Below are 72,089 nucleotides of genomic sequence, written 5' to 3'. Positions count from 1 at the left end.
CGTCAACATTTTCTACTTTTTCTCAATAAACTAAAGACCCTATATGCCAGTACCACGACTAGTACCCCTACATAGTCCAGATAGTAGGGTCATGATATTTGACCAGATGCAATGTTTTATTGAAGGATTATCGAGTTTGCTCAGATGAATGATCCTGGCCCACTATCAAAGACACAAGGGTCAGATTATAGTTTTTTCCAAATGGTAAATATGTTGATGGTATGTGTAATATTTTTGAAATATTCAATAAATGTTTAAACTACTAAGTAATATATCAACATCATCAATTTACTTCTTGTCAACAAACAAAATGCCAAAGATATTCGCCCAAAAGCATACTCCTGCAATATTGAGAGCAATGATTTCTTGCTGTGGAAACTAGCATATAGATGTGTTACGGCTAAATAACTAACTGAAATCAAATGGAAATTAACATAAACTACATATATGTACATACACAAATCAAAGAGAAGTTAACTGGGTCCTCATTTCAAAGGTCAAGGTACCATTTTAACTAGAATGCATCTTATAGGCAAATATTTCATTTTATTATTAAGCAAGATCGCCAGAGTCAAATCATCATAAGATGAATGATATTTAGTCTAAAGACTGTACATATTAGTTTAGCAAGTTGCTAATAATCCAGATAAAGGAGGATTTTATAACTTTAAAACTAACTTCCACGTCTCTCCTTTATATTTAGCATTAAGTAAAAGAGCATGAGCTTTATTGGTTATATGTACTACATATTATCAAATTTCTAATTTAGCAAGTGATTGTACTTTAAAATAATGTTCGTTTAGAGTACTTCCGGTACTTTGATTTTAGCTGACTGGGAGATAGATTAGAGAAACGCGAAAACTCAGTTGGTAGAGAGGTGTCCACGGAATCTAAAATGAAGATCATCGCTTAATACACGTGGTGGTTTATGTATCGCAGGAGAAAGAGAAACGTACCAATTGTGGAGACGCGGTTGTGTCCTTAGATGTAGCAAGAAATAGTCGAAGCACAAGGAATTGCAACCTTTAACAAAAGGTCAATATTACCTGATACTGCAACGTATTTATGATAACTACTTTGGCCGATAATTAGGGTTCGTTTTAATTCAGCATGCTAAAGCAAGTCTTTACCACGATGTTATGGTATACTTGTCTCTAGGGCAGAACTAAGTCATTATCTGACATCATTAAAGATTCGGAGACAGTTAATCTAAATGAAGTCACAATAATGATACCAATATTTGTAAAGAATTTATGCAGAATGCCTCAAAAATTTGCAACTTGAATAATCCATTACCGACATTAACAAAACAAAGATCACGGTGGAAGGAGGGGGGATTCAAACATTCCATGATAAACATATTTCAGTAGATGAAACACTCAGTTATTTCAATTAAACATTATATATATATATATTGTATTATTGAAACTTAATATATTTGAATTCAATCGCATAAGGCTATTCACAAAAGTGCAGTTGTGTGAGCAATGCGATCGATGTTGCTACTGACAGTTTCAGGAATACTCAAAGATTACAGACGTTTGGCTAAATATGTAATCAACAGAGGCTACAATACATATTTTTCAATGTTTCCTGAAGAAATCTGCTAGATAGGTACTATTCTCAAATTTAACCAAAGTGGTAGATCAAGGTACTATTTTCAAAGTGCTAGAATAAGACACTACACTTAGGTAGTATATTGGAGTATATGTTGTTTTCATGGAGTACTACAACACTGGTGTTTCAGTTTTGGTATCAGTTATAAATAAAGTTGATCAGTATTCCTTTCTTCTAACTTATTGTAAACATTTCTCAAATATGTTAAAATATGCTGTTTCTGTTAAGAGGAAATAGGATCTGTTACGAGTTAAAGTGAATTTTCACCTATCAACAGTGTGGGTATTGTATGTTCTTTGCTGAATCATTTCAATATGGACAAGACAAAATTTATAGCAATACCATCCCTATGAAAGATCCATATAAACATAATGTGTTGAGGATCTTTTTCCTGTACAATGAATCCTGCTTTATCCGAGAGAAAAATCTGTTCGGAACGTCTTGGGAATCAGCAACTTCTCGAGTCCTACTGATGTCATGATTACTTCGGAAAGCCAGACTCAAGTTGGAGTCGGTAAGAATGGAGGTCATACCTGGAAAATTGTAAGATACACATCTTAGACATATGAAATAGTAACCTTTTTACCAAGATATATCGGGTAATACTAAGTTGATCTGTCCAAAAGCTAGAGTCATTTCTTATTGGACCAGAAAGGAACTTTTTATCACCTGATACTAAATGGATGATGCCACTCTGTCAGATTTTACCGATAAAGTGTTTCCGGTGGAATGGGACCAAAGGGAACCTTTGTAATTAATCAATGTAATGAATGAATGCAGAACATTTATGATAATCAGTCGTAGGTTATAAGACCACATTTGTAGTTGATTCAATATACTTGGATGCAAGATGATTTTCACTTTCGTATCTCCGAATGTGAGATAATTTTCAACCGAATTTACCTAGTGTCACGTCTCTAGAAGTCAATTCACCATAGTAGATAAATTACTATAAAGACAACTGCGAGCGAATTCCGAACCAATATATATGAAGCAATGTTGTAAGTTGTAAAACACTCTGAGAGGCCTGGTTTCTTCTGAAAATATGGTTCCTTAACCTCTGATCTTTAACCGAGTGGTAGTTCCAAACCAATCCACCAAGTGATTTCAAGAACAATGATATCCAATCTTATTTTCAGAGAAGGGCCAAGTGAGCTTATGCCGTGGTGCGGCGTCCGTCGTCCGTCCAGCATCGACTTTTCACTTTAAACAACTTCTCAGTAACGGAAAGGCCCAGGCCACTTATAATGGGCCTGTAACATGCTGGGATGGAGGGCTACAAAATTTGTTTACGTGAAATACCTCGTCATACTCTCAAAGTCACACGGGTCAAATGACTTCTTCTCAGTAAGGGAAAGACCAATCGTAATGATATTGGACCTTTAGCACACTGGAAGAAAGGACCACCAAGATTGTTTATATGAATAACCTTGACCCACTTTCAAGGTCACGGGGGATCAAATGAGTAAAAAATCTTGAAAGAACTTCTCAATGACCAAACGGCCCAGGGTGCTGATAATTTGGTCTGTAGCTAGCTGGAAGTATATTGGGTTTTTTTTTTCAAATAAATGACCTTGACTCATTTCTAATGTCACATGGGTCAAATGTATGAAAATCTTCTAATGACTTCTTCCTATTGACCGGTCCGGAGTACTGATATTGAATCTGTAGCAAGCTAGGATGAAGTACTACAAAGTTTTTTTTCAATGAATGGCCTTGACCTAATTCTACACCTTATAATAAACAGATGTAAGGTACAGGCCCCGTACTTCATCCAGTCTTCCCTTTGAAAACTTAAATAATTCCTGGACCATAACATAACAATTGAAACTTTATACTGTACTATATAGTGAAGTCAATGTTCATGCTTTTATATTTGCCATCCATCCAGAGTCCCTATCTTAATGCTATGCTGATAGTGTCACTTTACAAAATGATAACAGTATTACTTGTTCCAATGAATGACCTTGTCGACCCGCATTAAAGGTCACCCTGGTTAAATGGGTTGAAAACATTTATAACAACCTATACCGACTAAAAACAAAACTTTAGATATTGAAATTTCACCAGTAGCATACTGATATGATAGCTTCCAAGTTTATTCAACTGCACAACCTTGTTAAACTTTCAACATCACGAGGTAAGCTGTTTAAATTCTAAACAGGTTGCTTTTGATGTTACACAACTTAATGTCGTAACAAACAAGTGAGCAATGCAGGCCCATTTGCACCTCTTGCTTCATGATCTTCCCTCTGAATAGCGGAAATTAGTCATACATAGTAGCATTACCGAGAGCTGTTCCCAAGTCGAAAAATGACCAGATCCCTATCCGATATCCGAGAGTTGTACAAGCAAATTAACGTTCCCAGCATGAAAAAATCACTAAAGTATGGACGAGGTTCGTAAATTATACAGTAATAATGGAAACGTACATTGATGAAAAACACAAACAAAAAACAAGAGAATACCAACATATCAACACAATCATAATCCAAACTCAAACTTAATAAAACTAAGGCAATTACGCACAAAAGAAAGACACGAAGACCCCTGAAAAAAAGAACAATAAGCGTCTTCTGTTTCATAGACGACACCCGCCATGTAAATCTTGGTCAACCCAAGTACGTAGTGTCACATTCTAAAAATGAGAACAAGATATACAATCACGGAATCAAAAGGAAAATTAACGAACATCAAACATGTCCAGCTTCCTTTTAATCATCTATCAAACATCAATCATTTTATTTGTAGCCAACATTAGTTTGATCTTATTCATTTATATCATACCATCATATACCCGTAAAATATTAGTGACAGATCGTATTGATATCATGGTAACAGGTGTCACTATAATATACACACGTGTAGTGCATGGTGCCGCTAAGGAGCTAATATTCTGTGTTGGGCACGTTTTACAGAACTCCATAACAGCTTTGTTCGTCATAAATCTTTGTATAACAAAAGTTGTAAAATGCAATTAAAAAATTCAAAGTCCATGTATTTCGTGAGTTTGACCAATATGACACAGTAAAAGTTACTTGACCTGTTAAAATACGGATCATATGTAGTGCTAGATTCATTAACAAAACACATGAAAAATTCATCAGATACTTCAAATTATCTAACAGAATATACGAACAATGTCTATAGCTTATCTGGAATTTGACCTATAACACACGTGACAATACGCCAAGCAAAAGCAATCTGACAAACCAAACCATTTGCATACTTGATCAGTGTTGGTTTCCAGCGATCAATAGTGAAGATTTGTAGATATTGTCTGTCTCCTCGTGGTCATATGCTCCCGCAACTATATGTTAAATGTACAGTAACTGCCACTCTCATTGTTGTGTCCTTATTTACCTCGTGCTCCTTTGTCGTGTTTACACACGTTCCATAAGTACCTGTAGATAGCCACCCATTGTACAGGTGTGTATGTGTGTGTGTGTGTGTGTGTTATAGCGCTTTGTGTTTTGCGGTCACAACGTACCATCAAGAATCGTATTGATTTAGTCATTTCATAAACCCTACGCTCTGCACGTACAACTTTGGTATGAGTGGAACCATTATCAGATCGACCTGTCTGTCCGTCATCAATCCTTTAAAAACTTGTGTTGAGAAGTTCTTGATGTCTCCTCAAATCTTGTTTGTAGGAATCCCTTATCCCTAGTTGTGTCCGTTTGATTTTGGGACTAAACAGAAAACGAAATGGCTGACAGTCGTTATATTAATTTTACCTGTGAAAAATTGTTGTCGCTATTTCCTGATAAATACAAAATGTAGCTTTATCAAAGTCCATATGTATGTTTTCTTTGATCCCTAGATGTGCTTTTTTGATCACGGAACTGCATAGAAAAAAAGTCTGATAGGTGGCCATCCTGAAGTTGACAGTGAAAATGTTTTGACAGCGAAAGAATGGAAGGATGGATCCCGGATGCAAGACGATCTGAAAAGCCCTTTTTTTGATAATGGCTGGCTAAAAAACTGCAAAATAGGTAAATACGCGACCTGCATATAATTCTATATCACAAATAGTGACGCCATAAAACACTGATTACTATATCAATATTATGTAATTTAACATAAAAATCCTGTGATATGTAGTATAAGAAGTTACAACAAATTATCGTCGTTATTTACATACACCAGCTTGTACAATGTTAGTGTTGTACTTTCAAGGTGATACTGATAAGGGGAGTGTTGTATACTTACATACTTATATCATATGTCCTGGTGAATTGTATATAGGACGATTACAGTTTTATTTCAGGTCTTAGGAATTAATACTTATGATGTTTTTACTTTAAAAGTTATTATAACCTAAGCTACTCATGAGGTCATGGCCATAATAGCATCTTGTCTTTACTTCCCTTTTCGAGCGCCTTTAATTTGACATAGCTCGACGGATCTAGCGGATTTCAGTAAACACATGTATCATGTTAAAATTTCCAAAGGACATTATGCATTCAACATGCAGTCGCATAATAGCTTTGCTATCTGGATTTTGACCCACATTTTCCCACCAAAGGTCGCGTAGTTCTTGTTGGTATGTCATTTAATTATTTTACAGGGATACTACTCACATGCACAAGTATAAGTTATGATAAACACGGTAAAATGTTTTAAAGGTGCACGGTTCTGAGATTATTTTAGAAGGACATTATCCTTTTTTTTTCATAGTAGATGAAATATTCTAAAAATAGTGGATACTATGAATTCTTTTGAAAGATGAAGGCTACCTCGGATTACCCGCAAAATGATATCTTTTGCTTTTGACCATCTTGGACTCAAGATTATTTTACTTGTTCAGTTAAATCCTGCCAATTGAACTTCAGAAAAAGTTAAACATTTGAAAAAAGGTTACTTATATCTAAATTTCAGATGGATAGACTTATTTAATCAAGGGGGTTTTAATAATATTTTTAATAAAATATTGACCTATACTAACGGCAGCAGCCAAACTAAACTATATTTTTGTTCTAAAATACCTTCCCTCCTCAAATTCCTTTCTTTTTTGTAGTCAATATTTTGTATACTCGCTCCGTACACAGTTTCATCTATTTCTATACTAAACATTCTTGTTGTAAAGGAGTCTCTCTGTTTGAGGAAACACAAATCCTTTCAGGGAATCGAACCCCCGACGGCAAGAAAAAAGACGAGTGTGTTACCACAGCGCTACCCGACCACCGCCTGATGATGATGATGAATGCCATACCGTCTTGTAGAAGAAGACGGAGATGACGCCATGGATCTAAGTCTGCGATAACATTGGGACAATAAAACTCACCCATGTCAAATGCGCTTGATCGAATACATCGGATAAGTCGAAAGTTTTGTTCGGTCCCGATTTTTCCTTTTCTTTATTTTATTAAATTAAACACGGATGGTTCGAACACTGTTGAGACTGTGGCCCATCCCTTCTAAATTCTACCAAAATGGCCCCATTTGAGTCGAACATTCAGGCGTCACCTTGTCTCGGGTAAAAGTTTTCAGGCTTTGGTCGGAATGAACGAGCCCTATTGTAATTTTCGATCGAACTATAATCGCTGCGTTGTCACAGGTGTACAGGTGAAAGTTTGAATATATACAGAATTAGGCAACCAAACTTAAAACAAAACACACTGTAGTCTGCTAACCTTTAAATCTACTATGTACTGTTTACTTTTTCATGTGCATGACTGCCGGAAACAGAGAGAAAAAAACAAGCGATGATGATTAATAAAATACCAATTTGACAGACTTTGTTTATGATTTTAAATACATTTACTAAATATACATGTACATATAAATAGTTTTATTCTCGTTTCCGGTTACGCTCTTAAGGTAATACGAAAACTATAATAAAGGTGCATTATCCGTGTTTAATGGTGATCGGTCATTGGCCAATAGAGTAAGGCTTACAGAGGCTAAAAATGTTAAAATGTTTGTGAAAGGAAATTGAAGCGTGAATATTTAAGGATAGAAGGGAACAACCAAGAACGCTTTCAGAATGAAGTGCGCAGCCTTTGTCAGAAAAGCTGCCCACATTTACTTCAACTCCCCTTGAAATGCATATCTGAACTCATATGCAACGATGCCTGGCTGTGCTGACCTGAGTTGAGGTCGCGATTCTCAATTGAGGTTCAATAAACAGTTTTAATTACATATTTATATGTACATAAATATATACATGTATATATATATATATATAAAGAATTTGCTATCGTGCGATAATACGAACTGTGTAAACGTGTTAAAGAATTATGACGTTCTCAATTCGTAAAACATTGTAAATAACTTGATTATGTATATCTTTTGTATCTAAATATCCCCAAATCGTGGGAAATAAAGTTTGATGATGCTTGATTTGTTAAAACGTAATAACCTTTAAGAGTTTTATCGCAATTTTTCGAGTCTAAGTCATGTAAGACTGGTGATATACCTTTACTTGATTTTTTTAAGTATTTTAAAGATTTGGCAGGTAAAGCTGATGACAATAATTTTATGAAAGACAAAAATACTGATTGAGTGTATCCTGAACTGGATGTAGATTTTGACATCAATGAATTATTGACTTCAATTAAGAGTTTATCTCGGGGTAAATCTGCTGGTATTGATATGATTCTAAATGAATATTTTATTGAATATAAAGAGATATTTTCACCTATTCTATTAAGGCTATTTAATAAAATGTTACAAATAGGATAATTTCCGGAGTCTTGGGCTCAGGGCGTTATTAATCCTTTACATAGAAAATGTGATAAAAATAATGTTAATAATTACAGAGGAATCACATTAATTAGCGATTTAGTCAAACTATTCACGTCATTGTTAAATAACCGTCTATTATAATGGATTACACGAGAAAATGTTGTTTCTGATGCTCAGTTTGGTTTTAAACCTGGGCTTGGTACAAGAGGCGCAATTTTTTCTCTGCATATTTTAATTATCAATTCAATAGAACAAAATAGAAGGCTTTATTGTGCTTTTATTGATTATAGCAAGGCTTTTGATAGTGTATCACACCAGATTGTGTGGTATATAACTATGGAAAAGCGGTATAAGAGGACGATTACTTAACGTAATTAAATCAATTTATAACAATGTACGTTCATGTGTGAAATTAAATGGTAAATCGTCCGCCGTGTTTGATATACATATCGGTTTATTACAAGGTGAATCTTTGTCGCCGATGTTGTTTTCATTATTTGTTAATGATATGGAAAATGAATTTATAAATTCTAACTGTCAATGTTATGTATTACAATTGATTAAGCTTTTCATGCTAATGTACGCGGATGATAGTTTTATTCTCTGAGGACGCTACTGATCTTCAGCATAGTTTAGATAAATTACAAACGTACACTGAAAATGGAATTTAAATGTCAATACAGACAAAACAAAAATTGTTATCTTAGAAAAGGAAAACGACTTTTGTCTTTTGAAAGTTGGACTTTTAATGGTAAATCTATCGAAATAGTTGATAAATTTAGTTATCTTGGTTTAGTTTTTAATTATAATGGAAGCTTTACTGTTGCACAAGGTACATTAGCATCTCAAGGTAGAAAAGCATATTACCATTTAAAAAGAAAAATTAAAGATTTTACCCTAAATACGGCAACGAAAAATTCATTATTCGATACATATGTTGCAGGTATATTGAACTATGGATGTGAAGTACGGGGTTATATTACACACAAGGACACAATCTTAACATTGAATCAGGTCGTTATAATAACATTCCCAGAAGTCAGAGAATTTGTACAGTTTGTGATCAAAATGATATCGAGGATGAAATACATTTTGTACTACTTCGTCCTACATATTCTGATTTAAGAAGTAGATACATTAAAAATTACTATTATCGCCATCCAAGTGTCTATAAACTAATAGAATTATTTTCCTGTAAAAATGTGAAGGTTTTAAACAAACTTGGTAAATATCTTTTGCATGTTACAACTAAAAGAAAAACTCTCCTCGGTCAATAATTGTTATTATGTTGGAATAATTTCTGAAAATTTACTGTCGTTGGATCAAATGTTCGTTAATTGCATATTGAAAAATACTTTAAATCAACGCTTCGTGTATTTTTTGGATAATTTAGTTTCTGTAGTGGTGTTGCATTTGTGTTACCAAATTTCAAAACGTCATGTTTATTGCTATGCTGTTGTTTGTTTTAGAATATTTGCTACAGTATCTCTGTCATGCTGTAATGAATGAAACGTCTGTACATAATTATGTCTTCGAATAGAATTATCCTCCACCATCTTGTACATAACTTAAGAATTTGACACAATTAGTTATGTATATTTGTATCCTATATACTGTATTGCATTTGAATAAATAAACTGCTGTGGCCTTCACCTTTGCTTTACCTAACTCAGTGCTATCAATGTTATATCAATGTAGAATGTTCACGAGAACGTATTTATTGAGTTTTATTTTGAAATATTATTCACGGGACTTGTTACTCTTAGGGATATAAATGTGAGTACAATATTTGTATTACTTTAGGTAATTCACTAAGTTATGTACATAAGAATGGGTACATATTCATGTGCTGCAATTCTATGACGAGTGTTTCACATTCCAGTTTTTTGTTTTAAATTCGTACTTACAGCATTATTTAGATAAAAGTTATCGTTAGTGCATAGAAGCATAAAATGATTTCATGAAGCTATAACTTATTCATTACTGTCATGCCATCATATTAGAAACATAAACGGTAAATAAAAGATGAAAATATGGTCAATCTTCGATGCACAATATCTCTGTTCATAGAAACACGGCTAAGTCGAACCATCAGATAAGTCGAATATTTCATTTGGTACCGTCGACTTCGACTTGTCCGTGTTTTACTGTATATGTGGATATGTCGGCGTGAGTCCTATTGAAATCTTGCAAATTTAAGCAAATTAGAAAAAGCTTTAATTGAAGCCATGAATAATGCAATTGAAAATGTTGATCAACTTAAGCTCACTTTTAGGAAGTGCAGATTTAAATTTGTTGCGATAACCACACAAAGTTTAGTTAATAGATAGACTTCTTAGCTTTGTATGTTTACATAATCGTCGTGTTTTCTCACATCAATGCTTTAGCTGAAAGCAACCGACCAGAAGACTACAACAATCATAGTGTTCATTAAAAATTTGTTTAACGACAGGCCATTATCGCTAAATCAAGATTAATAGCTCCCCGTGGTTGTTTGAACTTCTTGAATGTCACTCATGCAGAATTCCAATATATATTTTTTGATCGAAGTTGTTTAATTTTAAGATGTGAATATCCAGTGCAGTCGGGCTTTCCAATCATCTTAATTATGAAATAGTTTAGGCGGATTTGAAAACATAAGTATAGGTAACAATAACTGGGATCTCTTTGTTTTGATCTAATACCCGTACTGGATAGACCGTATTTTGATCACATAATACTGGTCCCAACACATGCATACATTGACAAATACAAATACCGATATGTGATGTTGAGTGGGTGGGGCTATTTACGTGAGACACGTAATATCATGCAGTGGCTACCCGCATTTGCGAATATTTTGCCAGGAATAGGAGCCGAATTGTCAATTATCTTGTCAGAACAACAGAGAAAGAACTCCGATCTGGCATATCTTTATAAACTCAACACTTTCCAATGTAGTATGCGTATTTGAAATACATATAATTAATTGCTAATACTAATGAATCCGTTGTTGTCATAAATAAAACAAGAGATCCCAGAGGGATCTTGGCGCTCACCATTTGAGGATCTGTTTTCAGTTCTTGAAAATTTGGTTTTTTTTTTTTTTTTTTTGTATGTTACAGGTGTTGTAAGTGTTCATGAACTAGTCTTCATTGAATGTACTCAATGATGGCACAAGATATTTTTATTAAGCACCTATTAGCAAATATCATTTGAAAAAGATCCCAAAGTATTATTAGATAGCAGTCAGTTACAGGTGGATAATGGACAATATGCTTGTGCTGTATTACTGTCGACATCCAAGATGGCTGCCTGTGGGCCACCTTGATTTCAAATCAGTCCAAAAAAGGTACAATGCACAACTAGGGACCAAGGGAAACCAATCTATGAAATATCAGAAGGATCCATCCAGTACTTCCTCAGATATAGCAGTAACAAGATTTTACTCTCAAAATCCAAGATTGCTGCCTGTCAGCCATCTTGATTTCGGATCAGTCCAAAAAGGTATAGTGCACAACTTGGAACCAAAGGGAACCTGCATATGAAATTTGAGAAAGATCCATCCAGTACTTTCCAAGAAATAGCAGTAACAAACTTTTACATTCAAAATCCAAGATGGCCACCTGTCTGCCATCTTGAATTCGAATCAGTCCAAAAAATGTACAATGCACAACTAGGGACCAAGGGGAAACTGCATATGAAATTTGAGAAAGATCCATCCAGTACTTTCCAAGAAATAGCAGTAACAAACTCTTACTTCCAAAATCCAATATGGCTGCCTGTCGGAATAGATGGTGGGCTAATAAAATCCAGGTCTGTTTTCCGCTCTTTAATTCAGGGATCAATACAGTGAATTGGAGTCTGCAATATAGACAGAATGTACCATTACTGTTATAACGTACAAAAGATCAAAGATAGGTAAAATAACACTGAATATAAAACGATCGTTGTATAGTACTCACCAGGGGGAGAATGAAGTAGACGCTGTGCCGGCCAGGTGCAGAGCGACAGGTGAAAGTGAATAACCACACATGCGCAGCTCACACATTTTCACTCCAAACTGTAACAGCAAGAGCTCATTTCGCGCGCGCTGGCGGCATTTCAAAACAATTACATGTACATTTCATTACTATGAACATTTAGTCAATTATAATGCTGATGTTATTTGAATGCTTGACTAATCAACGATTGGAATATGGCGCACATAATTACGAATGACAAGACACAAATAGAGATGTTTAAGATCAATTATATTATTATATTGGGTAAGATCAGTTCAATGAAGTTATCTGAGATATGTCGGCGCTATAGCACACCATGAATTGTCATATTTAAGCTTAGAGCTGGCTTTTGCGATGTAGATATCATTCTTGTTTGTCCACGACTTCTTGTTGACATTCGCGGAAACCGCACGCGCTTTGTTACAAGCTCCGTGATTGGCTCAAACTTGCTCGTATCCCTCTGGATTACCAACGACGTTCGCTCTATCAAGCAGTCAGGCAAACTATAAAATCTAACAGTAGTTCGGCAGACGGGACTTTAAATGGCGGCTAGTGTAACGACTGTCTAATCTCGCACGTAAAAGATCCTCCTGCGGTTATCGATAATAAGAGTAGGCGCTTAACGCCGCCCAGGAGTCCATATCATTCGAAGTTAATCATTATGTCTTCGTATCCAGAATCTCGTATTGGTCTGTATTGGGTGAATTAAATTAATAACCCTTACATTGATTTCATACCCTGGCTTAAGTCCAAGGCTGGAACCGAACCGAAAAACTTCATTCTCGGTACTTAAGAGATGTATCAGCAAAAAATGCACTATACAGGTTGAAGCTTTTTTGAGTCATATACATTTTATGTGTATAAAAATAATGTAAAATTATATGTAACGTGTATCACGACATGTTATTGGGTGTATTCTATATCAGACAATATTGTAAAATTATATGTAACGTGTATCACATGTTATTGGGTGTATTCTATATCAGACAATATTGTAAAATTATATGTAACGTGTATCACATGTTATTGGGTGTATTCTATATCAGACAATATTGTAAAATTATATGTAACGTGTATCACGACATGTTATTGGGTGTATTCTATATCAGACAATATTGTAAAATTATATGTAACGTGTATCACATGTTATTGGGTGTATTCTATATCAGACAATAATGTAAAATTATATGTAACGTGTATCACGACATGTTATTGGGTGTATTCTATATCAGACAATATTGTAAAATTATATGTAACGTGTATCACGACATGTTATTGAGTGTATTCTATATCAGACAATAATGTAAAATTATATGTAACGTGTATCACATGTTATTGGGTGTATTCTATATCAGACAATATTGTAAAATTATATGTAACGTGTATCACATGTTATTGGGTGTATTCTATATCAGACAATATTGTAAAATTATATGTAACGTGTATCACGACATGTTATTGGGTGTATTCTATATCAGACAATAATGTAAAATTATATGTAACGTGTATCACATGTTATTGGGTGTATTCTATATCAGACAATATTGTAAAATTATATGTAACGTGTATCACATGTTATTGAGTGTATTCTATATCAGACAATATTGTAAAATTATATGTAACGTGTATCACGACATGTTATTGGGTGTATTCTATATCAGACAATAATGTAAAATTATATGTAACGTGTATCACATGTTATTGGGTGTATTCTATATCAGACAATATTGTAAAATTATATGTAACGTGTATCACATGTTATTGAGTGTATTCTATATCAGACAATAATGTAAAATTATATGTAACGTGTATCACGACATGTTATTGGGTGTATTCTATATCAGACAATATTGTAGAATTATATGTAACGTGTATCACATGTTATTGGGTGTATTCTATATCAGACAATATTGTAAAATTATATGTAACGTGTATCACATGTTATTGGGTGTATTCTATATCAGACAATAATGTAAAATTATATGTAACGTGTATCACGACATGTTATTGGGTGTATAACAGGCTATTTGACTCTGTATTGTGTTATTCTGTTACCTAATAAGAAGCCATTTAACAGACATCATTTATAGTATCTAGTATAGTATATATAGTAACAGACCAAACGGGTAAAAACACAGGTAAATCAACTCCGGTGAAATATATGGTTGGTATGGAAATGACTACACTTATTATACCATTGTCCTCCTCAAACAATACCATTCTTTGTGATACAAAAACATGGGCAAATCGGGAACCTTCATCCTACTCTGATTCCCTGTCCTGGAGGCTAAATGCTTCATCTGACTAATTTGAGAGTTTTTGCAGAGTTCACACCATCATGGTTCATAATTAGTAACAGGCCCGGGTGGGTAGGGGAGAGGGCACTCATTTTCTTTGTTTTACCTGTCCCTTGTTACATCATACTGTGTACTCCTGCCAGTCTGTGATGACCATACCCCTTGTTGAATTTCAATGTTTAGGTATGTATATATACTCAACAAAAATAGAAAGGTTAACATGTTTCCTTTGCGAATACCTGTAAATGAGTGAAAACAAAATGACGTTTGTGCAATATTAGAAAATGATCATGTTTTACATTACAAAATCCTAGGGGGTTACCAAAATCATTCAAGCGTGAAAGTCTATATTAGCGAAAGAGCTGTACGAGGTTTTCTGCGACTAACTTGTGTCTTCGCTTGAATTTCATAAACATTCAAACTGACAACTGTTCCTTAGACCCTTAGGACTTAGAAATCACCGAATCTTGCTATCTATCAACTTTATCATTATGCCCCGGCTGTCACAAGTACAGAGAGAAAGGGCTGTAGGCATGATCCAGGCTGGGGAGTCTCGCCGTCGAGTTGCACGGCATTTTAGTTGCAGTGTTAAGACAATTTGCCAGTGGGTAAGTCGTTTAAACCAAACTGGGTCAACATCCGATCGTCCCCGAAGCGGCCGACCCCGTAAAACGACCGCCAGGGATGACCGTCATATACGATTGATACACTTGCGCAATCGATTCGTAACCGCAATAGTGTCTCCCCAAACAATCCGCAACAGGTTGAGGGCCTACCAATTGAAAGCGTGGCGTCCCAACACTGGATCCAAGTTGTTGCGACGTCACCGTAATAATCGGCGTAACTGGACCCGTGTTCACCGTCGTTGGGCCTTACGACAATGGAACAATGTTCTGTTTTCAGATGAGTCCAGGTTTTGTCTGCAACATGGTGACGGAAAGCGCAGAGTGTGGAGGCGACGAGGGGAGCGTTTTGCGATCTGCTGCGTCGCAGAAAGGGACCGCTTGGGCGGCGGAAGTGTAATGGTTTGGGGTGGTATTTGTGGGGGGACTCGTACTAGACTTGTTGTGTTAAATGGCAATTTAACCGGCATTCGATATCGGGACGAAATTTTAAGACCAGTGGTTCTGCCATTCTATAGACGCCATTGCGTTGGCCATTTTTCAACAGGATAACGAACCAGCGCACACCAGTCGCGTCAGCAGAACTTTCTTGCAGCAGAATAACGTACAGGTGTTAGATTGGCCATCTAAATCATCTGATTTGTCACCGATTGAGCATGTCTGGGACGTTCTTGGGCGACGCGTGAGAGAACGTCAAAATCAGCCGTCAAACTTGCAGGAGTTGCCCAATCCTTGATCGCTGAATGGAACATCTCTTCTCGAATTATCCGCCGGTTTACGAGTGCCATGCGACGGTTAACGGTGGCCATACCCGTTACTAATGGCGTTACCTTTGAAATTGACCCCAACGTCCTTTACAGTCGAATGAACCATGACTGCAGTTTTATGAGAATTGATCAATTACTTTATTCGTACATGATTGGTAAGGATTTATGAAGGGGTTAATTAATTAATCACAGAATAAAGTAGTGTTGACTTTCTTTTTTTGTTTAGTATATAAAAATACTAATTGATACATGTAGACAAATCAACGTTGATAAAAGTAGCCGTAATATGAATGACATACAATATAGTCTTCTGCTTCATCGACGACACCCGATATGTAAGTTAAATCATAGTATGTAATGTGAGGTTGCCGAATACTAACAAGGTATATACCAAGGGAATCCCAGGCATACTCACGAGTTTCAAACACGTTAAAATTCAGGAATGGAAGGACACGTCAGCTAGACTTCTGGATGCCTCGAGTTATGTTAGTGGCGATACCACATGTGCTAATATGATATATGGACAGAGAACACCAGCTTGGACCTTCAACATACAGCCAGTTAATATTCCAAGGGCTAATGCAAAGCCAATGATGCAAGAAAGTTTTCAACATGACCCAACCGTTGTGAGAACTCCCTAATAGCAAGTCAACAAGGATTAACTATATTACATACAACAGCTTCATCGAGTCAATATGACAAATATAACAGAAAAAATCCACACCGGACAAAGTATAAATGATACCTGACAGCCTTCCACAACTTCAAAGTCTCCAATCAATCGTGAATTGACTCTGAGTACAGGAAGGCATGAAGATAGTGAGTATGTCATTGAACCACACAAGCTACGAGAAAGCCTTCAAAGCTCTATACACGTACATTATTACCATATAGTTGGAAAACTGTAGAACATGGAAGGCCGAATGTTTCAATAACAGGTCCTGACTCAAATATCGCCGATTACATGCAGTTTAATAACATAAGTGAACTCAGAGATTATGTTGCACCAGATACACAGTTGGAGTGCGTAAGTCTACACATAAGACAGTTAGACAATATAATGACGTAACAAGTATTAACAAGGAATCTTTATCTTCTATAACGAAACTAATAAGCCAACTGTCCGATAATGTCACGGATGATGCATCGATTGTTGGAAATGACTTAGTTGATCCTACACCAACACATAAGGATGCAGTAGCCTTCACGAGTTTGACCTCCAAACAACCTATTACTGGAGATAAGCATCCTATTGTGAAAGGTGAATATCTGTGTAGTGAAACCACCGAACGAATCACTTCATATTGCAATATCTCAATCAACATCGACATACACTATGCTGAATACTGAGGATAAGACGAGTACAGCAAATTCATCAAACAGTCAAACTGAAATTGAAAAATACACTCACATTGTCTTAAAGACATCGATGAGTGCATTAACGACAACAACGCTTATATCAAGAAAGTATATGTAGAATATTTCCAATTATAGCCTTGTAACAACCTTACAATACCCCACAACCTTGATTAGTTTGTGTCTCAGTATTTTGAGTTTATTTGTAAGTCGCCAACATATTGTATGAAAATCGTGATACAGGAAACTCACCTTTAAATATCGAAGTTTTGGGACGCTGGATATTGTTATCAAGAGATGGAAAATTTACAATTAGGAAATTGACACCAACACGTTTATCATACAGATTGTTGTAGAACTTTCCTTGTTGGCTTCGTTGCAGAGAAAGATCGAGGTAAACGGGCGATGCAGAAAAGTGTCTAGTCCCCTTGATTTCCAATTTTGTGGGTATATAAGATGAGCATCGCCAAATAAATTTCCCGTTTTCTGAAAGTGAAAATAGACTTCGGAAGGTCTTTGTGACTCATTTTGATAAGCTCTGCCATAAATTAAGCATCACAGGAAAACAAAATAAAGGCAGACAAGAGAGGAGCAGTTTGTTTCTGTAGGTACAATCTCAGTTGGAAAATCTTACCACCAAACTCGACGAAAAAACTGTCAACCCGAAAACGAGCATACTTACCATTTCGTCTTACGTATAATAATTTGGTTTGGACGTCTAAAACAACCATACATAAAAACTTAGTATACCTTATCTTCTCGAATGCAGGATAAAGCAAAGATTAGGATTTCCTTGTCTTTGTCTCATGACAAGCGATCTACCCAGCGAATATTTTCTAAGGGAGACTTTTATTTAACTGAAATTATACAGGAAATAGCCCATAATGTGGTTGAATGTGACAAAGGTGTATTTTGCTTCTACGGCATTATCAGTAAATTTTAACCTGATCTAGTCATTAAGTACAGAATTGTGAGAGACAAGCTTGTATCTAATAACACTTCATACCATGAGGGAAATGGCAGTCATTTGTTGGTGGACTATAGCCATTGTTATCAGCCCAAAACAACCATGGTTTTTCGTGATGCAGCGAACTTCTCGATCTGGCTCTTTTGTGAAAATTGGTTTAAATTGATTGGATGTTGTGGAAATTGGTTAAAATTGATTGGATGTTGTGAAAATTAGTTAAAACTGATTCGATGTTGTGGAAATTGGTTGAAATTGATTGGATGTTGTGGAAATTGGTTAAAATTGACCTGGGTGTTGTGGAAATTGGTTAAAATTGATTAAATGTTGTGGAAATTTGTTGGAATTGATTGGATGTGCCTGCTTTGAATGCCAATGGTGTAGTGATCAATATTAATTGTATATTTGATGAACATGGAATACCAGGTGGGAAGTGCAGGTCCATTGGACCTTTTGTTATTATTCTATAGCTAATATCGAAGAATTGAAAAATGTTACTGTTCCAAAGAAAAGATAATGTAATACCTGCTTAACAACAAGTTTGAAGCATTGGGGATTGAAAAATTCTTCACTTCTATATACATCAGTTCACATAAACGAAAGGATGCTCGCTCATTTACAAATTATTTCAGAAATTAATCAGTTATTTTCTATCGCCAAAACAATTGCCAAACTCGAAAATCTATCGCCAGTTTTGGGAACCGCTTGCATGATCACTGCATCATGCTTTTATTGTGTCTCGTAGCTTCATTGTTCATCTTGTTCTCATTTGGGGACACGACGTTACTTACTTGGATTTACTAAAAATCTCCACAATATCTAACATTTAGTATATTTAGTATTTTATAGGGAAAATTGTTTCTATAGCTAATAAAGAATGCTGATATTGTTTCGTTAAGGACAGGTCTGTAATGGGTATTGAATTTGAAACCTTACAGTATTATTCATTTAATAAAGCAAAACGAATATCACGAGTCCCATTGGTCTGTTGTTTGGGCGGGGGATTTACAGTATTTTTTAAACTTAGGTTTTCATGTCGAAATACCTCATCATTTCTGGATCAACAAGACTAACAATATTATAGATCCAACAATCAGTCACTGAATGTATGCATATGTTAATATCATATTCCCGTTCTATAAATACAGACGCAATGTCGTTGTCTTCATCTACATTTAAACACTATACCAAATATGTTTACTTTAATTAGACATTACAGAGAATCCAGTTGAGCTGGAAAGGGTTGTCTGGGAATCCACGCCTTGCTCCTGCTGGGTTCGTTTGCACCAACATGTAAAAATTACACTTCATGTAGTGACTAGTTGGCGGTGACACGCTTCATACTTCAAGGTCGTTTACTGCGTTTAGTTTAGTAGATTGCCAATATTATGAATTTTATTGCCCCAACTGTTGCTTATTGAGAAGACGTCGTTTATATATTTTAATATATTTGACCCCTGTGACCTTGAAAGTGGGTCAAAGTCATTCATTTGAACAAACTTGGTAGCCCTTCATCCCAGCATGCCAAAGGCCCAATATCAGTAATCTGAGCCTTTTAATTGTTGAGAAGTTGTTTAAAAATTTTAACATATTTGACCCCTGTGACCTTGAAAGTGGTCGAGGTCATTCATTTGAACAAACTTGGTAGCCCTTCCTCAAAGCATCCTACAGGCCCAATATCAGCACCTATGGACTTTAGCTTATTGAGAAGTCGTTTGTATATTTTAACATATTTGACCCCTGTGACCTAGAAAGTGGGTCAAGGTCATTCATTTGAACAAACTCAGTAGCCCTTCATCCCAGCATGCCACAGACCCAATATCAGCATTCTGAGCCTTTTGGTTGTTGAGAAGTTGTTTAAAAATTTCAACATATTTGACCCCTGTGACCTTGAAAGTGGGTTGAGGTCATTAATTTGAATAAACTTTGTAGGGCTCCATGCCAGCATGCTATGGGCCAAGTATTAGCCCCCTAGGCCTTCTAGTACTTGAGAAGAAGTTTTTTTGAATGAAAAGTTTACGGACGACGCACAGCGGACGGCAGACGGCGGACGAAGCACGATGGCTTCGGGTCAGATGACCTAAAAATATGGTACCCGATCCTGAGGACAGTATTTAAAACTGGAGTATATTGCATTTCAAAATATTTTATTTCCCAATGTTGCTTAACCCCTTGAGATTTGGTAGACATCATGTATATTATCAAAATATAATCAACAGGTTAAATACTGCTATACTTTGGTGTAACATGAGCGATGTGGCAAAAACAGATACAATAACAAATATATAGGGTGTCACAACAAATATGGAGATCACTCTGAAAAATAAATCAGTGGGACTAAACAACTGGAACAGTACATCAAAGTACTGTCATTAATGCTGTATACCATGATCTGTTCCTTAAATACTCAATAAAAAATAAAATTCAATAATAAACAAACGTCTGATAATAGAAACAACCAAAACATCAGAAGTATCGACATAAGTGTAAACAACAATGAAGGATATTACAAAATATCCCGAGAAGGAATGGGCTGCAATACTTCAGTATAAAATCAACGTAGAATCAAGTTCAGTTTGTTTCCAATACAGGATATTTTAAACACTTTGGAATCATAGATCATTACAATTGTGGTGTTGGATTATAACATAGATATATATTGGGTTTATCATAAAATTTGAGGTCTTGATTTTTCCAGTGTTTATCTGTTGTTGAAGATATTTAAGGTCGGTGCTGTAACCACATAACCCGGGAGAATTTTCCTAATTTTCATGACATGTAGGGTAAAGGTTTCCTTACAGATTTCATGTTTGGAATGTTGTAGAACCATTTTTATAGAGAGTTCCCTTTGACACAAGTTGTAACAAGGTATGTGTACTTAGGAATCGAGAAACATACATTGAAATACAGTGTTGTAATGGATTTAATACCAAGCTTATCCAGACTGGTCAAAATCATCCTTAAGCATCATGAGAAGGCATTTTAATGAATTATGTCCATTTATATATATCTTGATCCTTATGCACCTGCTTCTGAAACTTCTCTTCAGAAAGTTCAATTGCAACATGACAGCTGTTCAGTAAGCACATGTAGTGGTAAACACCAAAATATTACGATATATTTCCAAATTTAAATCATCTGTTAATATTAATTGTTTTAAGACATTATAAAGATGTAACCTTACAAAAATCATTTGTGATTGTGAGAAATGTCACAAATTGAGGTTGCCTCCCCTTAAAGAGGTATGAAACTAATGTTTGACGGACAGTTGGACATAATTCAATATAAAACAAATTCCACTGTAATATCGTAGTAGACTTTTGTGTTTTGATATACTCTGTTGTTACCACTAGGTGCACTGAGGTGCATACTATGAAATTCTGTAGATTTTGTCCCCATGTGACATCTTATTTGACACCGTAATTTGGTTTGTAGCATCAACAATTTCAACATTTTCCCATTGCTACTGCAGATCTCATGAGTATAACTCTGGAAGTTTTAGGCAGAATCAAAGAAAATTTGGCATGGTTGTTATCGTATTAATTAGCCATTCTCACATGTTTTAGGTTACCTGTGACGGTATCTGACCAACATTGTGCCAATAGCAGTACATCGACACCAGATCACCCATACACAAATGGCTACATGTTACCAGAATATTGCATAGTTTCCCTAAAAGGTCATGAATCCAACTCTAGAACCAAGGGGACAAAATCCATGGTGCCAGTGGTTCACATCAGTGTTGTCTGAGACCCGACTCTTTCAACGCTGGAGGAGGCAAGACTAACACAGTCCACCTCATTCAAACAGGTCATCCTCCGCATGTTTAAAGGCACAAACCTCGGACGGGAATGGGTCAATACATTCATTTCAGCCCCTTCCAAACAGATCCTCCTCTGTTTTGCACCTTGTACAACTGTCAAGATCCACACAACCTGGCTACACAACAGCCGGTTAATATTGCTCAAGTCTGTTCATCATTGAGTTTTTCTCTGACCAACCCAACAAATCAACAGTGGGCCTCAGTTACTACACCTCAGACTCAAAGGAGGTCACATCTGGTCACAGGAAACCCTATTTCTATAAACTTTAATAGGATTTAATGAAATTTTTATTCTATCATTTGTATTCTGTTGCGTAAATACAAATTAATTAAGAAGCATAATTATGTTTAATTGAACTTTGACTACATTAGATAAAAGAAGTACTTGTTTAAAGTATAGAAATATTAGGCAGTTCTAGTAGGCTTCATGACTTAAGCAGGTCATGATATTGCTAATATCAGGTTAATATCACAAAATCTAGTCATCTGATAACACTTATCTTCATCATTTCAAAGTCTAAATATCAAACAAGAGTGCCGTGGACACAATATACGCCGCCACAAAATATAGATCTTACAAAAATCAATGAACCGTAAAATCGCCCCTTCATGCATATTGAACCATTGTATTCATGACATTGAGCAAGTTTCGTGAAAATCTGATGATTGCTTTAGGAGGAGTTGCATTCACAAAGCTCCACTAAGAGCAAGCTACAGATACAAAGTTGAAAATGGCATCAATATTACAAAAATCACGAACCAAAAAATTGCCCTTTCATGCACATCTACCCATTGTAGTAGAGACATTGAGCAAGTTTCATGAAAATCTGATGATCAGTTAAGGAGCAGTTGCATTCACAAGAAATGGACGTACGGAGGGACAGATGGAGAAGATGACACCAATATACGATCATCTCCGGCGGCGTAAAAAAATTAATAAAAGTTTTCAGTTTTCTACTTTAAAAATGTATCTTTGTCAAAAGTTATCCTATTAGAATACTTCTCTGGAGTATTCCATTTTGAACACATATTCATTAAATACAATGCAAAAAGATCATTCCAAATTAGTGAGTTTCAGCAAACATCTCAACAAACATTCGCACCAACATCATCCTTTAAAAGTTGTCATGGAGACAACCTTTCAATCACCCACCCATCATCTGCCAAATGTGTTAGTTTTGAGTCAATAACTTCTCCATCCCTCTGACGGCGGAACTTCATTCGATCATGAAGGCGATTAGTCTGTCCCTGCCAGAACTCAAAGGAACTTGGTTTTACTAAGTAACCTCCCCTGAAAAGTATGAATTACAATCAGGACAGTGATCGGGAGTAACTAAAGCCATCAGTTATAAAAAATACATCAAACAAGGAATTGGTTATTTTTGCCCTAAGGACAGGGAAATGGGGCTCTCGTATAGTGAATGATCACACTTAAAAAGAACAATACATTTGTAAGCATGCTTTTATGTTATCTACAATGTCACATGATTTGCCACATGCCCACAATGTCTACAGAATGAGCACATGATAGTAAAAATGAGTGAAATTTGTTATCGAACGTCTGTGATGTGTGATTCTTTAGTACAGATGTGTAAATGTATCATAGTTTATGTAAATTTAGAACATAAAATTTGTGTGGGATAGAATTTATTTATTATCCAGATATATACGCATATTTTTATACATTTCCTTATCAAGTCCTATATATAGCAGAGATATTATTAGCTCCATCAGACACTGACTTGATAGTTATGTACACTCATAAGAAAGTTTTGTTTACAAATTGACCAGTCTTAGTGTACAGAACTCAATGTAAACATTACAGGTACCGTAAATTTGCGGGTATAGTGTGCACATGCAGGTACTTTTTTGGGGTCAGATTAAAAAAAAAAAAAAAAAGTTTTCTACAGGTTGATTACTGGTATATAAATAACCACAAGAATGAATCACTTACAACCTTACACTGTCAGGAAATTTCATTTACATTCCTTCTGTATTTGTCTCATTTTCTTATCATTTTGTAAGGAAAATATAAAAGATATAGAAAATCTGAAGTGTTGTGTTTGTTTCACCACAGATCCATATCGTACTTGTGTACACACAAAGTGTGTGTGATATATGCACAATGTGCGCATGAAACTTTTGGTGTGTTGTGCGATTTCAATATTGTAACCATTGGAAACTAACATTTGCATTAATGTAAAATTGAACTTGCTAATCTTTTTCATCAATCTATATAAAACCTGAAAATATTGACTTGTTATGAAATTAATGACCTAAACAACAGGCCCACAAGGCCTGTATTGCTTACCTGGATCTGAAAGTCCAAGAAAAGATGAGTATTTCAAATATTTCTAACTTAAAGCTGTCAATTAACCTCTTTGATTAGGCAAGACCAAGGGGTAAATTCTTATATACTTACTTTCTTTTTTGATTCGCAATAAGAGTTTATATTTTTAATGGGCTGGTATCCCAACTATATCAAAAACATGAAATAATGTCCCTTGAGTTGTACCACACCCAAAGGTCAATTCTTACATAACAAATGTGTTTGTTTCTTGATGTGAGGATTTCAACTGTTTCAAAGATATTACCCACAAATTAAGCCCAGAGGGGAGGGGTCACACCAAAGGGTCAGTTCTTACATGGTGAATGTGTTTTATCTCTTGATGCCCAACATTGCCATATATGGCTTAGGGGTAGTGGTCTTAACTGTTTCAAGAAGGCTGAGATCCACTGTTTATACAGATTGATTTCCCTCCATCAAACACGATTCACACCAAATTTGGGCAAATCCAATCATTCCTACAGGAGTGGGAAGTTGACGAATTTTGCCCGTGGGGGCAGAAATCCACCATTTATATAAAACTTCCTAAAAAGATGCTTCTGACCAAATATGATCAAAACCCAATCATTCCTACATGAGACTTCAGGATTTTAAAGACCTCACAAATTTCCCCCTTTTATGCCCCTAAGGATGTTTTTTTTTTACCAAATGTGGTCGTAATCCCTTCAGTTGTTCAGGACTAGTAGTATTTGTAGAATAAGTTGACAGACGCCGGATGGACATACAACAGATGCTTCGGTATCCCTATAGTTTATGTGGCCCTTTGGGCCAGGTAAGCTAAACATTTGCTCTATTTCTCATATTGAGCCCCACTCCTCCCATCCAAGGAATCTGAGATCCCCTGTTTATGCAAAATTGATCCCCCTTCACTTAAACATGATTAAGACCAAATTTGGACAAAAGCAAATCAGGAGTAGGATTTTTACAAATCTGCTCCATTTGGTCTATTGGGCCCCACTTCTCCCACCACAAAAGGCAGAGATCCACCATTTGTAAGAAATTGATTCCTCTTCACCCAAAGATGCTTTAGACCAAATTTGGTCTAATTACTGGAGGAGTTGGATTTTAAAGGACTTGTCAAATCTCCCCTTTTGGGCCCCCCCCCCCTCAGGCCCTTTGGGCCAGGTGAGCTAAAACAGGAAGTTGCCCAATAACTTCCATACTATGGTCAGTACATCGGTCACATCATATCCTTCATACACACACTGATGGTTTCTACCTATCTTGTAAAAGATTTTCTGTTAAAATTATACTTATACTCTTAAGAAATATTTTCTGCTGAGATCATATATTTATCTATCTCATAGAAAAATGTTCAAAGTCTGTATAACAAACAAATATAAAGAATTAAAATGATACAAGAAGTCCGATTCCCTATGATAATCTAGTATCTTCTTTTATCATAACTCTTTATCTGTAGCTGTATCTGATACATGTTGTTTATACATCTTACCAAAATTCAGGCTTTGGAATAATTTTGTTTTCGTCTTTATATTCCTCTTTCAGTTCATCATATCTGTCCTGTAGACACTGTAAAAGAAAGGTATCAGTGAATTCATTGTCAAGCTTTTAAATAAGATACAGGTCATTCAATGAGTGGAAGTATTTCAACAGTAGTTTGATGCCATTCATCATTTCTTTTTCAAAAAGAAGAGATAAGATATTAATGTATGGTACAATTAGAGTTCAGATGTGTCCTAACAATATCAAGCTGATATACTTATTTAAGATATCTCAATAATACCTAGTAAATACATACAATGATTAATATTCATATCAATGTAGTCAAAAGAAATTCTTTACACATGTTTAATATAAACCAACCTTAAAGTAAACAAGTGGTTAGTCACAACCAAACTTTTCCTAGACAGAAACAAAGACATTCAAAACAGAACTAAAATTATCACAACCTATCCTTTGTCAACTCATTTGTGGGTGTGAAACGAATCACAGTGATCTTGATTTTAATTTTTTTCATATCTGCATTTTTCACTCAGTGCTGGTCAACCCTACACACCACTAAATAACCTCACACACCACTGAGTAACCCCACACACCACTGAGTAACCCTACACACAACTGGTAAATCCTACACATCATCGATCATCCCTACACACCACTGGTCAACCCTACACACAACTAGATAACCCCACACACCACTAAATAACCCCAAACACCACTGAGTAACTCTACACACAACTGGTAAATCCTACACACCATCGATCATCCCTACACACCACTGGTCAATCCTACACACCACTAGATAACCCCACACACCACTAAATGACCCCACACACCACTGAGTAACTCTACACACAACTGGTAAATCCTACACACCATCGATCATCCCTACACACCATCGATCATCCCTACACACCATTGGTCAATCCTACACACAACTAAATAACCCCACACACCACTAAATAACCTCACACACCACTGAGTAACCCTACACACCACTAGATAACCCCACACACCACTGAGTAACCCTACACACAACTGGTCAATCCTACACACAATCGATCATCCCTACACACCACTGGTAAATCCTACACACCATCGATCATCCCTACACACCATCGATCATACCTACACACCACTAGATAACCCCACACACCACTAAATAACCCCACACACCACTGAGTAACCCAACACACAACTGGTAAATCCTAAACACCATCAATCATCCCTACACACCACTGGTCAATCCTACACACAACTGGTAAATCCTACACACCATCGATCATCCCTACACACCACTGGTCAACCCTACACACCACTAGATAACCCCACACACCACTAAATAACCCCACACACCACTGAGTAACCCTACACACAACTGGTCAATCCTACACACCATCGATCATCCCTACACACCACTGGTCAATCCTACACACCACTAGATAACCCCACACACCACTGAGTAACCTTACACACAACTGGTCAATCCTACACACCATCGATCATCCCTACACACCACTGGTCAATCCTACACACCACTAGATAACCCCATACACCACTGAGTATCCTTACACACAACTGGTCAATCCTACACACCATCGATCATCCCTACACACCACTGGTCAATCCTACACACCATCGATCATCCCTACACACCACTGGTCAACCCTACACACCACTAATAAACCCTACACACTAGTGGTCAACAGTAAAGGAACTCTAAGGAGTAATAGGGGACAATTTCTCTAACACTTACCTTCCTACTTTCCACAACAGTGCTCTGCTGACTGCTCATTGAGCCTATCTGACTTGTCCGAGGCCGGGAATGGAAATATTTTGCAGAATCTTCTTCTGATATGTGTTCAACTTTGCCCTCAATTCTCACCTGTAAATATAGTATCAAATTAGTTTAAACAAAATATAATGTAAGCATATCATGGTCAACTTTTTAAATCTTCCTTGGTGTGTACTATTGTAACATGTTATTAGTCTACTTCTTTACACACTTATACTCTAATAACTACACAATACCACCTGCTCTTTCTGATGGACAAATTGGCACTTTGAAGTAATAAACAAATTAGAAAATTAACAGATATATAACTTATGTCTTCAATATCAGTTTACTTCCTGGGAGAGTCAACATCAACAAGTAGGGCATGGAATACACTTCAATTTTTGTATTTATCCTGCAATAAGAATTATGTGTTACAGAATATTTTGGGGAAGGGCTCATTACAGGGCAATGGAATAGCAACGGTAAACAATGTTACTACACTATGTATGAACTAGGCCTTTTTGTTCATGAGACGAATTTGTTAAATATTTTAACAAATCTGACCCTTTGTGACCTTGAATAAAAGTCCAGGTCATTTATATTTACAAATTTTGTCAAGCTTCCTCATAGGAACATACCGGCCAAAAACTATGCTTCAAGATCTATTAGTTTATGAGAAGAACTCATTTAAAGGTTATGACAAATATGACCCCTGTGACCTTGATTATTGGTCAAGGTCAATTATTTTTGCAAACTTTGTCAGGCTTTCTCTTAGGAACATACCAGCCAAATATACAAAAATATTTTGTCCATTAGTTATTGAGAAAGTTGTTTAAAGGAAAAGGTTGACACTGGACAATGGACACCCACCGCGGCATCAACCCTTCAGGCCAGGTGTGCTAAAAATAACAAAATATTTATGTATACAACCTAATGATATTCCACATGTAAACACACAAAGATTTATCCAGCATAAACCGGTGACTATATCCATACATAAACATGAAGACATACTCACACTTCTTTTGAGAGGCTCCCAGTAAAACATTATAGCACAATTTGGGTTTTCACTCTGTAAAAACAAAATCAATTCAATTTTGGAATATGGTGTAGTCTTATTTCAAACCTTTTATACTGTCAAAAAAAGAATAAATACAATTTATAAAATGGTTCGTGCACTAATTATTGATTACACTGATCATTCACCCTCTTGTTTTTATAATACTTAACAATGTCTATTGTTTAATAGAAAATAATATGACAAGGATTAATCAAGATAAATGTTACTACCAGAAAAGTATTCCCGAAGATTTGGTTACTGGGAAAAAGTTATTTGATTAGAAATTTTACACACAGCAGACAGCACACGATGATGGACAAAATATGATGGCTATAGGTCATCTGCCTCTTTCGGTCCAATGACCTAAAAATGGAGAAATCATCTAAACTTTTGATGATTGGTACAAACATTTTTATGAACAACCTACCATTTCTGATGATTTGCGACTGCCATGGTTGGTGAAGAACTGGAACCCTGAGTGGTCGTATCCCTTCATCAGAACCATGCGTACAGAGGGATAACCGTCTCTACAAATTTCATGGTAAACAAACCCTAGTTGTAAGACTGAGGGGATATATACGGTTTCTTCAAGTAATGTGGGAAACAAACAAGTTAATCAAATGGGTGTGTCCATATTGCAAATGTCACAGTCACAACCAATTATTTGTGTTTTTTACCCTATCATATCAGCTGGTTGTAACTCTAAAGTAAATCAAAAACCACAAAAACTTCTGATGGAGAAGCACCATCAAACAGAAAAAAATAAAATAAAAAGACGTTTTACTGACAAGCATTCAAAATTATTTTTGATGTTTCAAAATTTAAATATCGGTATTGAGTCAATTCCAGACTGACCTACCATTGTTTGGTCTTTATTTGTTCTTTAAAAACTGGGCCTTTTCCCTTCTTTTCTCTGCTGTTTTTACTCATTATTGTATGAATTCTGAACAAGAAAATAATAATCTTAAACTGCCAAATCTAAGATGATCATCTGTCAGCCATTTTGTTTTCTGATCTGTCCTAAAATCACAGGCAAAATATGGACAAAATTGATCTAGCATATGAAATATGAGAAAGACCCACTAAGAATATCTCAAGAGGTGTTATGTTTCATTGTCAAGATGGTTGCCTGCCAGTCGTTTTGTTTTTCTGCTGAGTCTGAAAATCCGTATTTCCCAGGAAGTAGGGATAACAAGAACTGTTTTTTAGTGAAAAGGATGGATGAAGAGATGGACCTAAAATAGAAGAGATTTCAAAAACCCACCATCTGAGGGTGGTACATGGACTAAAAAGTTGAAAAAACGTTGGAATAATTCAGACTAATAGACACATAGGTAGTGAATTACTGAGCATTATAAGACACTCTATATCATACATACTTTGTAGAAGTAGCCAGAGCCATGGCATTCGCCTCCTCAATATGTGGGTGGGACCGTGCAAATTCAAACCAGTTCTGAAACTGCTTGAATGGATCTTTTGAAACTAGATCATCAAGGTCAAATGTGTCAGCTGTACTTCGATAAGGAGTCCGCATTTCTGTAACGAACAATGCATTGAAGTCACACGTTTTCTGTGTAAGTAGTATACTGCAGTATGTACTCAATCTTAGTGCTATGATACAGAAATATCACATTGACATCTGTTGGAAATATAATTCTTTTGGTAGACTTTTTGGTAACTTAACCATGTTGATGAAAGTCTCAATTCATTTCCGAAAGACAGCATCTGTCACGAGTCGACATGTTGTACGACATACATGTACTGGGTATAAATTTTAGTCTGTGTCTGTGATAATGTTTAGTTCATCCCGACAAATGATAAGAGTCAAAACGTATAACCTGCATCCACTACCTCAAGTTTTATTTATGTTTCCCGTAGGGTTCACAATTCCTTACAAGTTTATATCAAACATCTTGAGCTTACATCAAACATACAGCCATATTTTTGAATCCTGATTAGTTCACTTTAATTTCAAAATCTGACCCCAGAGATGTTATGTACTTACTTTCAATTGTACATGGTAAACATAAAACACCAACGATGTATACATACACAGTCATTCCGTTATATCTAGATATGATAGGAAATGTGTTAAAATCAATGATGTATACATACACAGCCATTCTGTTGTATCTAGATATGATAGGAAATGTGTTAAAATCAATGATGTATACATACACAGCCATTCTGTTGTATCTAGATATGATAGGAAATGTGTTAAAATCAATGATGTATACATACACAGCCATTCTGTTGTATCTAGATATGATAGGAAATGTGTTAAAATCAATGATGTATACATACACAGCCATTCTGTTGTATCTAGATATGATAGGAAATGTGTTAAAATCAATGATGTATACATACACAGCCATTCTGTTGTATCTAGATATGATAGGAAATGTGTTAAAATCAATGATGTATACATACACAGCCATTCTGTTGTATCTAGATATGATAGGAAATGTGTTAAAATCAATGATGTATACATACACAGCCACTCTGTTGTATCTATATATGATAGGAAATGTGTTAAAATCAATGGTGTATACACACACAGCCATTCTGTTGTATCTAGATATGATAGGAAATGTGTTAAAATCAATGGTGTATACATACACAGCCACTCTGTTGTATCTAGATATGATAGGAAATGTGTTAAAATCAATGGTGTATACATACACAGCCATTCTGTTGTATCTAGATATGATAGGAAATGTGTTAAAATCAATGGTGTATACATACACAGCCATTCTGTTGTATCTAGATATGATAGGAAATGTGTTAAAATCAATGATGTATACATACACAGCCACTCTGTTGTATCTAGATATGATAGGATATGTGTTAAAATCAATGGTGTATACATACACAGCCATTCTGTTGTATCTAGATATGATAGGATATGTGTTAAAATCAATGGTGTATACATATACAGCCATTCTGTTGTATCTAGATATGATAGGAAATGTGTTAAAATCAATAACCAATAATCAGTTTAAATTAAGTTTTTTTTAAGGTAATCAATTACATAATAGACTGACTGTGTGTTAATTATTCAAGAAACTGAACACATTCTCCATTGCAGTAATATTTTGTTTTTTTTTCTTTTTGCAACTTTAATCTAAACTTCTTCACTTACCTAAAACTTACAGAATGAATATTATTGGCCTTAGACCATTATGATGCATCATATGATTTTAGAATATTAAGGTACCAATGACCGATTGTGAAAAATTATAATTAATCAGATTAATTAATTATATCTTATCCATGGAATACATAGAAATACTAAGAGTTTCAGCTATAATATGTTCAGAGCACTTTGTTGTATTTAAAAAGTCATTCATCAGTGGCAGTGCCACAGTGAGACAACAGGTGAGAGTGGTCATGAGGTAGGTGACATATCCTGGCTACAGGGCCAAGACAGGTGTAAAAATTTTATCTGTAATTTAGCTCTGTAAACCACTGTAACATATCATACAACATTACCAAGGTATCCGTCCATTTCCTGCTGTATTAACAATCTACAGTTAGATCACCTATCTTTTGTACATTGGAATCAATCACCTTTACAAGTCCTCAGGGGAAAGTGATATGATATTACATGCCTACAGACATATAAACAATTAAGATATTTGAACTTACTACGTAAGTGTCATCCAAGACATAATATTCATTTCCATTTGATAGTTGTGCAACTAATTTTAATATAATACTTTAATAGAATACTATGTAGTTTCAAAGTTGTTTTTTCTTATTTTTTTCTTCTTCTGTTTTTATGAGTTTGGATGAAGTGAGAAAATTGACTGATTTGGAAAAAAATAAATTGCAAGTTTATAGAATGTAACAGGTTGGGAACATCTTTGGATTTGTGATGAGGTTGCACTGGAACTCCAATGCATCCTTTCATTACAGAGGTTTTTTTCCCTTCTGTATATGGACACAGTATTGCTTAAACAAAAAACTGAAATATAAAAACATAACATCCAGAATATGACCCGTCATATCTAAAGAAAAAACATAAATACAGAATGCAGTTTAGAGATGTCAAAATGGTCTTACTGCAAAACAATTTTTCAAAGATTCTTTAGAGATGAATCTTGATCTGGACACAGGTGATCGATGCAAATGATAATGAATAATAATAATTAGATGGATCCCATATGCATGTATACTTTCCAACAAAGTATAAAAGATATATCAGCCATTTTGTCCAGCTGTATAAAATCAACTATTCACCTGCATGACAAAGCACCCAGATAAATTTGGTTGCTGTATCATGTCGAGCTACCAGAAAGAATTAAAACTTTTGATTTTAACCATTGACCATAAAATATCATGACTACATGTTTCATTGTCAAATCGCGTATTTTTTCTAATATACATTTTCATATAAAACATCCTTCCAGATATCATGAAACCTATCAATACATCCTCAAATGCCAGTGTTTTGTTGTCATCTGCCATATGAATAAAATCAACCATGAAAAATAGCATGAAAAGATTTGAATTCATTTATGTATTTCAACTATTTGTTTGGTGGCAATTCGTTGAAAGAGTGTATGTAGCAAAAATGCTTCTTTCAGAGGGCCAAAATTATTGCGTCAATGATAATATTTCATTTGAAAGGAACCGGTTGTGACCAGGAGGGATGGTCAACACAAATAATATGTCCTTGACATTTATACATAAAGAGAGACACCTACAGTACTGTGCATAGTATATAGATGATAATAGTACAGTAAGAGTAACACAGTAAAAACGCGCTAAGAGTAAAGCCTTATGAAGTATACCAGCTATGTCCGACATGCCACAAACTGCAATTGTTAATTGTTTCAATGATGCAGTTGATAACCGCAAGAAGGAACTTCGCTTTAGTAAAACAGCCAGTTTGTCGTCTTATGTAATGGTGTAAAAACACCCTATGAAAACATTCGAGGTGTTCCGAAAGCAAAATGAAATCTAGAGCTAATAAGTGATTTATAGTAAGGGAAATTAACACAGTACTAGAAAACATGTAAAAGTCACGTGACTGTTTGTTTACATCAAAGAATTGTGGGATGTCCCGGCAAATTTTGATCACGTGGGCAAGCTTCCAACACGATAACGCGAAGAACCGACAGAAAAAGAAACATTTTTACAAGATTGTAGAAACCAGGTAAGTTAAAGGTTGTCGTGTGTGAATATTAAGGCTTTGATGAGTGAAATCGAAACGTTATTTTTATGTCATCCACAGAGAAAACGGTATTTCTTTTACCGTCAATTTTCCCGGGAATTTTTATTAATGATTTACATGCAATATGAGTGCGTGCTCGCGTGTTGATGCATTTTACTATCCATCTTTTAATCATATCTTAATCGAATAAGAACCGATCCTAGATTTGAAAAAAATAAGATAATGTTTTCGCCATACAATATAAGCATTGTATTTTCATGAATTAAAGCTTTCACCATATCATCAGATTATTCCACATGTTGTAGGTAAAAATGGCGAGTCATTATGAAGAACGCCGCAACAGAAACTTGGAAGACAACAAATTGATGGTAAGTATATAGGGTAAAATAAATATCTACTGTCGTTAATGTAAGACAATTTTAAGAATGCATTTTCAGATGAAATTTGTGTCATTAATAAAACGTGACATTTTCAGATTATAATAACGATTTAAAATTCGTATGCGAAAAACCCTTTTCCAAATATTGGTAGACGTATGGTACATGTCATATTTTCTTAAATACAAGTGGAAGATGTGAACTGTATAATGATATTTTATTGTCCCAGTGTGTGCCAATTTTAAAAATTTTGAGAGGTCATTTGGAAGGCAATAACTAGATGTTTATTGGTCCACAAACTCTTCATTAAAAACATCTACAGTTTTCTTCCCATCTTTACAAACGTTACAATATGTAACGGGACATTCTGTTAGGTAAACTGTGAAATATTACCAGACAGAGGAAACTTTTACTAGACAATCGTTTTATACTACTTCAGATGCCAGAAGTAAAAATCAAGATCATAAACCATAACTACATTGGATTTTAGTTTAATGCTACTTGATTCTAATGTAAAAGACTTTGTCTCATGCTGGTCCCTATAATTTAGATTCAAGCTTGATTTCCCATCCAAAAGATATTGCATGCCCATTGTATTAGTAATATTATTGATGGATTCTCAATAATCACTGATGTTCCTTTGTAAGTTCTGGGGTTCCTCAAAAGCAAAATCCGAATGTTACGACCATTCAGATGTGATTATCTAGACCAATTGGCATAAAGTTTGCATCTGCTAAACAGACGGTGATTCAGAATGGTGAACCTGCATGTCTGGTGAATTTGTGCATTAAACACAACTGTTTACAGAAGTAAAGGACATTGCATATATACAGGACTACACATTTTACTTGAACAACCAAACTTCACTGGACATGTTTGGCTTGGTTGTTCTTATTTACCTTTTAGCTTGTAGAGCCTGGTGAATAAGTGGTAAGATTTCAAATATGTTTATAGTTGTGCTGTCTGAATGTGCTTCAGTGTGTTTTTTTTTTTTTTTTACATGCATTTTCAGTTGGACAAACTGCTGCACGACCTAAAGGCAACCATACCAATAAAGGTTGAGAGAACAGTACGGGTGAGTTGTGCCAGCAGAACCATGTCATCCAACAAACAAAATTCATTCTGTACCTTTTTACTGGAATTTAGATGTAAGTGATGGGAAAATGATCAGATAAATCTAGTCGTTTTACTTCATCTGATGTGATAATCAATCATAATTTTTCATAATCGTTCATCGTTACCTTAGCATTATCTTAATATTATGTATAATAGAGATGCCAACGGCTGATGATATTCATTCTATGTAAATTCTCGGGAAATCGGGAGTTTTAGGTTAGGAAAAAACAAGAAAATATTACCTGAATGAAGAACACATGACTTCTAATGAACAGTCAGTCAGCCGATTTTGTAACTAACTACATTAAAAAGCCATCTGATTATAGCCGATACTTGATAGTGGATTTTAATTGATTTCCCATCACTTGAAACATACATGTACATGGTGTTCTGATCAATTCAGTCAATATCATATCTCTTGAATTGGAAAATCAGGTAAGGAATTCGTCATAATGTATCCTACATGATCCAAAAATCTGACATAAGAACATTTTTAGATGGCTTATTGACTTGTTTGATCACTCGGTGTTCCTTGAAATGAGAGTTCTTTTCACCCCACTAAAGGTGTTTGTACCATTAATTTTCTTGGGTTCTCCTACATATAGGGCATTCTAACAGATGAAAATTTCTATAAATCTATCTGATATACTCCATCTGAAATATGTTGGAAACACTCGATCATGAGACACACACTCTTCAACTGTTTGATCATTAATCTGAGAAAATTCATCCTGTATATATTACGCTATCTGTTTATAGAAAGCAAGGGTCACAAAGTCTGTGGAGAAGCTTCCAACAAGGAGAAACCCATCTCGTCATGCGCGATACACATCAGCGGGGCAGGAGCACAGCAGATACTCATCCCTAGACGAGTATGGAATTGCTCACAAGAGGCAAAGACGTGGATCTGTGTCATCATCCATATCATCTTCATCATCTGCCACTTCTCCCTCCTCTTCACCAAATGTAAACAGTGATAAACAGTCTTCAGAGAATTATTTTGTTCTGATATGAAATGAAAAGCATTGTAATTGAGGTTGGTCAGTTTACAGTTCATTTTCACGAGTCCTTTTCGACTTTATTGCTGAAAAGAATGGGTCCTGCAATGTAAAATTTTAAATACTTCCAGAAATTCTGAGTCAAAATTCTAGGAGCAATAAGAGTAATAAAATAAGAAAGTTATAGTAATTTTTTGTGTTTTTGTATACTGAGCTACTCTGTTGATGAAAACTTAATTTTGTGTCCTTAAAACTAAAATGTCATCCTTTCACAGACCATGTATCCAGTGTAACAGAACCAATCATGTAGAGTAGCCATTGTTTTGTAACAAATGCATGTTTTTGTTTTCTTGCAGAAATTGTTGGTAAGATTTGGGTTCTTCCAGAAGTCAAATGTACGACCAGACGAGACGGATGAAACAGATTCATTGGACAGTGACGAGGAAGTAAGAATTTTCACTTATTGTTAGAGAACGTATTAGGTGAACTGAATTTGTTCAGTTACAAGTAATGTGTTAAGCTTGGTTAGCCAGGACTGTGGCCAACTTGTTGGTATTGGAAATCTGTATGGTACATTACAGTTTACACTAATCTTATATAAATAATATGATTTTATAATATGTAAGAATGACACGGATTGATGAAAGAAGCTCTTTGTAGCAACAAAGAAAAGTTCATGACATTCATTTTTAATCTTTAAACTGATTATTATTTCAATCTTTGAAGTGAAACACTTTCCTTGCGTTTATTATTAATGAACATTTATTTCGACATGTTATTTAAGACATGGTCACTGGAGATCATTTCAATGTTTTTGTATTCATTTCCCAGGAAGAGGAACTGACTTTACCCAAACGAGCTCATAGAATAATTCATGACTCTCGTCCGGCAGAAGACATCACTGAGGAGGATTTAGGAATGGTGGCAGAATTTGTCAGCGAGAAGAAATATGACAGCTTCTATGTATGTTACTGGCATGGAATATATAATTAACAGTTGAAATATAGTTGATTTGTGCAGATCTTGGTAAGGATTCCTACTTTTTATGTAAGGGGCATGTACAGTTGTATAAATCAATATATTTAAGAAATATGAAATATTACATCAGTATCTTAGTAAGTTGGTTATATGTTGTGTTACAGGGTACATCCTGTCATCAGACAGAAGACTGATTAAAGTTGATTATATGTTGTGTTACAGGGTACATCCTGTCATCAATGTAGACAGAAGACTAACGATATGAAGACTATTTGTAGGTCAGGACATTGTGTTGGAGTTAGAGGACAGGTAGGTCAATGTTATCACTAAGATAATTTCAGACAATATAAAAAAGTAAACCTTAAATTAAGATATATAATGCATATTTCGTATACTAGCATTGAGTTTCAGAGAAATATTACATCTCTGCTGTTCAAACTTGACACGATTATTTCAAGCCCTATGATACAGCTCTATGTCAAGGTCAGAGGTCAAAGGCACAACAGCTGAAACAAGTTGAAATTAGACTTGATGCAATTGTTCCTTCTGTGGTCTGTGTCTGAGGAACAGATATGGGGACCATGCTATAGAGGCTATCTGTAATTCATAACATAAATGTGCTCTTCTGTCAGAATATCTTTACGATTTAAACATACATTTTCAGTTCTGTGGTCCTTGTCTGAGGAACAGATATGGCGAGGATGCAAAAGAAGCATTGAAGAATGAGGTATGTATTTGTTTACATGTATTATTTATTTTCTTTATTTTACTCAAAACTGAAACTTTTGTTTTACTTAACTGGGGATATTTATCTTGCTTCTACTGTTCATGTGTCGCCTGTAGCAATGTCACCAATCCCAAACTATTGTTACTATAATGGTGGTGATATAGAGTAAATGTTTCATGTGTCGCCTGCAGCGATGTCACCAATCCCAAACTATTGTTACTATAATGGTGGTGATATAGAGTAAATGTTTCATGTGTCGCCTGCAGCGATGTCACCAATCCCAAACTATTGTTACTATAATGGTGGTGATATAGAGTAAATGTTTCATGTGTCGCCTGCAGCAATGTCACCAATCCCAAACTATTGTTACTATAATCGTGGTGATATAGAGTAAATGTTTCATGTCTCTCCTGCAGCAATGTCACCAATCCCAAACTATTGTTACTATAATGGTGGTGGTATAGAGTAAATGTTTCATGTCTCGCCTGCAGCAATGTCACAAATCCCAAACTATTGTTACTATAATGGTGGTGATGTAGATGTAAATGTTTCATGTCTCGTCTGTGATGAAGAGATACACTAGCCATAACTATGATGTTATTTATCTGGCGGAGACATATTGTAAATATTTGTATTGCTGTAATTACTGCCAACTACATGCTGTATGGATGTATTCCGCCATAGAAACTTCACATGACCTGATTACACCTGTGCTGCTGAAATTGATTGAATTGATTGATGTAAACTACAGTTTCTTTGTGGCTGTATGGATAGGCATGTAATGTATAAAGAGGTAAAATTTCCTTTCAACTTTACAGAAGATTGTCTACCATAACTGCTGACCAAAACAGTTTATTTTACTCTGTATACCAAGCTTTTGATGTATTTTGACTAATGTCTGTTTCTATATCCAGAGTTGGAGTTGTCCACCTTGTCGTAAGATCTGTAACTGCAGTTTCTGTAGAAAGAAAAATGGGAAGAGTTGTACCGGGATCCTCATACACTTAGCTAGGGAACATGGCTTCAGTGATGTCAATGCGTACCTACAGAGGTAAGATACTAGAATTTTGTAGATTGTGTCATACACTTAGCTAGGGAGCATGGCTTCAGTGATGTCAATGCGTACCTACAGAGGTAAGATACTAGAATTTTGTAGATTGTGTCATACACTTAGCTAGGGAACATGGCTTCAGTGATGTCAATGCGTACCTACAGAGGTAAGATACTAGAATTTTGTAGATTGTGTCATACACTTAGCTAGGGAGCATGGCTTCAGTGATGTCAATGCGTACCTACAGAGGTAAGATACTAGAATTTTGTAGATTGTGTCATACACTTAGCTAGGGAGCATGGCTTCAGTGATGTCAATGCGTACCTACAGAGGTAAGATACTAGAATTTTGTAGATTGTGTCATACACTTAGCTAGGGAGCATGGCTTCAGTGATGTCAATGCGTACCTACAGAGGTAAGATACTAGAATTTTGTAGATTGTGTCATACACTTAGCTAGGGAACATGGCTTCAGTGATGTCAATGCGTACCTACAGAGGTAAGATACTAGAATTTTGTAGATTGTGTCATACACTTAGCTAGGGAGCATGGCTTCAGTGATGTCAATGCGTACCTACAGAGGTAAGATACTAGAATTTTGTAGATTGTGTCATACACTTAGCTAGGGAGCATGGCTTCAGTGATGTCAATGCGTACCTACAGAGGTAAGATACTAGAATTTTGTAGATTGTGTCATGCACTTAGCAAGGGAACATGGCTTCAGTGATGTCAATGCGTACCTACAGAGGTAAGATACTAGAATTTTGTAGATTGTGTCATACACTTAGCAAGGGAACATGGCTTCAGTGATGTCAATGCGTACCTACAGAGGTAAGATACTAGAATTTTGTAGATTGTGTCATACACTTAGCAAGGGAACATGGCTTCAGTGATGTCAATGCGTACCTACAGAGGTAAGATACTAGAATTTTGTAGATTGTGTCATACACTTAGCTAGGGAGCATGGCTTCAGTGATGTCAATGCGTACCTACAGAGGTAAGATACTAGAATTTTGTAGATTGTGTCATACACTTAGCAAGGGAACATGGCTTCAGTGATTGTTATTTTATCAGATTATTTACTTGGGTTGTTTTTTTGACCGAGAGAAATAGAGCACGGTTATGTTATCAAATTTGTGAAAAGTATGCATTTTTTTACAATTATTTTAAACAATTGCTCTATTATGCTATGGGTTTTTTTTTTTTTTTTTTTTTTTTGCAGAATTAAGAAGGGGGAAGAAAACTTAAAGGAGTTATGGGATTAAACACTATGTTATGACCATTCCTTTTTAGGTCACCTGAGACAATCTCATGGTGACATATTGTAAACGCCTTCATCTAGTGTTGCGTATCCGTAAACAATTTAACATTTTCAACTTCTTCTCCAAAAAAAACCCTGATTCAATTTCATTAAAATTTTGCAGAAACCTATCTTGGTCTAAGATGAACCAAAATTGTAAATTATACAGTCCCAACCCCACAGGGGCCTGAAGGGCAGGGTCAGAAGGGGTCAAATTGACTTAAATTTCAAAAATCTTCTGAACAACCAGTTAAGGAAGAATCAAATACTCTTCATGAATGGAAGTATCTTAAGGTGCTTTACCAAAATTGTGAATTTTATGGCCCCAGGGTCTCACATTTCCCCATGGGGAGGGGTTAATGTTTACTATAGTTTATATAGGAAAACTAGATTTTTGCAAATAATTTCCATTAGAATAATTTCAAACTTGGTTAGAATTATGAGTGAAATATTGATACTGACAGACCCCCAGGGGGCTATTGGCAGGGCCAAATGAGTCAAATTGACTTAGATTTTTAAAAATCTTCTTCTAAACACCTAGATATGATAGAATCAAATGGTCTTCATGAATGGAAGTATCTTAATGTGCTTAAATTACCAAAATGAGGCTTGCATTTCTTTCAAGGGAGGAATCTCTTTTTAGACATTACTGTAATTTTCATATGAAAATTGCATTTTGGAGCATCGGGTTGGCTATTCCCGATTGGAAATCAGTATAGAATGACAGTTTTGAAAGTATGCATGTATTGACACTAGCTTTCTATATTCAGCGTCACAATTTCTATTTCATGACACTTGATAACTATCCTTTAACCTTTATATTCAATATTGCTTATCTCAAGTGACCTTCAAGGCTGCTAGGCCTCTTGTTTAAATGTTGGGTGTAATGTCTCTCAGCCAAGAAGAGTAAATATATAGGGTTATCTCCCTTTAATTGTTTCATGTGATTTCACAATGATTTTCTGATGTTAAGATGGATGAAGGCAGAATAATGTTTAATCAGACCTACCATTTAAATATTTCATCATTGTGACATAATATACAGGAGACTAGGGGTTGTTATTTGATTTTTCCTGTTTCATTTTTTCCAGCTTGAAGAAATAATTTTCTATTGCATGGAACCATTGTGGAAGACCACCATAATCTTGTAGAAACATCAATTTTGAGATTATGGGATCTGTACTACAATATAAAACCAAAACCACTGAAGTGGACAAGGGCACGTTAGTGCTACTTGCTGTATGCACTGTGAAAATTTGATCATATTTTTAAAGAACCAGACCCAGTCCTCGACTGATATTATTTTATATTTAAAAAATTCATAGTTTTCTATTTTTCTTGGGTAGCAAAAGTTCTGATTAACCCTGTTATACTGCAATTTTAAAGGAAATCGCTATCAATCTTACATTATAAATAGTTTTTAAAATGAATTCTAAACGACTCAGTGCTAATTAATAATTATGCGGGAAGTCCTGCCCTCTGACACATGTGCAAAGAACTGTAAATAAATCTGCCATCTCCCAACATGGCAGAAAACGTGCAAGGGAAGCGGGAAAGAAAACATGTTTTGTCGGACTCTGAGGCGAAAAGAAGAAAGATGACGCAAGAGTGTGATATATCAAAGGCAAAGATTTATATTGGCGAGCATACAGAAAGATGTAATGCTGTGAAGACCGAACTGAATTCAAAAACAAATCTCGAAGTAGCGGGTATTTTGCTCGACAAATAAGAACTCAATCCACAAATATAAAAATACGGCAATTAATCGTAGTTTTTCTTGTAATCTGCATGTTGATGTGATCAGTACATACGTTAGATGATTTCCATACAGGATATATAGAATATTGATTGCATTTATCGGTAAAATCTCTTTACAAGCGGTGTTACATGGACATACTACTCACCTCTTCCTCTATTTTTGTTATGGTTCTGACCGTGTCTGAATGTATCATGTGACTTTTCCTCATCAATATTCATATCCTGGTGTTGATTAATGAGACTAATTCCAATACCGATATCTCCGGTACCCTTTCAATTTCAAGTTCGAAACTTTATACAAGTCTTTATCAACATATTATCTATTAGTATACAACATTTCCAGTTAATAGAATATGAAAGAATATCTATAATGAGTGGGTCTGGCTCTTTAAATGTTATTATTTCTGTGTACACTTTTGAACAAAATTATGACATTTTTCTCCAGATAAGCTATGATAAGTTGCAAAAGTATTGGGAAAATTGATGCAGACGCCTGTATGCAAAAGTCTTGCATCTGATTGAAACTTTGCCACTTTGATGTATTTTCTTTATTTAGACATGTTTGCACCTGTAAACTGTTCAGTGCTAAGTTGATTGTAGATTGGTTTGAAGGTAGTGTTATCACATTCATGACATATTAATAGCATTGTATTCTACAAGGGTTATAGAACAGTAATTCTCAAAGATTTCAATTTAAAAATTGATGGTAATCTAAATCATTGACCTTTACAGTTGATATTAAACTCAAATTGCAACATTGACAATCAGTTGTACCTTCAGGGTCTAGTTGTATACTTTATATATATAATTTCCAATGCCTGTGTTGGTTAACACAGTTTCAGTGCCTGTGGATGTCTTGTTTGAGAACTAATAGATAAGATTGACTTTCTGTAGTGTTGGAGCTATAAACTTAAGGTGTTCTAGACCTAGTCTTTGTATATAATATCGTTAGATAAGACAGTTTAGAAAGTCGGCAGGAACATTAGAATTATTTCATAGTTTCTGAGTTTTGTCACTCTTTGTTGAAAAAAGTATCCTTCCTGATTTTCCATTTTGAAATAAAATTTTGGGAAATTGTTATTTTAGTGAATCGGCATTGATATAGATTCTGATGTTAAAATTCATTGTGGGCAAAAATCTCGCCATATTTTTCTAATGATCCATGTTTTAGTGTACTGCTACAAAAATTACAGAAAATACATCCAATTTAAGAATCATAGGTACTTTGTTATGAACTGATGAATTACTCCTAGTTTTCATTCAGTTACAACAAAGTACCTTTTGTATGACAGGATTTTACATGGCTGTTATTATGTTTCTGATGTGGACTAATTGGTGCTATAATTTGTAAATGGAAATGGCATTCAGTATGCTTTTTCTAATGACATTATTGTAGATATTTAAATATTGTCAAGTGACATTTAATAATAAACATATAAAACCACATTGATGGTAAATGTCACATATAATTATTTTCATATTATTGATATTAGCCGTGTACTTTTGTAAATAGTTTTTTTGTAAGTGATTGATTTGCTGATATGATTGTTATAAAGTGAAAGTAGAGCAGAGTGTAAAGATTTCCAGGGTGTCTGATCATTGATATGATAATATGTTACTCTTTTGTGTACTAGTACTTTTAAAGGAAGGGTGCCAATTTAGGCCATGCAGTGATAGCCAAATATTTTTGCATGAAAACACTTTGAAGTTGGTTACAGATGGTATGATACTTTAAACATAATATTTTGCGAGGGCCATAGAATGACAAAAATTTGACTTTTTCTTGCCTTAGCATGTGAGATTGTAATTATCCCCTGCCCAACGAAGTTGGCGAGAAATATTCAAATGGGTTCTGTCCATCCGTACCACTGGATGCTGCTTTCGGCATGATATCTTTTGAAAGACTGGTAGGATTTTGACTTTGGTTGGTACACTTGTTACCTTAATGCAGTGCCCAAGTTCGATTAACAGCGAATTCCGTGCATATCTAATGAGGCTGCTGTGACCTGATTGGCTGATTTCTTTTATCACTCTGGGATACTGCTTTCAGCAAGATATCTTTTGAAGGAACAAATGAATTATAAGTAGACTTGTTACCTCAGCCCCTTGTTTAAGTATGTTGCTCACTTTAAATGTAGATATTTTACAACAGGGGCGGGGGATCTAGATGACTTTGTCCTTGTTCACAATTTGATTCTGCATCAGTGTACTACCTGGTAGCCACACTCTGATATAACTGAACAAGTTATGTTACTTAGATAATCTTAATCATGTTTTTAAAATGGCAACCATGTGTACATAAGACTTTCAATGTTAAACTTTATACTGAAAAACTGTTGTATTTTTGTTACGATTTTAAAAAGTTTTAAAACATGTCCAGTTTATTGTATTTTGTCTACCTTTGTGGTTTTATCTTCATTCAATACAAATAAAGATTTTATTACACATTTATTTGAATTTTATTGTTGATGTACATTAGAACCAGTATATATTTCTGTGTATGGTTTCTACTGAAAGGCTAGCTAACCACGTGATATAGAACAACAGATCAGGATGTTATTGTTTACTTACATGGAAATTTTGACTGTCATCAGAATATCCTCTCATCTATAGTAGTATAACAATAACCAACCATGTTTGTGTCCTCGTCTTGCTCCAAAACTTATTTATTTTACATCATTTGACCCAAATCTTCAGGATGAGGTTTAGCCATTCCACTCTTGTTTCGTCTGTCATCCTAGCCACGCGAAAGCTTTCTAAATTTCAAGTTACTCCAGAGGGAATGAGCTGATTATTTTTTGTGTCTGTCAAAAATCCAATATGGCCACCATCTGGAAAACAAAATTAAGCCACTTCCTTGGTTCCATGGATGACATTGGGCTGAAAAATTGTGGGGATGTTGAAAAACTGAAAAGAAGAGTGTATTTGCCTTTACTTCTCAAATATTCTGCACCGTTTTTTCGCTTGGTTCTTGATCTTGGACAGATGAATATTTGGTTGAAATATAGTTACACTTTTTTTTTACTTACAAAAATTTTTTTTTTTTTTTTTTTTTTTAACGTTTTTTTATCTTTCAAATCATAAGCGTTTATTTCAGAACATTGTCAAGTGAAGGAATCAATCAATATTTCAAATTATTGCTAAGGAATTTTGAATAGGTACAATAAAATGAAAATAACATTTCCAGATTACTACTATTATTATCAGTACATGTATCATTCTATGGCAATTACTTTCTATCAAATACCATTACAAAAACTCATCATAACAATTTTTTGCTTTGTTTTGTTTTGTTTTTTTTTTTTTTTTTAATTTAGGCCATATGACCTTCATATATCTATACTTAATAGTGATAACACATTAAGGGGGAGAGAGCTAATATGGTCTTTGTATTTACAGTAGATGTAATATCCTACACAAGCTACCATTCAGTTAAAAAAATGACGTCCTTCAGGCTGTCTGGCACCTGTCCAACACAGAAAAGTATTCTTTAAAATTAGTAGATAGGTTTTATCGAGATCAGGAGAAATGGTCATTCTTATTATATTTGTTAAACGGTAGTCCATTATTTAATGAGGAGGTCAAACATCGAATGGTCAAATCTGAGGCACAATCTGCTTCACAATGAAAGTTTGTTTCAGTTATATTTAAACTATTGGGAAATACACATAAAACTACAAATGAGTTGTCCTGTTTCGGGTCTTGTTCTCCGCATTCGGAATGACATGGTAAACTGCAACGAGGGCTGATTGATAAGTTGTGAGCCTTGTACCGAAAAAGTTAAGCAGGGATGTCCTGTTTCAGCTCTACTATTCCCTGACTATTTAAGACTGTACCCGAGGGCTGGTGTCATTTGGCCAGTTTATGGCGAAGAGGTTATGACAGACATGCGAGTTACAGAGAGAGATTATAGCCAGTACAACTGGGATTTCAGAGGGAGCGTACGTTCCATTCTTACGGAAGATCTTGCAGTGAGAAAGCTCTCGCCCCACTGGGTGCCAAGACTAATCTGAACCTTTTAGGAGGAAAATTTGTGGCCTCAGTTTTCTGGGATGCTCATGGTATTCTGACGGTAGGTCATCTGTAAAAGGGACAAGCAATCATTGCCATATATTATGTATCACTTCTTAGGCAGTTAAGAGAAAATTTTAAAACTGCCATGACCAACTCATTGAAAGTTGTGCTGTTCCACCAGGACAATGCCAGTGTTCACAAGTCTGTCATTTCCATGGCTGCCATTAACGACTGTCGCTTTGAATTGATTGAGCATCTGCCTTATTAAACTGATCTTTCTCCATCAGATTTTCATCTATTTCCAAAAATTGAAAAAAATGCCATTTCCAGTACCCACCTTCGGTCATATGATGACGTCATACATGCAATAAAAGACTTTCTGATCGGTCAAAAAAGGACTTTTGTAAAAGTGGCCCTGAGGCCCTTAAACATCGCAGGCAAAAATACATAGATACTGAAGGGGATTATGTTCAAAAGTAATGCAATACATTTATGTCCGCCAAAAGTCAACCCCTTCGATATGAGGCTCACAACTTTTCTATCAGCCCTCGTATCAATTTTGTCCATTAAAATGTAACCTTGACTTAATCTAAAATACACGATTTATTGCATGTTTCATTTCTTAAGAAATAGTGTTTCTGCGATATTCTGATGTTTATTTTTCCATCCGCGTCGATATTCAACGATAGAAGTTTAATATAGACCAACTTCTTAGGAAGAATAAGTACTATGTCAACCAAATTTGGTATATTCTACAACATCAGGGTCCTTACCTCATAACATTTAATCAACTGTAATACTGTGTATACAAATTATTATTGTTTTGTAGTTATTTCCTCTTTGTTATAACGAGTCAAAGCAGAGAAGAAAGGACATATTTTTTATCAATGTTAGGAATGGTACCAAGATCTTTTTAGGAGATATTTTAGAGGAGTACAAAACAAATAGATAACAGAGGCATATAAAAATATTTTGTTTTTGTATCAGATGTGCTGTTTATTGTGTCATCTTAGCTGGGACCTTCAAGGAAAAAAGTCACAGACAGACTTCATTTGATACGGAAAAGTAGTTTATTTACAGTTAATTAAAACAAAATACTTTTTGTGAGCATTTTAAATTACAAATATCGGCCAATGACGGGAACATCTAGTTGTTGAGAAAGTTTCACTATTGATAACTTAGTACAAAATCATATTTTCTTTCCGGATTTTTAGCTTTCTCTGTGACATTGATCATGCAGTAAAAGTCTGCTACAGTAGACCAAAGCTGGGAGTCATTGTTTATCGTAAAACTGCTATACCTACACACACACACATACATGCATGTACATATTGATGTGCATCTGGTTGTTCAGAAAGTTCTACAGTAGACCAAAGCTGGGAGTTTATCGTAAAACTGCTATACCTACACACACATACATATATGTACATATTGATGTGTATCTGGTTACTGACGCGGTGTATTTTGAAAGGTTTGGCATCTTGTATTCAGCGGCATTCTGGTAGCTTTCAGCTCAGTTATTGGTTTTTGGCGTTGAGCAGTCTTATGATTATCATTAACAACAGATGTCCTTTCCTTCACCAAGGTCTCCACCATTTCACACAGTTTGTCAATTTTCTGCTCGCGCTCGCTATCTGTTCTTGGGCGTAAGTTTTCTTGCTCAAGTCTCCTTTGTTCAATCAGTTCTTTCTGTTGATCTAGTTGTGCTTGAAGATCTGCTATTTCGGCCACTTTCTCCTCAAGCTGCAGCATCAGGTCACATTTTTCTGCCTCCAACTGTTTAATGATATGTTCGTTTTTCTCCTGATTGCCTCCGTCATCCAATGCATCATCGGTACCAGTGTTACTCAACAGATTTTTCATGTTGTCCATTTCTTTTTCCATATCAGCGTGAACCTGTTGAAGCTGTTCATATTTTGTACTGAGAATGACATAATCTCTATTCAATATCTGAAGCTTTTCACGACGTTCAGAATCTTTCAATCTCATGCCTTTTTGAATTTCTTTGAGATGATCATATTGTTCTTGTAAAGCCACATATCTCCTGGTAATATTGGCAACACCCGGTTCCTTTGCAATCGATTGTTGCCATTCCTCTAACTGATGCTGATATTCATCTCTGTCACGTTGACGATTTTCTTCCATCTTCGCCCAATCTTCTTCACGTAGACGCAGTATTTCGGCCATGAAATCTTGTTGGTTTTTGTTGAAATTTTCTAGGACTTTTTTCATGGTTGATCCAGTTTCGATACAGTCATGGCAACTGCCATTGGGCAAATATTTTCCTGAAGCGCCTGCGGCATCAGGAACAGGTGCCTATTAAGAGACAACACAAGAAACACGTAAATGTATTCCGACGGCAAAACTGTACATGTATCATCATCATCCGTACCTCACCCGTACATCACCGTACATTACCCGTACATCACCCGTACATCACCAGTGCATCACCGTACATCACCGTACATTACCCGTACATCACCCGTACATCACCAGTGCATCACCGTACATCATCGTACATCAAACGTACATCACCGTACATTACCCGTACATCACCCGTACATCACCAGTACCTCACCCGTACATCACCCTACACCACCCGTACATCACCAGTACCTCACCGTACATCACTCGTACATCACTATGCATCACCCATACCTCATCGTACATAACCTACATCATCCGTACATCACCGTACATCACATGGAAATCACCCGTAAATCACCCGTACATCACCCGTACATCACTCGTACATCGCTGAACCCACATAATGAATTATATAATGTATCGATATTTATGGTATACTTACATCATTGTATACGCTTCTGTGACTCCTCGTAGATTGCCGACTTGAGGCACTTCGTGGTGCAGCTGTTGACACGAATAATCAAATAGATGTAACTAGTTTTGGATGCAATTTCCCCCTCTTTTTTCAATTTCTGTTAATGTGTTGCGAAAAGCTTTTCTTATCAGACTTACTTAGTAATATTTGTCCAATGATTACAAATGTATCGAATTTGAAACTATTCTCTTCTGCTACATTATCCAGTTTGAAGTTTTATGGCAAAATATAGACAAATTAGGAAAAAGCAATGCCAGTCATTTAACAAACAAAAACATTACTATAGATCAGATTGGCTGGGTTTATCGACCTATCAACTACCAGTGTCATTTTGTCTGTTGAAATACAAATCAATCAATACAAACTTAAATATGGAGATTCTCAAAGACTTCATTTCTTGCTAAAGTATTTTTATATCATATATTAGGATATCTTCATATCTTTAGCATCATCATTATATTTAATAATACATTTTATTATTTTGAACATGTTATATCTGATACACATTTAGATAACATTAGCCTCCATGTGTAGAGTGAGTAAAGTAAGTCAGAATATGAAATATCCACTCCAACTCAGTCCTAAGTAAGACAGCGGTATATAGGCTTTCGTTGTATTAACTATAATAATTGAAAACCCACTGTAAACATTTGTCTTGGTAGCTGATTATTAATTTATGGAATTCTAGCCACAAAACGTCCAGAGACATTTAAATCTAAGAATCATTCTCTTTATTTCGTTATTGTTTTCGATGTTGTATTCTCAAAATCATCATAGGATAACATAACAATGTACATTGTTTAAATAAATAGCGATATTAATAACGCAAGTAAGCTTTTTGCTCATGACATTGCTCTTAAAGGGACGAACTGCTCAGATTTTCATAATTAATTAAAAGCATTTTTACATTTCAATATACGTTAAACGGTGTGTACTTTCTATTAGTCATAATAAGTTTGCACGAACAAAAGAAAAATAGGAGCGACCCCAACACAAATTCTCATGATAATCGTTCTGAGAACGTAATTACGGTGTTTGCGCATCATCATCAGCGACGTGTTAAAATGAGGTTCCGAAAGGTCACATGATGAACCCTGACTTACCTAGACGGGGAGTTGTTTCATCTAGTCTGTCAGCAGCAACAGTATACCTGACTTACCTAGACGGGGAGTTGTTTCATCCAGCCTGTCACAAACAACGGTATATTTTCCTGTTTTTAGCAGTTGAACCCTGACTTACCTAGACGGGGAGTTGTTTCATCTAGCCTGTCAGCAGCAACGGTATACCTGACTTACCTAGACGGGGAGTTGTTTCATCCAGCCTGTCAGCAACAACACTATATCCTTCTGCCTTCAGTGCCGTTCTGAAAACTTTGTACGCTTTTGGTTCCGGGGATGTCACCAATATGTGAATAAAACCGTTGAATTGTTTATGAGGTGCCAACTCTGCTTCGATTCTATTCCTGTCACTTAGATCAAAAATACCACCTTCTATCATTCTGTCGATGATAGGATCAAGATGGGATAACGTTCTTTTCATGTACACAATATTTTGTGTAATTTTGCTTTTGTTCACAGGATCCATCTTTACCAGTTCAGAAGTACCCGTCCACTGCTCTTAAATATTCTATGGTGTAAGCCATATATAAGATTATACGTTGATTCTACCAACATTTCAAAACCTTCTTTATAACAATACGTTGTACATGTAACTAGGTAATTATTCTCTTGTCATTGTTATATATTTAGACTTATGGTAAGTAAACTGTGTATACTACACACAGTCATTAGAGGACAATATCCCTTTATCTCCAACGCTGCACGTTGAGAACCACTCATAAGTGTTTCCAAATAGTATCATTGTTGGTTTTAGAGAATTTTCCAGTGATCGTTGTAAATCTCCCAAGTTCATACCTTGTCTTCCTTTTACATCTATATTATGTTTGAATTAAGGTTCCGTAGACCCGTCAGTATTCCCTTGTTGTAAAGGACATGTATTCCTGTAAGTAGTCATGGGTTTGTGAACGTGTTGGTGGTCATTAACAGTTTGTGCCAGTAATTAGTAGAAGACTAAAATACTCATCATGCCTATTGAACCTTTTGTCACTGATTACTTTGTGTGTCAGTTGAAATGAATGTAATTACGGGCTTATCATCGGTCTGCTTTAGTAACTGTTACATGGACTCAATTAGTCATGAAATTTTCACCAATTGTACTTTTATAAAATGTTAAAAAAGTCATTATGTTTCATTGTATTTCGTCAATAGTCTACCTGTAAAAGTAGACCAAAGCTTACAAATCGTTATGCAATTGGGTGTGTTGTCATTGCATTGTGATCTCTTTTGAATTTACATTTTAAGTCGACTAACCAATACGGATATTGCGGGAGCGAGCCGACATCTAAAATAGCATTAAGCGTCATCAATCTATTAATACATTGCTGACCTGCCAGAGTCTGCTGTTCTTTGCTCCAAGGAATCGACCAAAAACTGCCCAGATTTGAGTAAATACGAGAGTCACGTTAGTGTAAGTGGAAACCCGTTTCGGATATTGATATAAACGATTTATTATATAACAACTAAAATGTGTAATGATTGTATCTTTCAATTTTATTTTCAGATTTATTGGTGACTAGTCTTTAAATCACAGGCAATTTATTAACCTTGTCCATCGCATATATTCACCATAATTGACTATCAAAGACATACTGGCACACGCCCTTCTTTGAGTTGTGGACAAGGGGGTAATATTGAAAGGTGCAAGCGACGGTACACTGAATATACCTCTGATGACGGAGCTTGTATCGAGTGATCATTGGAATAGGTCTCCGTCTTACTTCGGAATAGGTCTCTGTCTTACTTCGGAATAGGTCTCCGTCTTACTTCGGAATAGGTCTCCGTCTTACTTTGGAATAGGTCTCCGTCTTACTTCGGAATAGGTCTCTGTCTTACTTTGGAATAGGTCTCCGTCTTACTTCAGAATAGGTCTCTGTCTTACTTTGGAATAGGTCTCCGTCTTACTTCGGAATAGGTCTCCGTCTTACTTCGGAATAGGTCTCCGTCTTACTTCGGAATAGGTCTCTGTCTTACTTTGGAATAGGTCTCCGTCTTACTTCGGAATAGCTCTCCGTCTTACTTCGATAATGATATGAGTGAGACAGGAATCAGCTGTTCATGATCGCGTATTTATTGATTGATTTATCATTTGATCGTTGCACTGACTTAGATATAGATCTTAGACCATGATCACTGTCATAATGGCTTGCCGTTTTAATTTCTTGCTATAGTATTAACAATCACATAGTGAATGTCGACCGTGTGAGGGAGAAGTTATTTTCAGTATTTATGTATCTATTTATATCGTACTAGCAACATTGTAGTTCGAACCATATTTTTGATGTGTAATTAACGACATGAAACAAACATCGATACGAATCATTAATTATTTAGATATGGATTTATTTCGGTGATCACGTGATGATGTGGAGTTGTCATAGTACCGTTTCCCGTACTTTCAAATATTGCTTCGTTACCTTAAGCTCAGATTTAAGTCCGTACCTGGTACAAATGATGGTTTCAAATTCACTATGGTGAGTTTCCGAATTCTAGTAACCAGCTTCCGTGCCAGCCTAGGGTGTGACTGTTGTTTCGATCCTCAAAGGACAGACAAACGGGTTGTCGGTTGATGAGGACTATAAGGGAAGTTTATGGCCGTCGGACTGGTCACACGTGGACTTTTTCCCCTTGTGCGATATGGCGTTACATTTGTTTGGAGTTCATTAGTACACCTGTTTTGTAACTTTAAACCTTGTCCTCACTTTAGAACTCCATGTTAATTACTTGGACTGGGTATTTCTGACCACCTTATCACTAGCCCTCCATCTCTGGGTCGCGGGTTCGAGGCCTAATGGGGCAGTTACCAGATAATGTCCGCAGGTCAGTAGGTTTTCTCCGGGAACTCCGGCTTTCCTCCACCACACGCCTGTCACGTCCTTAAATGACCCTGGCTGTTAATAGGATGTAAAGCAATAATACACTAAAACTTGGATTGACGGGATTTACAAGACGCTTCGCATTCGGAACACTTTGGTCCTGTTCTCCTTCTGAATGATATCCAATTGAATTTAGTTTATATTTCTTCTTTGTTTTACCGATTTTTCTAACATGTCGGCATATCACCATTTGTTTTGTCTCATTTTATCATTTTCTCACTATACGAGGCGTCAATAACACCACTTTGTTGTGTTAATATTTCAATGTGAAATACGCAGTATTGTGACAATATTTCGGATTTCACAATACTTTTAGCAGAAAAAAAGCAGCTAAAACATCTTGCACAATACAGTAGATTGTTTACCCATACCGGAAACTGTAACTGAAGGAATAAAATCAGATAGTCTTTGAACACAGTGTTTTGTCGAAGGAAAGTTCAGAATTCTGAAATATTTAATTTATGAAGGAAAAAACACAAATTAGTGTCAAACTTCAGATTTATGTTGATACAGATATTTACTTTACCTATCTTAATCAGTTTTGAGTGTTGGTAAAGCAAACATGGTACATTTACTGTATATCACATGGATGTTACGACCCAAGTTCAGATCTTAGACCGATCAAAATGTTTGAATATGTTGATCAACGGAACCGGTTAAAGTTAATTGGTATAAGCATCTGTTCAACTGATGACGTTCATAGATTGAATCTACCTTGTCTTCGTCAGAAGCCTGAAACTACATCTAACTGATTCGTCCATGACACAACCAATATTCTTTTCTGTATCAATGGCTTATATTCATCTCAAGTATGCTCCTACGTTTGATATTCTATCGCTTTATCAAGAACGTTTCCGAGCGTACTAAATTTGACTAAGCGGATGTCAGCCGGCGTATTGCCATTAATGAATTTGGTTAAAAAGTCCACATAGACAATGGCAAGACGTAGCGTCTCTATCCGTGACAGACGTTTCTCGTACGTAAATGTCGGGAGAACTCTCCTCAGCGAATTAAATGCCTCGTTCAGATTTTGCATTCTGCGTCGTTCTCTGATGTTAGCTTTCTTCCTCTGGTCTGAGTGAACAACGCCATTAGATGTTCGTGGCTGTCTGCCGTTTTCACTTTGTATACGTCCTCGAGTGTCCGAGTTATCTCCCTTCTCACGATCACTGAACAGAATGGTTTGTTCGGTGAAATACTGTTGTTCTGGGTTATCAAAACTCCGGACATTAGTTAATGGGTATAGATCTTCAAGATGGACGAAAGAACAGCTGGACACTGGACACAGACTGACCGCTCTTGGTGTTCCAACGGAGCTACATTCGGACAAGTTCTGAAATCTCATTCTCTCACGCTGTTGCTCCAAGGTATCTGTCAGAAATCAGTTAACAGTATTAAAGAAAGTATATAACCACAGTGACACTTTCATATGTAGGGGTGTAGGCCAGAGCTATTTCACTCTCGATGTCACAAAATGTCGTAAAACTCGAGGCTTTGTCGAGTGTTCTACCCCATTTTGTGACCTCAAGGTTGAAATATCCCATCCTTACCTCGGCATATGCAAGATATTTTTTCTCTCATTTCTCATTCTAAGGTATTAGGAAAAGTTAGTTTCATACATATTATAACATTTTATAGTAATGGTATTTAATCGACAAATTTGCTTTGTAAATTAATTCTCCGTACCCAGACTTGGCAAACAAAGTTTCACACAGAAAATTCAAACAAAATATTGGAAGTGTAATACAAGAACAGCGAGCCTGGAAGTGTAATACAAGAACAGCGAGCCTTGGTGTGTTTCCCTGGACAGACGAATAATACACAGATAGAAATGAGAGAAAGCGGTATTTTGTATCAAAATAAATCATTTATCATAAACTTGACAGGGTATACTATGCCATGTTGGTTTAACCCCAGCCACTTCAACCCCAGCCACTTTGACATAAGATTGAGTATAAACTTGACTGGGTACGCCGTGCCATGTTGGTCTAACTCCAGCCACTTTGACAAAAGATTGAGTATAAACTTGACTGGGTACACCACGCCATGTTGGTCTCACTCCAGCCGCTTTGACATAAGACTGAGTATAAACTTGACTGGGTACACCAAGCCATGTTGGTTTAACCCCAGCCACTTCAACCCCAGCCACTTTGACATAAGATTGAGAATAAACTTGACTGGGTACACCACGCCATGTTGGTTTAACCCCAGCCACTTCAACCCCAGCCACTTTGACATAAGATTGAGTATAAACTTGACTGGGTACACCAAGCCATGTTGGTTTAACCCCAGCCACTTCAACCCCAGCCACTTTGACGTAAGATTGAGAATAAACTTGACTGGGTACACCACGTCATGTTGGTTTAACTCCAGCCACTTTGACATAAGATAGAGTATAAACTTTAGTGGGTACACCACGCCATGTTGGTTTAACCCCGGTCACTTTGACATAACATTGAGTATAAAGTTGTTGTTAAGTAGACCGATGACCGATATATGATCCATATATTCCAAGGTTTCACTTAATATAAATGTCGAATGTTCAATCCTAGTTGGTGATGTCACAAACAACAACGGTCGAGACGTACTGGAGAGCATTGAGCACACCTGATGCCTATGCCTCCAGGAACTACATGTACACATTTCCCAACGAGACCATACAAGTCTTCGTGGACCTGCATCTCTCGAGACATGTGATTTGTGTATATCTGTCAGCTGTCGACAAATTTCACAGATATCGCCACACTGGGGAAAAGCTCTAGAATATTGAAGTTTGAACACTTCAACTCACAAGGTTGTTCCTGTCGTTGGTCCCATGACCGTGACAGTTCCCTGTTTTAGTTGTGTAAGTAAAACCGTGTCAGTAAATTACTATTTGTTTGTTTAAACACCATTAGAATCTACTCAACAGTTTCAAACACCAAATTAAATACACGTAAATGACGGAAATGATAATATCAAAATTTTGTTTGTATGTGTTTCTAAAGTTATTACTTACCGGCGTGTTACATTGAAGTAAGACTTCAGTACTGTCCGGTCTGTTTTCTATATTTCCCTGACATAGCACCTGTCATTTATAATCTCTACACAATAGGAAGGAAAAACCTTCTTCTGAACATCACATCCAACGTTGTAACACTAACACATTGGTAACACTCGATGTTTTTCACTTGCCTATCAACAATTTGTGATATCAACCGCTTTTCTTCAGTCCTGATCCAAATTAACACAAATGATATTGAAAGGGGGCCGCACCCCTTTAACAGCGATTTAATATGTTTATGCATTTACATTGTGTATACTCATTCGACAGAACCAATATTAGATGTAAGTCTGCCATCTTTCTTCAAAATTCTACATTACTTTCAGTAAATGATAAGATCAGAATTTCATTAAATGTGTGGAGTTTTGTGAAAACGGTCGTTTTAGTAATAACGTTTGATTTAGGAGTTTCTAATATAAAACACGGAAACGTTAATATCAGGAATTAGCATCGATATTAAAACAGAAATACTACAGGGCCCGTCCTAATTGATTTGAAAATAGACAGAACTATTGATTCGTTGCTTTAATTAACTCATTACTTCTACCATTGTACGTCACTAGACCAATATGTCTGACATCTGACTGCTTCGTTCAAGAAAACGTCACACCAAATCAAAGCAATCCTCCGATTTTATTTTCTAATGATAAAACAAAAGCTTGTCTATGATAGTAGAACTTCATTAATTCCTCAATCCTGACAAACAACACAGAAATTCGGTTCTGTATATTCCGAGGAATCTGTCTGATTCTATTTGAAGTTGCTATGACTTAATAAGCTTCCAACGTTGAGACTGTAATTTCGGATTTCTGAGTTTGATCTGCATAATCAATATGAGACTAATTGGTGACCATGGCACTTCCTGCTTTGTTGGAAAACTTCAGGATGGTAAAACCGGTCAACTATGTGTATATTTATGTACATTTATTATGAAGTTTTAGATGCTTTTTACGTTTTCTGATTCGAAAGTATGTATACCTACATTCTCTCCATATTACACTTACGTTGCAAAGTCTCTAGATTAAGGTTACCAACCCCAATTTTGTAATTTTCTATAATTACGTATGTAAATCGGGCCTTTGCAATGGTTTGTGGTTTGTCGTTTTGTATTTGCTTGTATCCCCAATTTTCATTTAAACGTGGTTTAAATGATGCAATGTTATTATAAATATAAGTAAATAGTAAAACATTAATAAGGACGCGTTCTTGAAACTATTTTGTTGATGTTCGTGTTGTCAATGACGTTCAAGTTGGCGGGATCTTCTGGGTTTAAACTCGCCACAGTTCTAAAGATGTGCAAATTGTAAAATCGGGTTTTAATATCTTATGAAAATCTGGGTTATTCAAATGTAAATGTAAGATTATTTTTTTTCCTGCATTGAAGACTTTTTTTTTTAAATCCTCAAAAATAACAGAATGTACACAGTATTGAATTAAAAAAACCCATCTCAGCTAATTAGCAGTGTGATCTGTGGACTAATTATATTCTAACTACCTCACACAATTGTCAACAGGTGTTGGAACAATCTTTGTTGTTGTCCTACGGCAGTTTTCTAAAATTATTTGAAATCAATGTTTTACTGTAATAAAACAGTATGACAGTTATTATATTGATATAAGACTACCAGACTTTTTATACTTGTGTAATATTTTGTGATAGTAAACTTTCTTTAATCAGATTGTTAAACACTATAATACGTGGAAATTATTATGCTAATACCGGTTAAGTACATTGTATTATAATCTCATGTGATAATCCCTCCAGGAGGAAGTTGGTACGTGACTACGACCTTTGTGACCTGTAAATTGGCCCGCATCACTCATCCTTGAAATGGGTTGTTTTGTAAAGCTTCGCTAACGGGTATCTTGTCATGTAATATAACTTTGATAGACAGAGGTGTCCCTCAAGATAATGGCGGTGTCACATTAATCAGGAAAGTTAAGTAAAGCTATCCTATTTAATAGGATAAGTTAATGCATCTTTTTGTCAATATATTATATTATTTAAATTATCTACGACTTTGTTCAGTTGTTATTTGAATCTGATTTATTACAAAAAGACAGGTAGGTTGACTTGTTTTACTGTAGGGTTATACTTTCATGTTAGCAACCAACTGCTTCAGAGACTTGTACTCTCCCTACCAGTCACGTGGAGGGACAGTGTGGTTAACGTCAAATTACGTCAGAAATACGGCCAATGACAGAGCAGTCACGCGACAACCAGTAACTGATAAATGACAACACACGCGACAACCGCAATACGCAGCCGTGGACACGTGACGCACATTCACGTGACCTTCGGATGATGTGACGCCATTGATATTTTTTCTGGTAATCGTTGCTAATTTCATTTCCTGTTGTAGCGTGACGCCTGCTTAGAGGAGGACATAAAGTACCGCGGACAGATATCGAATTTCAAGATGTATGCTGATCGTCGAAATCAATGCGTGTTCTGTCAGATCAACACCAATTATTTCTTCTTTTCACCATTTCGACGAAACGATTTTATGAGGGAATCTGTTGATAAGGAATGTCAGTCTTTATTCTGCTGCATATTCTTTTTCTGGTAGTAGCTATAAAGACTATACTATAGACACACAAGTGAATACCACCTTTCCATATCTATTCAGAATTAGGCACAATAAAACCAGGTATAGGCACAGTACTGAAATAGATCTCGTTTTCCAGCAGGTAACTTGCTTCGCTGCGTATAGTCATTCTACAGAATAAACAGATACACTTGCGGCCCTTTTATTGATTACATTCACCCGTTTATTGTTATAAGTTCAATAAAACAAATAAATCGTTTGAAAAACTGAAATTGCCTCGTTCCTATTTCGGTAACGCAAACAACAATGGCAGTTGATATGATTAGTACCAAACGAAAAAGAATCAGATCTCTGAAATTACTCTTAAACTGGAAATTTGGCTGACGATTTGAAGTCTATATACGTCTAATGGAACGGAAAGTCACCTGGAAGTGTATTGAATACGTGCCGACGGCGTCCTCACTCGATACCCGCCTTACTGGCCTGAATTTTAGTGTACATATGTAGCTATCAAGGACATCACCTTTCTACCAAGTCTGTTACATGCAAGTCGTGTTTCTTTGTTGATGATTCATTTGAGATCAGTTTGGTACCAAAGCTGTTAAAATTGAGCAGTATTTCTTAGAAATTTGAAAAAAATTTGACTTTTCTGAAGTTGGCGAATTTCTCTCTGATGTTGCTAGGTCCGTTTAACTAATTATAGTAGGCTTTACAAGCCTCCCTGCCCTAGAAACGCCATTACATTCACCTGTGGTGGAGAGGGCTAGGAATTAGACATACTACACGTATACTATATGCTGACTTTCATGATTGAATATTTGCCTCAAGTGAAATATTTTTGTCTCTTTCTGATCATGTCCCTTTTCATCCCTCGAGTTGTTTCCCTTGTATAAGAATTTTTCAAAGCCACGAGGATCGACCCTTTACAAGGTAAAAATAAGTCTAACATTGGAATTTGTCATTTTATTTTATACTACTTTCCAGGTTTCATTCTTATGTATTTCACCTATGACAGCTGAGTTTTTTTTATCACGATTTCATGGAAAGATTTTGTCCAAAATAATTAGTATCAGAAAAATACCTCACTATATATAAAACATAGATTTCATATGAAAAAGTATTACCGCATATTCTACAATGATGCCTACGTTTCTAAGTATTACATCTTGGTCTACAATAATATGTTCCTTATGGGTCAAAGTATAACCTCGTGGTCTACAATAATATGTTCCTTATGACTCAAAGTATTATCTCTTTGTCTACAATAGGTTTCCTTTGTCTTTAAAAGAGACATCTGGTCGATGTAACTAAACCTTCAGTCACAGTTGAAATTGTCATCCTGTGCGAAATATTTTCTAGACAGTATACATAGCTACTGAGTTATTGAGCATTCATTTTATCAAATCCCGTCACATTAAGCTCAGACTATTAAGTGATTTATTGATTTTGGTTGGTACTCTACCTGGCTTGTTTTATCTCACTTAAGTTTTGTCAGCGGAAGCATTAACAAGTAACACATTTAAGAATACTTCTCTACAACTGAAAAGATATGTAACCTAACAGTTTCATGTCAATTACTTTCTGGAAATTAATATCAAATTTATTTTACATGAGGCTTCACGAGAAGGAAAATAAAGCAGAACCGGTACTATTATGTAAATTTTTCAAATACATTCTGTATAGACCTTGGATACAACGGCGCCCTTGAATATGTGCTAAAAACATCTTATGAATAAATTGAGTGCCTCAACAATGTTTCGTGCGTTCTCGAATTACAATTTCAAGTTTTAAATAAATGATATGGGAGCCTTCTTTTCAACTATTCTAGTTTACCATTGACGGTAAATCGACATGTTTATAATGCTGGGTACAATTTTGGAAGAATTAAGTGAACACGTTATTGTTATATACTGTCAGCAGTTTCTGTCCCAACCATTCAGTGCCACCATGAGGTCAGTGGTAAGTTTACATACGATACGTCAGAAAACCCTACTTTATGTGTAATTGCTAAAATTATTGAATATTCATGATGTTGCTGCGTCCAGTCATTACTGACACACTTGTGTAATCTGAGGTCCCAAGTCATTTTGTTTCAGAGTTTTTTACACTGATGTCAGGATTGAAGATGAAGTGTAGATCCGGGAGGCTTGTTCTGTTGTCCCCGTGCACGCGTGGTCCGTTACAACATATGTTACACATAATTTATTGCTCCAGAATGCCAATTGTCGCGTGCCGAGTCTGTCATTTACATAGAAGGTGTGGCTTAAACGATCAGAACTTAAGCTATATAGCGGATAACGATACCGAAATCATAAGATATACCCATCCGTACAGGACAGAGGTCAAGACTTCGCCATGTTGTAATGTGAAGGAATGTTGCTATTATTTGTCAATGGTGTAATGGCGAGTAAATATAATCTAACGACGAGACCTTTTCATATGTAAGACTAAGAATGTTGTACTTTCAAGTATAGTTGTTGACATATATATACATAAAGTTTAACCAATACATGGCTATGTGATTTTATCCGTTTTATCTTTACGTTCTCCATAACAAACATTTATTTATAATATATTTTGCAACCTATCATCAACTCAAATTATTAAAGAAAAAGGAAACCTTAAGAGAAATGTCGATTTTCAAGCATGTATGTAAAAGTGGAAAATAAGTAACATTTCACAACAAAGAGAAATTAAATAGGAAAACGTTAAGAGAGTGAATTCAAAACCCAGAAACGTGATCAATCTCGACAGTATCCGGATGACTTTTCCAGCCTTGACGAATTAGTGAGTGTAAAAACAATCATTGGCTGGAGTGACTGTCTACCATGTGTTACCTGCTGCAATCGAGCACACGAGCTGTACGTATCAATGTCACATGTAAATAGCCAGTTATTAACGACCATATTCTCTCGTTGCAAAAGTTTGCCTATAGGATTAGGGTAAATTCGTGCGGCAAGTATCAACACGTGTTCGGCCGTGTAAACGCACATGCATATCGATAGTTCATTTCTTCAAAGACAATTAGAAATATAATCCGGCAACAGAAGTAAGTGTCGTGATTGACTGGATGTTTTAAAAACACTTAATGGGGGATGCATATGTAAATCATACTTTATAACTCGAGTGTACTTTTCAGTCATCTTTTCAAAATGGTGATGTCCCGATAAAGATTTAAATGAGTTCCGTTTTGATATTAATATACGGTGTGAAACAAACACATGTTATGTTATCTTCCAAATGCTAATGGGATTGGAAAAATTAAAATAAAGTTTTATGTATTTAAAATAGACAGATAAAACAAATTATTTTGTCATTAAAATTTTCTTTAGAATTCATCCATGAATCTATCCATACAACCAAAAAAGCAAACCCGAAACCTGTAGCACTAGTATATGAAAGCAATTACAGATATTGATATATTATACTGTAAAATCTTCAGTTTTCGTGGAAAAGTTGCTTTTTTATTGATATCACGGGTACTCCTCATCTATGAATTATATGTTCGTAAAAAGGTTGAAATAAGTATATGAAGAAGATTTATTGAGCTATCTATCCACTAAAATCAAGTGTCCACGAAAAATTCAGTCCTACGAACATGTATGGTTTTACAATATGTATAGATAGGTATATAGGGTAAGTGATATCTTGGAATATAACGGTCTATAGCCATCGTCAGCTAAACACGATCATTGTACACGGCTACAACAGCACACCACAAGATTACAGATGACAGTCGGCAGGTCCAGCGCAGACATTGGTATCTATTGACAGAGTACAAAACAGACGTAATTAACACAGATATCGCTAACCAGTTTATGTAATCCTGACAACAAAGCTCACACCTGCACAATGTCTTAACATCGCTATTGTGTAACCAACAACATGCAAGGGTATGTCACTTAGCACTGCACTCCATCCATAACACCAGTATTAATGATACACTACATGAACCTAGAAATTTCAATTTCATCCTATATTATTTCAAAGAAAAAATATATCGAACTAAAGGCATAGCTTATATAAATTATCTCCTGGAGGCAAACAAAGTATATATTAACGTAAACATCATAGTGTAATATAAGCTTGACAAGGACAGTTTGATTGTAGGCTAATTACTTACAAATATTGGTTCAATCTTGAGAATAAAATGGTGTCAAATAAAATCTATCCTCCGATATGATCAGGAAATGACCATTACTAGTACTTAGCCGGTGGTCATCCATCCGTGAGGTTGTGTAACATTTATACAGAATTGATAACTCTACATTTATACGGAATTGATAACTCTACATTTATACAATATTGATAACTCTACATTTATACAGAATTGATAACTCTACATTTATACAGAATTGATAACTCTACATTTATATAGAATTGATAACTCTACATTTATACAGAATTGATAACTCTACATTTACACAGAATTGATAACTCTACATTTATACAGAATGGATAACTCTACATTTATACGGAATTGATAACTCTACATTTATACAGAATTGATAACTCTACATTTATACAGAATTGATAGTCTACATTTATACAGAATTGATAACTCTACATTTATATAGAATTGATAACTCTACATTTATACAGAATTGATAGTTTACATTTATACAGAATTGATAACTCTACATTTATATAGAATTGGTCAGTCTACATTTATACAGAATTGATAACTCTACATTTATATAGAATTGATAACTCTACATTTATACAGAATTGATAGTTTACATTTATACAGAATTGATAACTCTACATTTATACAGAATTGGTCAGTCTACATTTATACAGAATTGATAACTCTACATTTATACAGAATTGGTCAGTCTACATTTATACAATATTGATAACTCTACATTCATATAGAATTGATAACTCTACATTTATACAGAATTGATAACTCTACATTTATACAGAATTGATAACTCTACATTTATACAGAATTGATAACTCTACATTTATACAGAATTGATAACTCTACATTTATACAGAATAGATAACTCTACATTTAGACAGAATTGATAAGTCTAAATTCATACAGAATTGATAACTCTACATTTATATAGAATTGATAACTCTACATTTATACGGAATTGATAACTCTACATTTATACGGAATTGATAACTCTACATTTATATAGAATTGATAACTCTACATTTATATAGAATTGATAACTCTACATTCATATAGCACTTTTAAGATAAATGTGACAGAGTATAAAGTGATTTAGACGAGTAATCCTAAGTATGGTTGTATATACTAATTAGAGAGCAGAAGATATAACCTGGTAATGAAACATAAGGAGTGAAGAACATTCAATAACATATCATGGACTCCAATAATATCTTCCTGGTAGAATAGACACTGGAATTTGTCCTCGTTTCATCGAATTGGAGTTGGAATTACAATTCTGTAACCTGTTTGTATCTGTTATTGTTTTTATAAGAATTTACACTTCATATAATTTAGTACAACTTTGACAACGGTAGAGTAAGTTAAATAAGACACTTAACTTTGAAATAAGTAATTTTGATAAAGGCAGCGCAGGTTTAATAAGACACTTTACTTTGAAATAGTTATGATTAAGGTAACTAAATAAAACCCTACAACACATTTAGTTGTGATAGCTGATAATAAGATATACTGCCTTTGTAAAAGAAATTATGGTTAATAGCAGTTACCAGCATATTTATTGTGCAATAGCATCAAATTAGTAGTTTTTGATACATTTGGAAAAGTATTTAAAAAACTAAACAAACGAATGGTTGACGGGACTTTTATTAAACTTTTACATATATATGTAATGTTTACATAAACAATTGTTTATTAGATTGTACTGTTAGTTCATATCAAGGATTAATTAATCATATTTCACCTCCGCTAATACTGGTCCGGTAAACATGACACATGGTCATCTATATTGTCTCTCCACAGGTCAGTTTAATGTATGTAGGATAATTCTCTGTCGCCAGAATATGAAAGGTCATTAGTAGAAGCTAGGGTTAACTAGACCACCTGTGAATAGCCCTTTGCATCTTCATACTGATATATCGTGAAACTTCAATGATATTACAGTAAAGAAATTATGTTCTGTTTTAAATATAGTTAAACATATCTGTTTCTTATATTTCAAAGGGTTTTATCTAATAGATCGATCGATATTTTAGGGATATATTTTTTAAACCTCTGTACAAACGTCATTAGCACTTTTCCATCAAAAGAGTTCCGAGTGTTTTAATAGTTTTGCTGGTAGATGGTGGTTGTCTAGTGATACATCACCATTATGTAGGCGAAACAGCTGTTACGGTATGCAATTTACCTTTTATTGATTTTATCATAATACATACATACCCAATTGTTTATTTCAGGAAAAGTTGTGATCAATACTCCAAACATTAATGTATTTCTGTACCGTTGGAATCTCATTATTACTGACAGTGCAGCATATGTTAGGCTTAACAGCTGTATAAGCTGTAAAACGAAATAGAACATATGGAAATATTCGGAATATTTCCAAACTGAACATGGATGTCAAGTGTCGAGAAATGAAAGACGTTCAATATGATTGGAAAACTATTAAAACCATTACATTCCGGTAACAAGGTTGCTTGGTTCATTAACTGTAACAGTTGTACAAAAACACCTCATCATTAATGACGTGTCTTTAGTCCATAGCGAAATATGAAAATACTAAAAAAAAAAATAAAAAAAATGCATTAAAATTTTATTTACAACAAAAGGAAAACTATAATTACAGCCAAATCTATTAACTAGAAAGTGACATTAACTGACCTGATATTCAGGCTTTTTCCTCTGTTCTTGGATTTCACCCTCCACAGTTTTATCGAAATTTTGTAATAATAAAATTAACCACTTTCGTTAAAAAATGAGAAAACTTTCCAGTTCATATTCAAAAGGATATGTATCCTGGAATTGGATGAGAACAGATTTATTTTTAGTTTTTATTAATACTGTGTTTCCAATTTTACACCACTTGAAACAGGTGATCAAATGTAAAAACGACAGATAATCACGTATGTATAATCCGTACTTACAGTGATTTAAGCAATTAACTGAAAAGTAGGTTTTTGATTAACAGAAACTATTGGGTAATTGTGCTCGTACCGTGTTGATGATCTGTAATCATTGGAGACAGTTTTAAACATTTTGCCCTTCTCTAATTCCTTAGGACTTTTTGGTACACCGAGGTAGTTAATCTAGGAAGACAATATGTTAAAAGGAAATACTTTTGCAATTTTGTCATATTACACCTTATATTGAAGTTAAATATACTAGCCTAATATAGTTACAGTAAAACAAATACGGTATGATTAAAGCAAATATAATATTGTATAAATACAGCTATTTGAACAAAGTGTATTCGGTAGGACTGTAGTAAATAATATGATGTTTAAATACAGCAATTTGAATAACTACACCATATATAAGATATATATAATGTATTAATACGACAATTAAGATAAAGTTTAACTAAAGCATACAAAATTAGAAATATTTACAATAATAACATAAATATAACAATTTTGATATGTTATAACAACAACATACATGTATAAGGCACAGAATGATTACTCTGATAGGAAAAAGTATAAATACAGCAATAAAAATAACTACAGCATGTAAAACATGGATTGATTACAAGAAATAGAATAATGTATAAATAAGGCAACAACATACATTATGAATGTAACATATGAAATACAGTATAACTATATAAAATACGGAATAATTATAACATAATGATGTATAAATACAATTAAGATACAGTATAACTACGGTATAATACGGAATAATTATAACAGAATGATGTATAAATACAATTAAGATACAGTATAACTACGGTATAATACGGAATAATTATAACAGAATGATGTATAAATACAATTAAGATACAGTATAACTACGATATAATACGGAATAATTATAACAGAATGATGTATAAATACAATTAAGATACAGTATAACTACGGTATAATACGGAATAATTATAACAGAATGATGTATAAATACAATTAAGATACAGTATAACTATATAAAATACGGAATAATTATAACAGAATGATGTATAAATACAATTAAGATACAGTATAACTATATAAAATACGGAATCATTATAACAGAATGATGTATAAATACAATTAAGATACAGTATAACTATATAAAATACGGAATAATTATAACAGAATGATGTATAAATACAATTAAGATACAGTATAACTACGGTATAATACGGAATAATTATAACAGAATGATGTATAAATACAATTAAGATACAGTATAACTATATAAAATACGGAATAATTATAACAGAATGATGTATAAATACAATTAAGATACAGTATAACTATATAAAATACGGAATAATTATAACAGAATGATGTATAAATATAATTAAGATACAGTATAACTACGGTATAATACGGAATAATTATAACAGAATGATGTATAAATACAATTAAGATACAGTATAACTACGGTATAATACGGAATAATTATAACAGAATGATGTATAAATACAATTAAGATACAGTATAACTACGGTATAATACGGAATAATTATAACGGAATAATTATAACAGAATGATGTATAAATACAATTAAGATACAGTATAACTATATAAAATACGGAATAATTATAACAGAATGATGTATAAATACAATTAAGATACAGTATAACTATATAAAATACGGAATAATTATAACAGAATGATGTATAAATACAATTAAGATACAGTATAACTACGGTATAATACGGAATAATTATAACAGAATGATGTATAAATACAATTAAGATACAGTATAACTATATAATAATACGGAATAATTATAACAGAATGATGTATAAATACAATATACACTATATAATACGGAATAATTATAACAGAATGATGTATAAATACAATTAAGATACAGTATAACTACGGTATAATACGGAATAATTATAACAGAATGATGTATAAATACAATTAAGATACAGTATAACTATATAATACGGAATAATTATAACAGAATGATGTATAAATACAATTAAGATACAGTATAACTACGGTATAATACGGAATAATTATAACAGAATGATGTATAAATACAATTAAGATACAGTATAACTACGGTATAATACGGAATAATTATAACAGAATGATGTATAAATACAATTAAGATACAGTATAACTACGGTATAATACGGAATAATTATAACAGAATGATGTATAAATACAATTAAGATACAGTATAACTATATATAAATACGGAATAATTATAACAGAATGATGTATAAATACAATTAAGATACAGTATAACTACGGTATAATACGGAATAATTATAACAGAATGATGTATAAATACAATTAAGATACAGTATAACTATATAAAATACGGATGTAATAATTATAACAGAATGATGTATAAATACAATTAAGATACAGTATAACTACGGTATAATACGAATAATTATAACAGAATGATGTATAAATACAATTAAGATACAGTATAACTACGGTATAATACGGAATAATTATAACAGAATGATGTATAAATACAATTAAGATACAGTATAACTACGGTATAATAATTATAACAGAATGAATAATTATAACAGAATGATGTATAAATACAATTAAGATACAGTATAACTATATAATACGGAATAATTATAACAGAATGATGTATAAATACAATTAAGATACAGTATAACTACGGTATAATACGGAATAATTATAACAGAATGATGTATAAATACAATTAAGATACAGTATAACTATATAATACGGAATAATTATAACAGAATGATGTATAAATACAATTAAGATACAGTATAACTACGGTATAATTATAACGGAATAATTATAACAGAATGATGTATAAATACAATTAAGATACAGTATAACTACGATGTATAATACGGAATAATTATAACAGAATGATGTATAAATACAATTAAGATACAGTATAACTATATAAAATACGGAATAATTATAACAGAATGATGTATAAATACAATTAAGATACAGTATAACTACGGTATAATACGGAATAATTATAACAGAATGATGTATAAATACAATTAAGATACAGTATAACTACGGTATAATACGAATGAATAATTATAACAGATAAATACAATTAAGATGATGTATAAATACAATTAAGATAAAGTATAACTATTTAAAATACGGAATGATTATAACAGAATGATGTATAAATACAACTAAGATACAGTATAACTATATAAAATACGGAATAATTATAACAGAATGATGTATAAATACAATTAAGATACAGTATAACGGTATAATACGGAATAATTATAACAGTATAATACGGAATAATTATAACAGAATGATGTATAAATACAATTAAGATACAGTATAACTACGGTATATAAAATACGGAATAATTATAACAGAATGATGTATAAATACAATTAAGATACAGTATAACTACGGTAATTAATACGGAATAATTATAACAGAATGATGTATAAATACAATTAAGATACAGTATAACTATATAAAATACGGAATAATTATAACAGAATGATGTATAAATACAATTAAGATACAGTATAACTACGGTATAATAGGGACTAATTATAACAGAATGATGTATAAATACAATTAAGATACAGTATAACTACGGTATAATACGGATAATTATAACAGAATGATGTATAAATACAATTAAGATACAGTATAACTATATAAAATACGGAATAATTATAACAGAATGATGTATAAATACAATTAAGATACAGTATAACTACGGTATAATACGGAATAATTATAACAGAATGATGTATAAATACAATTAAGATACAGTATAACTACGGTATAATACGGAATAATTATAACAGAATGATGTATAAATACAATTAAGATACAGTATAACTACGGTATAATATATAATACGGAATAATTATAACAGAATGATGTATAAATACAATTAAGATACAGTATAACTACGGTATAATACGGAATAATTATAACAGAATGATGTATAAATACAATTAAGATACAGTATAACTACGGTAAAATACGGAATAATTATAACAGAATGATGTATAAATACAATTAAGATACAGTATAACTATATAATACGGAATAATTATAACAGAATGATGTATAAATACAATTAAGATACAGTATAACTACGGTATAAATAATACGAATGTATGTATAAATACAATTAAGAACTACAGTATAACTACATAATACGGAATAATTATAACAGAATGATGTATAAATACAATTAATATAAAGTATAACTAAGTTATAATACGGAATAATTATAACAGAATGATGTATAAATACAATTAAGATACAGTATAACTACGGTATAATACGGAATAATTATAACAGAATGATGTATAAATACAATTAAGATACAGTATAACTACGGTATAATACGGAATAATTATAACAGAATGATGTATAAATACAATTAAGATACAGTATAACTACGGTATAATACGGAATAATTATAACAGAATGATGTATAAATACAATTAAGATACAGTATAACTATATAAAATACGAATAATTATAACAGATGTATAAATACAATTAAGATACAGTATAACTACGGTATAATACGGAATAATTATAACAGAATGATGTATAAATACAATTAAGATACAGTATAACTACGGTATAATACGGAATATTATAACAAATACGGAATAATTATAACAGAATGATGTATAAATACAATACAGTATAACTAAGATACAGTATATGTACAATTAAGATACAGTATAACTATATAAAATACGGAATAATTATAACAGAATGATGTATAAATACAATTAAGATACAGTATAACTACGGTATAATACGGAATAATTATAACAGAATGATGTATAAATACAATTAAGATACAGTATAACTATATAAAATACGGAATAATTATAACAGAATGATGTATAAATACAATTAAGATACAGTATAACTACGGTATAATACGGAATAATTATAACAGAATGATGTATAAATACAATTAAGATACAGTATAACTAGGTAATAAACAGAATATGTATAAATACAATTAAGATACAGTATAATAATACGGAATAATATAACAGAATGATGTATAAATACAATTAAGATACAGTATAACTATATAAAATACGGAATAATTATAACAGAATGATGTATAAATACAATTAAGATACAGTATAACTACGGTATAAACAGACGTATAATTATACGGATGTATAATACAATTAAGATACAGTATAACTATATAACAGAATGATGTATAAATACAATTAAGATACAGTATAACTATATAAAATACGGAATAATTATAACAGAATGATGTATAAATACAATTAAGATACAGTATAACTACGGTATAATACGGAATAATTATAACAGAATGATGTATAAATACAATTAAGATACAGTATAACTATATAAAATACGATAATTATAACAGAATGATGTATAAATACAATTAAGATACAGTATAACTACGGTATAATACGGAATAATTATAACAGAATGATGTATAAATACAATTAAGATACAGTATAACTATATAAAATACGGAATAATTATAACAGAATGATGTATAAATACAATTAAGATACAGTATAACTATATAAAATACGGAATAATTATAACAGAATGATGTATAAATACAATTAAGATACAGTATAACTAATTATAACAGAATGATGTATAAATACAATTAAGATACAGTATAACTATATAAAATACGGAATAATTATAACAGAATGATGTATAAATACAATTAAGATACAGTATAACTACGGTATAATACGGAATAATTATAACAGAATGATGTATAAATACAATTAAGATACAGTATAACTACGGTATAATACGGTAATAATTATAACAGAATGATGTATAAATACAATTAAGATACAGTATAACTATATAATACGGAATAATTATAACAGGTATAATACGGAATAATTATAACAGAATGATGTATAAATACAATTAAGATATAACTATATAAATACGGTATAAACAGAATGATACGGTAATAATTATAACAGAATGATGATAAATACAATTAAGTATATAATATAATTAATTATAACAGAATGATGTATAAATACAATTAAGATATATACTATATAAAATACGGAATAATTATAACAGAATGATGTATAAATACAATTAAGATACAGTATAACTACGGTATAATACGGAATAATTATAACAGAATGATGTATAAATACAATTAAGATACAGTATAACTACGGTATAACGGAATAATTATAACAGAATGAATAATTATAACAGAATGATGTATAAATACAATTAAGATACAGTATAACTATATAAAATACGGAATAATTATAACAGAATGATGTATAAATACAATTAAGATACAGTA

The 72,089-nt window shown here is 34.2% G+C and overlaps 4 protein-coding genes across 4 annotated transcripts in view; 1 reads left to right on the top strand and 3 right to left on the bottom strand.

Annotated features, from left to right (window-relative positions):
- LOC132565482 (sodium-dependent glucose transporter 1A-like) overlaps positions 1-2,148 on the bottom strand; it is a 6,747-nt gene extending 4,599 nt beyond the window's left edge. The window contains exon 1 of the mRNA XM_060230133.1: positions 1,960-2,148. Coding sequence (XP_060086116.1) covers positions 1,960-2,148 — 189 coding nt within the window. The remainder of the gene's footprint in view (positions 1-1,959) is intronic.
- Positions 2,149-20,427: 18,279 nt separating this feature from the next.
- Positions 20,428-33,660, bottom strand: LOC132565571 (pyridoxine/pyridoxamine 5'-phosphate oxidase-like). Its single transcript, XM_060230217.1, has 7 exons — positions 33,562-33,660; positions 30,145-30,301; positions 29,193-29,292; positions 28,724-28,777; positions 27,685-27,813; positions 25,921-25,997; positions 20,428-23,411 (listed from the first exon to the last, which is right to left on the bottom strand). Exons 1-7 carry the CDS (start codon positions 33,575-33,577, stop codon positions 23,246-23,248), a joined length of 699 nt encoding a protein of 232 aa, XP_060086200.1. The 5' UTR covers positions 33,578-33,660; the 3' UTR covers positions 20,428-23,245.
- A 249-nt stretch (positions 33,661-33,909) lies between these two features.
- On the top strand, positions 33,910-40,455 carry LOC132565481 (cell division cycle-associated protein 7-like). The gene is made up of 10 exons (XM_060230132.1): positions 33,910-33,926; positions 34,250-34,312; positions 35,334-35,396; positions 36,197-36,403; positions 36,792-36,881; positions 37,267-37,398; positions 37,636-37,722; positions 38,078-38,140; positions 39,055-39,191; positions 40,413-40,455. Exons 2-10 carry the CDS (start codon positions 34,256-34,258, stop codon positions 40,453-40,455), a joined length of 879 nt encoding a protein of 292 aa, XP_060086115.1. The 5' UTR covers positions 33,910-33,926; positions 34,250-34,255.
- A 13,457-nt stretch (positions 40,456-53,912) lies between these two features.
- On the bottom strand, positions 53,913-54,440 carry LOC132565480 (fer3-like protein). Its single transcript, XM_060230131.1, has one exon. The coding sequence runs from the start codon at positions 54,438-54,440 to the stop codon at positions 53,913-53,915; it is 528 nt and encodes a 175-aa protein (XP_060086114.1).
- Between the last annotated feature and the right edge of the window lie 17,649 nt (positions 54,441-72,089).

Source organism: Ylistrum balloti, unplaced genomic scaffold (assembly GCF_031769215.1).
Source record: "Ylistrum balloti isolate Yb309-2 unplaced genomic scaffold, AGI_CSIRO_Ybal_v1 Utg369724, whole genome shotgun sequence".
Classification (NCBI taxonomy): domain Eukaryota; kingdom Metazoa; phylum Mollusca; class Bivalvia; order Pectinida; family Pectinidae; genus Ylistrum; species Ylistrum balloti.
The sequence above is the reverse complement of the archived record's forward strand: the minus strand, read 5'-3'. Positions and strand labels throughout refer to the sequence as shown.

Coding starts and splice junctions, on each gene's coding strand:
- LOC132565571 (XM_060230217.1), bottom strand. Junction 29,293..30,144: donor GCTCTGGCTACTTCTACAAA/GTATGTATGATA, acceptor TGAAATTTGTAG/AGACGGTTATCCCTCTGTAC. Junction 28,778..29,192: donor GTCGCAAATCATCAGAAATG/GTAGGTTGTTCA, acceptor TTGTTTTTACAG/AGTGAAAACCCAAATTGTGC.
- LOC132565480 (XM_060230131.1), bottom strand. CDS start 54,440: ATGAGATTTCAGAACTTGTCCGAATGTAGCTCCGTTGGAACACCAAGA.
- LOC132565481 (XM_060230132.1), top strand. CDS start 34,256: ATGGCGAGTCATTATGAAGAACGCCGCAACAGAAACTTGGAAGACAAC. Junction 34,313..35,333: donor TGGAAGACAACAAATTGATG/GTAAGTATATAG, acceptor ATGCATTTTCAG/TTGGACAAACTGCTGCACGA. Junction 39,192..40,412: donor GTCAATGCGTACCTACAGAG/GTAAGATACTAG, acceptor TTTTTTTTGCAG/AATTAAGAAGGGGGAAGAAA.